The sequence below is a fragment of the Ammodytes marinus genome, assembly GCF_949987685.1.
Source record: "Ammodytes marinus genome assembly, chromosome: 13".
In the NCBI taxonomy this organism is placed as follows: domain Eukaryota; kingdom Metazoa; phylum Chordata; class Actinopteri; order Uranoscopiformes; family Ammodytidae; genus Ammodytes; species Ammodytes marinus.
The window spans coordinates 23,019,749-23,091,837 of NC_137217.1; the positions used below are offsets into that span (position 1 = coordinate 23,019,749).

The 72,089-nt window shown below is 42.2% G+C and overlaps 3 protein-coding genes across 4 annotated transcripts; all 3 read left to right on the forward strand.

Annotated features, from left to right (window-relative positions):
• Positions 1-2,606: 2,606 nt before the first annotated feature.
• On the forward strand, positions 2,607-7,823 carry trim35-28 (tripartite motif containing 35-28). Its single transcript, XM_080039703.1, has 6 exons — positions 2,607-3,237; positions 3,665-3,760; positions 3,953-4,183; positions 4,770-4,792; positions 5,004-5,122; positions 6,393-7,823. Exons 1-6 carry the CDS (start codon positions 2,821-2,823, stop codon positions 6,926-6,928), a joined length of 1,422 nt encoding a protein of 473 aa, XP_079895829.1. The 5' UTR covers positions 2,607-2,820; the 3' UTR covers positions 6,929-7,823.
• A 654-nt stretch (positions 7,824-8,477) lies between these two features.
• megf8 (multiple EGF-like-domains 8) lies at positions 8,478-28,777 on the forward strand. The gene is made up of 44 exons (XM_080039907.1): positions 8,478-8,877; positions 9,609-9,789; positions 10,316-10,479; positions 10,571-10,780; positions 10,957-11,137; positions 11,404-11,492; positions 12,478-12,691; positions 12,792-12,975; positions 13,413-13,558; positions 13,648-13,758; positions 13,849-14,000; positions 14,113-14,214; positions 14,363-14,510; positions 14,876-15,039; positions 15,434-15,637; positions 16,012-16,209; positions 16,387-16,647; positions 16,766-16,884; positions 16,994-17,125; positions 17,414-17,527; positions 17,666-17,749; positions 18,133-18,372; positions 18,472-18,656; positions 18,777-18,990; positions 19,210-19,456; positions 19,555-19,687; positions 19,987-20,237; positions 20,483-20,593; positions 20,695-20,813; positions 20,948-21,185; positions 21,276-21,447; positions 21,613-21,776; positions 21,904-22,039; positions 22,132-22,363; positions 22,469-22,595; positions 22,695-22,905; positions 23,059-23,273; positions 23,374-23,569; positions 24,140-24,308; positions 24,445-24,637; positions 24,730-24,903; positions 25,025-25,155; positions 25,257-25,389; positions 25,608-28,777. Exons 1-44 carry the CDS (start codon positions 8,854-8,856, stop codon positions 27,105-27,107), a joined length of 8,673 nt encoding a protein of 2,890 aa, XP_079896033.1. The 5' UTR covers positions 8,478-8,853; the 3' UTR covers positions 27,108-28,777.
• A 1,616-nt stretch (positions 28,778-30,393) lies between these two features.
• On the forward strand, positions 30,394-33,389 carry LOC307259873 (uncharacterized protein). 2 transcript variants are annotated; one of them, XM_080039915.1, is made up of 3 exons: positions 30,394-30,496; positions 30,728-31,131; positions 31,615-33,389. In XM_080039915.1, exons 2-3 carry the CDS (start codon positions 30,762-30,764, stop codon positions 32,994-32,996), a joined length of 1,752 nt encoding a protein of 583 aa, XP_079896041.1. In that variant the 5' UTR covers positions 30,394-30,496; positions 30,728-30,761; the 3' UTR covers positions 32,997-33,389. The 2 variants fall into 2 exon arrangements, with proteins under 2 accessions (XP_079896041.1, XP_079896040.1); XM_080039914.1 differs by having other exon boundaries at positions 30,416-31,131.
• Positions 33,390-72,089: the final 38,700 nt, after the last annotated feature.

Below are 72,089 nucleotides of genomic sequence, written 5' to 3' on the forward strand. Positions count from 1 at the left end.
TATCACCACATTGTAGGTTAGTGTGTCAAAACATCACAGCACAAATACATGGGATGCCTTACCCCACGCTGACAGCAGTGATGCTATTTTTGTTTGTTTAAAATGTGTGAGATTGTCAGGTATTGCATTAACCCAGACACTCCCCTGATAATAACAATACCAATAGAATAATAATCTTACCTCCTACATTTGACTAAAAGATCCTTTTGGCTTCAAAGACACCAAAAAAGAAAAGGAGAATGCCAATTTAAACCGTAAATGGTGTGTAATAACGATGTTCTCTAGATCCAGGGTTTGCGGCCAAACAATAAACTTCCAGAAAATGAATCTTTTTAGTTACAGCTCATGTTGTGTCACCCTCCCTTTGGCAAGCCATGAGCTGGATTGTGACAGTTGCCTGTAATCTTATATTGCAATATTTATAATAAGGGTAGTATTTTTTCTGGAAAATCAATTGACTGATTTGCAACATTGCCCACATGGCCAGCTACTGGTCATTAACAGCATTTTAAAAACTCTGACACTTTAGTGTATTTTCTCAGGGTCCATTGTGTTATATCACTCAGTTTCGCATTTTACAAAGAAAAGTTTAACATTTCATCAGTTAAGATCCATCATCAGCGTCAATGCCACCATGGTTTACTTGTGAAACATGTGCCCTCTAGTTTTACAGCACCCACATTGAGATCACTAAACCAGAGATGACATGCGGTACTGGAAAAAAAGATGATTTGTGCAGCTCATTGTGGATTTCCTGTGTGACATTTGCTACTGTGCCTGTAAATAATAAGATTTTCACACTTTCTATGTTATAGCATGTATGCTGTAACTTATAACAGACAGAAGAAGAAGAAGAAGAAGAAACAGCTGATAATTTTTAGCTTTATCGGATAAAACACACAACACAAAAACTTATGAATAGAATGTAAAATCACAACTTTATGACACCATTTATTAAAAAGGTGATGATGTGGTACAAATAGATAGATAGATAGATAGATAGATAGATAGATAGATAGATAGATAGATAGATAGATAGATAGATAGATAGATAGATAGATAGATAGATAGATAGATAGATAGATAGATAGATAGATAGATAGATAGATAGATAGATAGATAGATAGATAGATAGATAGATGGATGGATGGATAGGGATATTGTGTTGTTGATAGTCAAGGAATGACCCATACATGTATAACTTTCTGTTACATTTTAAATGGGATAAATAGCAAGATTACATTATATTAGGTGCACTGTATGCCAACTGCAGCCTCCTTCATGCCCACTCGCACTGAGTAATGCACAGCTTGTCATCCCAAGGCAGCAGACATGCATTTAATCGAGACTATGCTGAACTACATTGTTTTGGTTTCAGTTTTAAGTGGTTTTAAAGATCCTGCAAAATCGTGATAATCAAACAGAGCGCAGACGTGAGTCACAGTTTCAGACTAGTAGGGACAGATGGAACTAGTGCTAGTACTCAGATGGCACTGTGGCTCCATCTGTTGGACATAGGCCTACTTGCGTCATGATCTCAACACAATGCTCTTTCAAATAAACGGCCTGTATTAGATTGAACTGAATCAAAGGTGTGTGTGTGTGTGGACCAGTCCATGAAAGGACTGGAGATTTGTCTTTTTAATGAAGCATGACGCATGAAGGTCTAACAAGTTGTGATGTGTGAAGCAGTTTGACACTGAGAACAGGAAGCTTTTGATCTTTCACTTACAATTCAAAAAAGTGTGTGCTTAAAAAACAAAGAAATTTACATGATTACAGTTTTCATACATGGATGTGAGGTAGGCATGTCATGGTCATCCTTATTATATCTGAATGATGCACTGTTTCTGACCAGGGGATACAAACTTATCAAATATCACACACACACACACACACACACACACACACACACACGCACACGCACACACACACACACACACACACACACATACACACATGTTGAAGTCTTCACAAAACATCAAATAGCCTATGAAGTGTATGGCTTTATCAAAAACGGAGTTTGATAGTCAAATTCATTTTCAGTATGGGATTATGTGTAATGTATATGTGCCGTGATGTGTTCCAGTACATGGATAACTACATAATGTTGATATTAAGAGGTAAGTAAAAGTAACTAAGTAAAACATTTTTTTTTCTTAAGTAACACTAAAAGTAAAAGAAAAGTGTTACTTAAGAAGTACAAATTTGATATACTGCTGCTTTACTTGAGTATCATCTTTTAATGTTACGTTATACTTTTACAACACTATGCTTCAGAGGGAAATGTTTACTTTTTACTCCAAAACAAAAAATTCAGAAAAGAAAAAGTAAGTTTTGATTTAATAGATATTTTACAAAAGAAGTCCAAAAAATGTCATCAAGTTCTATTTCATTTTCTTAGGGTTACCAATTTGTTTGTGAAAATATAGCTTCTTATTTGAAGTAGTATTATTATTTTTTATTTTATTTTTATTTTTTGAAGCGAGGTTGTCAATTATACCACACTCCTTACCAGTAGATGGCGGTAATGCATCTAAAAGTTGTTTGCCAACCGCCAAAAAACATTATACAAGAAGAAGAAGAAGAGAAACGGAAAGGGTGTGGATGGCGCACACAAACAGGAACAAACTTGATGCGGGCTTGTGATCTGATCGTAAAGTTTCTTCCCGACCTAAATAATTTTCATTTTTTCTTGGAGTTAGCCAACCTGTGAAGCCTCGTGACACCACATATAGCCGAGTGAGTGCGCATTTATCTGTTTGTATCCCGCCGGTTTCCCCAATAACGAAAGTAAACTCAGGAACGGCCCGTGAAGCCATGGACGAAGACATGTCTGAAGAAATGTCAGAAGAACAGAGCGCCCTCAAGCAGGAGCTGACCTGCCCCGTGTGTCAGAGCATCTTCCGGGACCCGGTGCTGCTGCCCTGTACCCACAGCTTCTGTCGAGAGTGTCTGCAGAGAAGTTTGCAGATAAATAAGAAGTGTCCCTTATGCAGAAAGCTGTTTGAGGAAGGGCAGGACATCGCCAACCGCGCGCTCAGCAGCGCCTGCGAGACCTTCCTAAAACAGACGAACTGGCGGCCGAAGCCCGTCAGCGAGGACATGTGCAAACTGCACCTGAAGCCGCTGGAGCTCTACTGTGAGAAGGACGAGGAGCCTGTGTGTGTGGACTGTGTCACTCTACACAGCACACACAGGCTGTGGTCTCTGAAAGACGGTGCGCCTATATGTAAGGTAAAAGTGCCAAGGCCACATATCAACTGGGTGTTGTTGCTCAATAATATGTCTCCAAGAAAAGAACATTTCAGTTTAAAAAATTTAAATTAGGTTTCTATAGTGAGGCGATACATGAACTGTAGAGGAATACAGAAGTGAAGGGAGAATGAACACTGGATGGAAATAAATAAAATACTGTAGAGATAATCCACTGGCATCTGCCTCATGCTCTCTCCTAAATTCACCACATCCAAGACATCTGTGGTGACTTCACCATGGCTTATGTAGCCTAATAATAAAAAAAAAAGATTCTCACTGATCTTGGTTGGTACCTTCATGGTTTGAAGGTGCTTTGGATAAAAAAATTGTCAGCTAAATGATATTTAATTTAAACAGTTTGCTTTTGGGTAACCTGTTGTTCTGCTTTTTCAACCCCTCCCTGCAGAAAGAGCTGGGCTTCAAAGTCCAGATTTTTGAAAAGAAAGTGGACTCCTACAAGAAAATGACCCATAAACTCAGCAACGCGGTGGAATTCATCAAGGTGAAGTTACTGTCAAGTCTTGGGGCGTTCGTCAAGCAACACACACACACACACACACACACACACACACACACACACACATACATACATACACACACACACACACACACACACACACACACTGCACAGATTTGATTTTGTAGCCTACATGTTATGAACTATGCATAAAGTCTCTTCTCTTGCCTGATGCAGTATCAAGCCGGGCAGGCGGAGAAGCAGATCAAGGCAGAGTTTGAGAGGCTCCGTGAGGCACTCATCAAACAGGAAGCTCAGCGTCTGAAGGAACTGGCGGATGAGGAGGACCAGAAGATTTCCTCCTTACTGGAGATGATTGCCAAAACAAACAAGGACATCATCACTTTGAAGGAGCTCATTGAGACTGTCAAGAAAGAGATGGGCAACGAGGATCTCCCCCTCGTTCGAGTAAGAGAAGGCGAATCAGCCCCATGGTTATATTATTTGCTAATAACATTGTTTGCTCTGTACAGTTAATCCACTTCAAATATATATATATATTTTTTTTGTTAATTACATTAAAGGTGCTGTAAGCAAAATGGTTATTTTAGCTAACTTCCTCTCTCGTCCCTACGTCACCACATTAATGCACTGTGGTCTTCAAGCAGCGAGTTATCTAGTATCATCTCAGATCCGTAAGTGCGATAAAATATGATAAAAACCATCAAAACAGACATTGGAAAGGATTTTTACCTGCTCCGCCATTGTCGGCGCATAAACATTCACCCATCTGTCGCTCTGCACGTGCTCCGGCAGTGGGACGTGCCGGTTGGTAGCGTTCTCTCTTTTGATGGGATATCAGTTGTGGGATCCCAGAAAAGTTTATTTGCCGATTTCATGGAGAGCGGGTGACTGAGAGATCGGAGTTATGAAACGCGTGTACTGTATACGTGATCACTGTATGAATATAGAGCAATTTAACACGTATATTAACATAAATATATCGCTTACTTCACCTTAAAACTAACCTCAATTACTCTCTTTTATGTTTCAGAATTTCCAGAATATAAAAAGGCAGTAAGTAACTCCAAAACTCACTGTAGTAATCACAAATATGTCGTGCTATAAATTCTGCAAATCTTTACTTCTAGATGTCCCTAGATATGCAAATATAGACACAATTTGGTTATTCCACTCTGATGAAGATGTGCCTTATCCAGGTTCATGCTGTGTTCTTGCTACTAACACATCTCATGTCAACCTCACATATTGCCATCTTTGCCATCAGAGCCCAGTGGACTAGTGAAGACCCTTGCCTCTCTAACGGCTGTCTTTTGGATACGGGCAAGCATGTTGGTTCTCTGGGCTACAAAATCTGGAAGAAAATGCAGGACGACGTAAAATTTTGTGAGTTAATTACACTGTGAGAAGTGAGGATTAGCCTGTGGTTATGAGGACTGGGAGTTAGTTTAACATGCACAGCATATTCCGGTTAAGACGTTATTCCAAATAAGGTGTTTACATGTTCAGCAGCTACAGGGCTATTCCTGTTAACATGTCAATCAGCATATTCTGAATATTCTGTCTATAAAATTCTGTGGCAGAAGCATCATGATATCTGGCGTATGTTTTCCTTGCATTGTTTTGTAAGCCAAAACTGACACAGCTTCTTTCAAGAAGACTTGTTGCTTGTTTTTTCACTATAGTTTAACAGCCATAAACCAGGGCATGGGTAACAAACTGTGGCAAATTTTGAAAAATGCAGCAAAAACTCTGAATATTTATTCCGATTAAGGTGTATACATGCCACAATAATGTGATTAAGATGTCTTAATCTGATTATGGCTTACTCTGAATATGACCTTATTCTGATTAAGGTTAGCAGAAACTGTATGGTGATACTCATAGTCTTAGTCAGAATATGACCTTAACCGGGTTAATATCTATATATAATGCTGTGCATGTAAACGTAGTCACTGATTGAAAAGTTTCTTGTAACAATTTAGGGTGTTTCAGACCTTCAAGTCCGCACCAAGATTTTTTTTTTCATCCACTATGGATTTGACTGCTTATGTTTGGTTTCACATTGCAGTTTTTCCAGCACACTAAAGAACTTTCCATGAAATACCTACATAATGTGTTGAATACTTATGCTGGCTGACCCCCCTCTATTCTGGACATTGATTGGTTTGTAGATGGTCTTGCCTCTGACGTCTGATGCGTTTCTATTTGGTGATAAAGCCTTCATCAGTTTGAATGAATGATGAAATGTATAATTAGATTAATTTCCCGCAGCACTGTATAGTTCAGGCAGCCGCCCAGACAACGCACACCTCCCGCTTTGATTACAGTTACATACATTGATTTATTTTTAAACTCGCCCATCTCCTGTCAGCAACCCTGCCCCCGCTCCTTCAGTTCGGCCATCAGCGTTTCATTTCTCCTCTAGCCAGGACTTCCTGTAATTGGTCCGATACTATCCAAAAACATTCTCACACTGGGCACCAACCGAACCAAGGTTCAGTATAATCCCGACCGAGACCACCTTTTGAGGTTGGACCCAGGTTCTGCCTGTTTAGTTCAGGCTGTGTTCCGCAGCCATCAATGTTCTTTTATATTCAACCAATGCTAGTGATGTAACATAACTGCGTCTTGTCTGGTCTCTTCCTGCATGCAGATCCTGTGGTGTTGAACCCGAACGCAGCCTCCCCCTGGCTGTCCTTGAGTGCCGACCTGACCAGTGTGAAGGAGAGCGAGGAGCGGCTGACCCAACCTGACAACCCGGAGCGCTTTGATCCCTGCGTCTTTGTCCTGGGCGCTGAAGGTTACTACTTTGGGAAACACCGATGGGATGTCTTCGTGGGCGACAACCCCAAGTGGATTGTGGGAGTGTGCACGGAGTCTGTGGCCCGTAAAAAGAAGTTCACAGTCTCCACAAGCCGCGGTGTGTGGGCCCTATGTCTGAGCAAAGGGGTTCTCACTGCCTCAACCCCCGAGCGTACTGAGTTGCAGGTGGAGCAGCGTCCCGAAAGGATCCGCATCAAGCTAAATCTAGAAAAGGGAGAGGTGTCATTTTGGGATGGGGGGACGGCAAAGCACCTGGTTACTTTGACGCACAAGTTCGATGATAAGGTGTTTCCTATATTTGGTCCTGGGCTCCAAGCGACGCCAATGACATTAGCTCCAGGAAAGATAGCTGTACACACCTCATGATGGGCCACTATACTGCAGAGGGATGAATGTTGTAGGATTGATAATACATGATCTTTTATTAAATAAGAAACCTTTTAAAATCAAGATAAACTCGACAAGACATCAAATTAATCATTTCAATCTGCCAATGAGAGATGAAACATAGTAAAATTGGCTTCGACTATAGAGATAAACATATTAAAAGTGAATATAGTGAAATGGAATGACTTAAAGATCACAACATTCATTTAAAGCTTCACAAAAAACAGAAAAGATAGTTATGATGAGACTGACTTTTAAGATTTGTCGCCACAGATGAATGTGAGAATAAAATAAATGTCATAACAGTCTGTCAGAAATATAACATGACTTGTATTGTAGGAGATTAAAAGCTTTGCAGCTGCATGAAGCCTACGTTTGTAAGTAGAAATGGCTTTCTGCGTTCTGACAGGAAATGCAAAAAATTTAAATGGATGTGACTAAAGCGTGACTTACTCTCCCCCAGGGTCAGCAGAAATGAATACAAACCAAATCTTTTTTAGATGTGCCTTAGCAACATGAAAGCAAATAAAATTGTATAAATATTGAGTGTGAATGCAATAACTTTAGTTGCTTGCTTAACTAACATTTGGGGGCGGTAATGAAGGCAGTTATTTCTTCTTTATTTGTACCAGGAATCAAAATAATGCTTTTTTATTTTTATTTGATTTAACTTTTGTTGATTATGCTCAAATAGTATACTTTTACTGAACCGTGCCTGTTTGGTGGTTTTGTGATAATTGTTTTAGGTTGCCAATAATCATAATAACTCACTACACAAAGTGTAGCCAAGAAGTAGTCTTGCTCAGCAGGACCAGAGCAGGACACAATGACAAACTTACTACAGCTGCTGTTCTGAATCTGATCTCTCCACATGATCACTCAATAAAATGTTAAAATCAAACCTGTTTTGTTTCTTCAATTGGAACCACATACAACTATTATTAGCTAGTTAAAATTAAAGGAAATGCTGAACATTTCAGATATTTTATTTTCATCCTTGACACATGATTATATTGCATTGCATTGCAAATGGTATAACAATGTACATGTAAAAGCTACCAAAAGTATATTGAGTCAATCTATACTTTTAGGAAGAGTTTGAGTAAGGTGTGCCTAAATAATGCATCCACCTGTAAGCCAAAAAAAAAATTATTAAACCATTTTATTTGAAGACCTCCAGAAATGAGGTCAAATGATTTGCCAGAAGTTGACTAAGGACTGCAGTGTGACATATGAATCCCAATTTTTTTCAGCCAAAAATACTTACATGTATGGAATTGACACTGTCTTGCAATCAAAGCATACCAGGAGCTGGCAACACCGTTTTATTCAAATACCTCCAGGGTGGATGCATTATTCGGCAGAGGTGGACGGACTGGATGAATGCATGCAATGAAGCCTACAGTTTCCAGATGTTTAAACGTTGCTTCCCATCTCCACTAGGTGTCAGTAATGGGACAGGCCACTCGCAGCGCTGTCTTTTGTGTTGGCAACCACCGGTTACTGCTAGCCAGCCATAAACACCAAAACAACGGGCATCTGTCCCCAAGATGGACCGCAGACATTGGCTCGATACAGTTAAAATGTTTCGCTGTTAGCTGACAGCTTTTCCTTCTGCTGTAGTGGTCACGTTTCTAGAGACTAATTACATAATTTACCAAATGAACAACCCGAGAGATACTTATCTTGGTGCATTTTGAAGCCACTGAAGATTGCGCATCTGGATTTGGCTGAGCTGCTAACGCTAGCGAACAAGCTAGCCGCAGTCAGGGCTGTCCTTTGCGGTGATTCCTGACCAAGAGCTATTAGCTGTTTTAGCTGGCTGTCAGTCTTGAACACTCACTGACGACAAGTTAGCTCATGTGGTAGCTAGCATTAACGAGTCGCCGAAAATGTAAATTACCATGGGGCCAAAGAGACGGGAAACGGTGAGTAAGATTAGTTTATACAAAGTGGTCAGCTAACGGCCTCTGGCTGTTAATGGTACTCGCTTAGCTTAGCAACCCTTCACGTTAGCTTTGTTGTGATAGCCTGCGCAGAGCCCCTTGTTGATGGTGTGACCGAGTTGGTTCACCCTTTAGTTAGTTGGACGTTATAAACAATATGCTGGTGTATCGTTATTACATTGTATCTTTAACAATATGTGAAACCCTGCTGCGTGTAATGTTACTTTTATGTTTGTGTCACTGGTACACTGCTGACGTTTCTTACTGTACATCAGGCTAACAGTAGTTAGCATTTCCATAATCAGTATTTTTTTTTAGGCTGCCTGAAGCATTGTTAAATTTGGCCACATGTATGAAATGGATATATATATAAAGTGCATATAAATGATGCTTTGCAGCTTAAATGGTACTTCATGCAAACATAAACTGGAATTTTGCAGAGCTATCATTTAGCTAAATTGGATCGTGCAAACATACAGGGGACTGCAAGTCCCACACGAAATGGTTTTCACTTTCGGATTTCCATAGAAATATTCTTCTACATCCTGCTGGCATAGTTGTCCTGGCTGTAGATCAAGTTCTTGATCCAACTAAAATTTGAGAAGTTCGACCACATTTTGGTGCAGTAGCTGCTGCATATATTTGGTAAAGATTTGCCTAGTAGGATCCATCCCAAATTATTGTTGTTCTCCTCTTGTTTTACTGTCATTCAGGCAGTGCCAGTGATGGCCTCCCTCCTCCCTGTCTCCTTCGTCCTGGTGGTTCTGCTGTCTCCTGTGTGCCAGGCAGGGGACTGCAAGGGCCACAGGCAGGTGTTGAGAGGACCACCAGGCTATGTCACTGATGGGCCAGGCAACTACTCTGTCAACGGGAACTGTGAATGGCTCATCAAAGGTTTGAAGAGCTTATTGATTTAATATTGTGTTGTGCACAGGAAAGTTGACGATAAAACAAGTAGGGCTACATAATATCTTATTGTTAGTGCAAATGTTTATAGTATAAGTATGGCAAATACTGCTTGTACTGCAATAAATTACAGCCTTTTCCATCTGCCATGCAATCTGTCAATATATTTGGCCAATAAGATGAAGCCCTACTTTGTGTAGCCTATCACTACAGACAACGATGCAAAAGTCATGAAGGCCATCCAACTCAACAACTGGGTCAGACTAAACTGATCCGCTAATAATATGCAACTACTAAATGTCTTGGGTCTATGTTGGCAGTGAACTCAAAGCAGAAAGCATTACTACTGTATATCTACGTTTGTTATTACAGATATAGTCATCCCACTATTCAACAATGATATTGCATGTTTTCCCAATATCTTGCAGCCCTAGAAACAAGTAACTTACAGACAATAAGACTGTCAATCATTGTGAATCATATTTATATTTTCAATCTCTTTTATATCTTTCAGCTCCCAGCAACAGTCACCGCATTGTCTTAAATTTCACCTTTATGGACACCGAGTGCACCTATGATTACCTGTTTGTGTACGATGGGGACTCGTACCAGAGCCCTCTCCTTGCCAGTCTCAGCGGCAACACTCTGCCCCAGCCAATTGAAGCCAAGTCTGGCAAGGTAACTAAATAAGACATAATGAAGAAAGCTCTGAAGCATTTTAACTATGGCACACGTCTACTTTGTGTCTGACTGAACTTCCATGTTCCAGATGTTGCTTCATCTCTTCAGCGACGCTAATTACAACCTCCTGGGCTTCAATGCAACCTACACCTTTTCTATGTGCCCTGGCGCCTGTGGCGGCCACGGTCGCTGTGATTCCACTACATTCAAGTGCCAATGCCATCAGGGTTGGGGAGGAGCAGCTTGTACAACCCCTTTGTGCTCCCAGGCCTGTTCTGTGAATGGCCAGTGTGATAAGGTAAGAGTGGGGAGGGCGAAGGTTTAATGAACACACAGAGCAAACAGTCTTCAGCCAAAGGGTAACCTTTTTTCCTGAATAAGCTTTAGATACAGTATGTCTGTCAGTTGTGAATCCAACTGAAACATTGGTTATGGTCTATAACCATTTGTATCGTCCATTTTTCTTTGCCTCAGAAAGGGGAGCGCTGTCTGTGTAACCCAGGCTTCCTGGGTCACAGCTGCCAGCTCGGTCTCCATGATGACAGCGGGGCAGGGCAATGGTGGAGGGTGAGTGAGGAACACCCCTACACACCTCCAAGGACCGGCTCTGCTGGCGTGTACCTGTCCTCCACTGGAGCAATGTACTTGTTTGGCGGTGAGAGTGAATTTATGATTTTCCACTAATCATTCAACATTTAGTTTTAAATACAATGGTCCTTTATTCTTTTGCTAATTTATTAAATTGTAATTTGTAAAAGTGTTTATCAACCAACTCCAATTTTAAGGGTTAGATTCTAACCAACTTAAATATTATTGTCTATCTGCGGCCCCTTATTTCACTTGTACCTGTCTATAGTATCTGTTGTGTTTTGTTTTTGATGATTATTGAAATCAAATTTGATGGTTTATTATCCCCCCCAGGGTTTGACCTGAACAGTGCTCTTGGTGACCTCATCAAATATAACTTCACATCCAACCAATGGGAAAGCAGGTCTTATGGTCACTCTCCTGTAAGTGGTTTGCAGACACACACGCACAAAGTTTTTACTCCCTGCTGCTCTTGAATCTCATATACAGTGTTGCCATGTACGCCAGTGACCCGCTTTTACCATCAGCCTTCTGCAGTTTAAACGTCACGTGAATGAGAAAGCTGGTTTTCTTAATTAGGATAAGGGACGTGTCGTGGCCAGTTTTTAACCTTAGTTTTAAACTTTTCACCGTACAGGGGATCGCTCGCTGGACTCGCACACTCTGTTCAATTATACTCAAGAGTCTTGCTTCTCGTTTCAGATGATTTATTTTCTTTCTTATCACAGAACATTTCATTCAGCTTATTGAGCATGAGCTAAGTGAGTGTGAGCATGAGGTTTAAAGCAGTCTCGATTCCCCCTGTACCACCCTGTCAATGGCTCATTTCCTCGTTCTTAACCTGGCTGCTTGGTGACCCAACCCACTCTATGCCGGCTGCCTCTAATTAGGCTATACCTCCGATTAATCCAACGTAAATCTAATATTTAAATAAATAAGAATAAAACATAAACATCCCTTAAATAAAATAGGAATTAATTTAATATAATAATTGAAATAAAATAGGTTGTAAACTAACATAGAATATGGCTCTATCAGGACGAAAGGAAACACACTTAGTTCTAGCAACTAAGTGGTGCAAGTAAATTCCATCTGAACAGTAGATCAATTGTAGGATTCAGATATAAATGCACATTGTTTTCATAGAGACTGTTCTCTCACTGTGTTGTCAGTGCAGATACCCTAGCAAAACATTTCCCTAGGGTGGTCCTCTGATCACTCACCAAGTGCATAAATGTAGGTTATTATAGTGCATATAAATGTTCTCTCCTGTTTTCTCCCAATTACCTGTTTTGTGTATACACATGTAAACATAGTTAATATGAATACGAATGCTCCCATGTATTATTCCACATATCCTTTTCCTTTACATCCTACCTGCACTGTTTGCCTCTCCCATGTTATCAGGTGGCTCGTCACTCCCACACAGCAGTAGAGTGGATGGGAAATATGGTTATCTTTGGAGGAGAGCTAGCCAACGGCTCCCTGGCAAGTGATGTCTGGATGTACCGGGCACTCAACGATGACTGGCAACAGCTGGGCTTTTCAAGTTCACAGGGTGCTCCTAAACTGGCCAATCACGCTTCCGCTGTAGTAGACAATTATCTCTATGTATTTGGAGGTGTGTTTCACTTTATGTTGTCTGCATTTGGATTGCATATGTATCCCGAAATAAATCATACTTAATCATCATCTTTCCTCTTTCTCTCCTTATTTCATAGGTCGCACTGAGGAGGATATGTTTTCCTCTAGTCTGTATCGGTTCGGCCTGCATGGCTCTGGACGGTGGGAGGCGGTTCAGCCCACCGGTGGGAAGCCCCCGGCCACCGCTGGTCACTCCATGGTGTTCCACAGCCCATCCAGGACACTGTTGGTCTATGGAGGCCACAAGCCTACCACTGCCAGGTACGCATTCTCTTGTCCACGTGCATTCTGCATGCGTTATTACACACAAAGCCAGTAGGAAGAGTAAGATGAAACATGGACTGTAACTGGTGTTTTAACATCTTGTACACACTTTTCTATTGGTGATGGACAATGAGAAAGAGGATACATTTTCTTTGTGTAGCAGATGTTATACTGTATATATTTGTATTCCTGTACACAGAGTGAATTGATCACTATATGTCCCATTAGATTATATACTGTATAAAGAAAAGTTGATGTTTTCGTTGAAAAGCTTAACTAAGACTCTCCACAAAAGGTAAAAATAGTGGATTTAAAAAAAAATTATCATAAAGTGGTTGCCAAAGAACATTTATTAAGAATAACCAAACAGGTAAATTAAAATTGACAACATCTTTATAGATACTAAAATTACACTGCTGTATATTTTTTCAAAGGTTTAGTGTGAGGGTGAACAACACAGACGTGTTCCATGTGGACCGGCGGTTTTGGACATCCTTCCGTTCCCGTTTTCCAGCAACTGGGCCAAGAGAGAGAGCTTTCCACTCTGCCACTGTCATTGGAAACTACATGGTGGTCTACGGTGAGCATTGAGAAACATAGCAGTCAAAAGCCAATCAGTGTAGTCCTGTGTATATTAATTGATTTTTTTTTCCTGCCTTCATCTACCAGGAGGGAATGTGCATATTCACTACCAAGAGGAGAAGTGCTATGATGAAGAGATCTTCTTTTACCATCTGGGCTGTCACCAATGGGTGTCTGCCGGGGAGAGATGGGCACTCAGTGAGTTCACACATAGTCCAGTTTTCATTTACAAATAGTTTCTTGATGTGGTTGTTACTTTCATTACTGTACTACTTTCATTTTTCTAAGGTGGGGATGCTGTGAGGGGGCGTTACTCGCATGTTGCTGCTGTGATGGAGGGACGAGTGCTGCTGGTAGCTGGGGGTTACAGTGGTGTTGCCCGTGGAGACCTGGTGGCATACAAAGTTCCACTGTTTGTCAGTAGCGATCAGGGTGATAGGGTAAGTGGAAGTGTAAAAAAAAAAAACAAGAGGTAAAAAGTGTTGAAGTAGATCAACTAGTGATAACTAAATGATTGTAAAAATATATGTGTCTTCTGTGTTTCGTTACCAGGATGCTGTTTGTGCTGAGGCGTTAGACGAAAGTATGTGCCTCAAGAACCCAGAGTGCAGCTGGTGTGAAGGCCGCTGTCGAGAGTACCAGCCCACTAATCCGGTAACACTTCCTTTGTGTTGTTATGTCTATGCCCACTTTGTGAGACACCTACCATTTGTTCACTTTGTTGTGTAAGAATGAATATATAGATAATAATAACATGAAAGATTATCGTTGTCATTTTGTACTCCTGTTTTGTGTTTCACAGTGTGGCAGTACTGGTTGCCTGGGTCTGGCTCGCTTCCTCTCTGATTGCCAGTCTTGTCTGGTCTTCAGCGGCACTCCGGCCAATCTGGCCCGTGCCCCTGGAGAGTTTGGCTGGTGTGTTCAGAATGAGTCCTGCCTACCAGTTTCAGGTGAGACCCAGGGAGGGAGGGAGGAAGGAGGGCAGAAGAGAAGGGCTAAGCCTGAGATAAGATGAGATGTTGGGACTTGACATGGGAGGGACTGGACTCATGTTGGGCGTTTCAATGACAGGGTAGAGTGACTTGAGTACACCCAGCCCTGAGATTGGACAGGCTACTCCGACCAATCACATGCATCCCTTAGGCGCAGTGAGGTCATGTCGTTCTACTCTTTTTGAACACACGTCAAACAAGAGTCACAGATCAGGCTAATGTCAGAACAGTAGTACACACTTAATTTTTTCTTAAATGATCGATTTTTGAAGAGGTCAGATGTGTTCTTTGTGTGTGCTGACCTCTCCCTCTCGGTCTCACAGAGCGAAGTGCGTGCCGTGTGGACCAGATCTCAGGGGCGTACGGCTGGTGGGGGGAGCGTACCCTTTTCCTAACCTCCCTCCACTCCTGTCGCACCGAGAACTATGTCCCGGGACTGCACCTGCTCACCTTCCAGCACCCCCGCAATGACTCCCAGCCTGACAAGGTACAGAGTCCAAATCCCAAGTGCTAACTCTTACTAGTTTTGGTTGTACAACTACTTCCCTTCTCTGCTTATATTTGTCCTTCCTCCCTTCCTCCAAGGTTCGCTTTGACTCTACTGTTGTTCTCCTACTTGAATACTTTGATTGTTTCCATTTTATTGTTTATTTCTACCTTGTGCTATAGGTTTTTCAACCTCTTGACTCCAATGTTCACTTCTCTTTTTTTCTTTTCTTTTTTCACTGTTTCTTTTTTTAAATTCTCACATAGAGAAGATTCCTTCTTTCAAATAGTTTGTCCAACTTGTGGAGCAGTTTGTAGAGAATAGTGCTTCTGTTGATGTGTTTCCACTTCCATCCATCCTCCACCATCCTCCATCTTCCTCACCCCTTCGCCAGGTGTCCATCCTCCGCAGCACCACCATCATCCTTAGCCCAACCACAGAGATGGACGTAGCCCTTCAGTTCAGGGGCTTCGTCCACCCGTTGTGGGGGGCCCCTCCACCTGCATCCCCTCCCGCCGAGACTGTCTCCATGTGGGCTCGCATCCAGAGGCTCCACTTTGAGGCTCGAATGGCGTCAGGGCCCAACAATAGCCAACTGGTGAGGAAAAAAGCACATCAACACTTTTAAAATAAAAATTCAATAAATGATTTTAAAACATATCTTAAATTGGAAATAATTGACAGGGTTAGTTTTTATGTTTACATTTATTATCGTTATTTTTTCATATCATTTTCCCCTAAACATACTGGTTGGAGTCATACAGAATTAAACAATAGTTTATACTTTATTATACTTGTGCAATAGTGTAATGGATTGTGATGGTGTACTTTCAAGCTCCCTGCCTTTTATTATGGAATATTATATTGTGCACATTTTTGGTGTGCTAATTTAATTAAAACAAGGTTTGCTTACCTCTTCTCCACGTTTTACTTTGCTCTAACTCTCTTTGCATCTGTCGACTATCTGAGCAGGAGGTGGTGGGTCGTTGGGCAGCCCAGCAGGAGAAGGAGTTGAAGCTGCTAGCTCGCGCCGATGGGAGTAAACTGTTCTCTAATTTGACCAGGGGCAACCATTACCTTGTTCAGGCTGAGGGCTACCTCAACAACTCTGGCTCAGGACAGACCAGTGAGATGGCCCTGATCTGGAACAGAACACTGCCTGGAGGGAGTGTGAGTACAGGCACAGTTAAACCTGCACTTCTATACAAAATCAAAGAAGTTTAACCTGAATAAGCAGTAGGCCTACACAAAATTTATGTCATTTTCTTTTGCACTTTTTTGCACTATGAGTTTAAATAACTCTCTTACCTCATGTCCTCTTTTTCCCACAAATCCCTCTCCTTGTAGGAGATCTCCTTCCTGTTCTTGGAGCCTTACCGCTCTGGTTCCTGCTCTGGTTACATGTCGTGTCTGGCCTGTCTGTCTGACCAGTCTTGTGGCTGGTGCCCGTCGTTGTCCCGCTGCCTGCTGCGAGACAACCCCGGCCTGGAGCTCTGTCCTGAGGGAGAGAATAGTGAAGGCAAGGGAGAAGTTCAACGCCATCTGCTGTTGGCACCGCAGCACTGCACCTTGTGTGAAGAGTACAGAGACTGCTCTGCTTGTACTCAGGTACATCACAGAGAACACCTCAACATATTTACATAGTGTCGCTATGCTTCAGGTCTTATGTAGCTTAATTTGGAGCTGCTTTATCCCTGACTCATGCAAAGCTAACTTTGGTCTGCAGGACCCTTATTGTGAGTGGCAGATAAACTCCAGTAAGAAAGGCGACTACCAGTGCAGTCGACGAGGACGATTAGATGGATCCATACGTGACCCAAGGGGCTGTCCTAAAGTCTGCAACCAGTGAGTTAAAAAACTATAAATTTGCGCAGATCATAAAATATTTCAAAAATAAAATACAATTCACCTTTATTTTCCTCCACCTCCTTTGTTATCTCTTTGTCTTGCAAAGGAGAAAGACGTGTGGTGAGTGCCTCTCTAACTCCAGCCAGTGTGCATGGTGTGAGTCAGCCCAGGCCTGCTTCTATTTTGCTGCCTACCTCACAAAATACCCCTATGGAGAGTGCAGGGACTGGTACGACAGGTAAAACAAGGACATTTTTTCAACTTTTTTCATCTTGTTTTTCAGCTCAGTTGATAGATATAATAACTATTTGCAGTTTCATATACTGTTACCTGCTTTCCTTGTAGTTTTGTTGAATTCAGCTTGATCACATACAGTAATATACTGACATTGCTTAAACAAAAACTAGAACTGAAGAACTGGCTAAGTTTTGTGAGTGCAATTAGTTAGATTTTGCCAGTCAGTGAGTTGAAATGATCCTTAGACCAAGAACCTAATATTCTCATTCTTTATTCTGTTACCCGTCAGTGTTCATTCGGTTCCCCAGTGTAAGCAATGTTCAGCATTAAACACATGCACAGACTGCCTGCGGACATTCCAGTGTGGCTGGTGTGGTGACTACAACAATCCCACCATTGGAAAGTAAGTATGGCAAACATCAACCATTTTGCCTGCTGCATGATAATTGTTAAATAATTATTCTTATTTTCAAATTGCTGCTATTTTAATATGCATTGTTTTTGATGCGATTTATTCCATGTCTTCCACCCATCTTTCCAGATGTTTGAGGGGAGACTGGGGAGGAATGGACGACCCCTTGCTGTATAACTGCAGTGTGGCTGTGGCTGAAGCACGGGCTGCAAAGTAAGATATCTCTTATTCCACTTTCATGACTTGATTACTTTACTCATAAGATAAGGGGTTTTGTTATATGGTTACTTTTATACTTTATATATTGTAGATAGTGTTTCTCAGATAAATTTATTTCTCTTGGTCCACTCCTTTTAGAGGGGGAAGTTGTCTTTTAACTTGGTTCTCAATACAATTATTCCAAGATAATATAGGGACAAAATGCATTAAACATTGAGTATAATTAGTAGTTAGAAGTAATTTTTTTCCTTGAGTACAATTTTGAGAGACTAATGGATACATATACTTTTCTATTTATTCAATGGAACCCTATTCTTTCAACATTATCAGTTGTATATCCATTTAGACTATAAGTAAAGTGTTCTTTGTTTCTTAAGTCCCGAGCCTCAGACTTCGGCACCGCCTCGACCCCTAGAAATGGAGCTGGAGCTGGAACACTTGGAAGACGGAGAGCAAGATGCCATCTGGTCCTACCCCACCTGCCCCGATGTAGAGGAATGCAGGCTGGGTCTCCACAACTGTCACCCCTTCGCAACCTGCATCAACACTCCCACCTCCTATGAGTGCCACTGTGAGAGAGGATACACAGGGGATGGCACACTTCACTGCAACCAGACGTGAGAGTCTTTTCCTAAAAATGTGTTGGTCTGGACTGCTATTGTAGATCTGGAAAATTATAGGTTTTGATGGGTCCATTATTTTCCCTCTTCTCGCAGGTGCTACAATGAGTGTCGCGAGGGCCAATGCAGTGGCAGCCCAAGGTTTGAGTGTGAATGTTCCCTTGGCTGGACGTCTGACCCTGCCACTCTGGTTCTCAGTGGTGTTGAATGTGATGTAGACTGTGGCTGCAACTTCCATTCCACCTGTATAACTGCACCAGGGATTTGTGACGAATGTCAAGGTGAGACCTTTATACATGCCTTATTTAACTCATACTGAACCAGGTCAATTTATAAGGCAGACTTATACCATTTACAAAACAGAACTGCATTTGTTGAGATGTTCTTCCTTTGTCTTTCAGATTGGACTACAGGTCCCCACTGTGAGCACTGCCGTCCAGGTAGCTTTGGTTCTGCCCTTGCTACTGGTGGTGGCTGTGTGCAATGTGAGTGTAACGGCCATGGTGACCCACTCCAAGGATACTGTCACAACCAGACAGGCCAGTGCTACTGCACCCACAACACTCAGGGGCCACACTGTGAGTCCTGCCTGTCTGGTTACTACGGAGACCCCAGGTAAGGAGATCCTAACCACATACTGTACCTTAGGTGTACTGCACACTCTTGTATCTTAATTGATTGAAATTTGAATTCAAGCAGTGTGGATACCGATACGATATTGATAAAAGTAAAAAGTGTCAAAACATTGTAAATGGTTGGTCTTGGGTAGATTTTTGTATTTTCATATCTTTTAATCATGACCTGTCTTTCCCGATATCTTTCTCTTTTCATCAGGAACAATGGCACCTGCTACCGCCAGTGCCAGGGCCGCTCTGTGCTTCTCTCATCTACCTCCACCTCCTCCTCTGCCATGCCTCTCTCATCTTCTTTGGGATGGCGAAGTGGCACAGCAGGGAGAGGGGGACTTTCTCATTGCCTGTGGGTCCTTTCTGTGACCGAAAACCTGGCGCCTTGTCTGCCCAGACAGCTGTGTCCCCCTGTAGCCCTCACTCTACTCCCAGACTCCCACACACATTGTAAAGTAAGTATAAATTCAGCTGGTTATAATCACAAACATTGTCAGTATTTCTCTCTGTATAACTGTCTCTGTACAATCCCTGTTTTTTTTTTGTCTTGCAGAGCTCCTTTGTCTATGTGTTTGATGGCCTTCCTCGTTTCCTGAGCAATGGAGTTGTACATTCAGATCACAACCTTATCGGGGCATTTTGTGGCACCACAAGAACTCAGCCAATCACTGTGGAGGCCACCTCAGGTATCCACCTTTACATTCAATCAGTTTAAACATATTGTCTGAAGAAGCACTGTAAAAGTTGAGCAACTATCATGGTACTAAAGTGGTACTTGGGGGCTACCACACACCCTACTTAACACATTCACTATTAATTACCTAGCAAATGATGTAACCTCAAGGCATTGAAGAAGTCCATTAACTGTTAACCATTGAAACGTGTTATAAAAACTCTTACCCTAATCTGATCATTTGTTGTAATCAAGTTAAAGTGAGTAAAGTAATATCACCTTAATATATTGCATTTTGTCTTCTTCCACCAGGTGTGATCTCAGTCTACTTTGAGGCCAACGTCTCGTCAAACAAACCACAAGGCTTCAATGCATCTTTCTGGGTGCGGCGGTGTCACCAGAGCTCTGATGAGGGTGAAGAGGGATCCCCTGTGTGTCCAGGTGAAGCCCAGTGCCAAGGGGGTCTCTGTCAGTGCCCTCAGGGATATGGTGGACCCCACTGCGACCGGCCCCTGTGCCCTCACGATTGTGGAATAGCAGAAGGAAGAGGCGCTTGTAATATGGTAGGAGCTGTGACTATTTACATTAAGGATTTTACTCATGGTTTTATTTATTTATTTCTAGGACTAGAAGTGGTAATACATTAATAATTTAAATATTTGAAAGAATCTACTCTTTAGTTATAATCATCAGCTGGAAAATGACATAATGTTACCCAGCCATTTTGCCAGTTTTTCAAGAAACGAGTAAACACATTTCCCTAAATATCTAAGATGTAAGCTATTTATCATATTTTTGTTTGTTTCAGTCTCTGGGAGTGTGCGTGTGCTCGGACAGCTGGGCTGGCTCAGACTGCTCTGTTCCTCGAGACCCCAACAGCCTGATCTGGGAGACACTGCTGGACACACAACTGACAGTGGTACGGGCAGGACATAACACAAACAATATTATAAACAACCTTTATGAATATAACACCATAGCACACTCAAACACACATCTTTATTCACTGTTTCTCCACAGAACCAAGCCCATAGGTTCCTCCACAGGATGGGCCACTCTCTGGTATCTGGGCCTCAGGGAAACCTCTGGATGTATGGAGGACTCTCTCTGGCAGAGGGCATTCTGGGAAATGTCTACAGGTATGGGGCATGTTATCCTTCTCTCTTCTGAGCCGTATTAATGTCATGAAACCTTCTAAGGCGTTGTTATGTTGTATGTATATGTGTGCTGTCTATATGTGCATAATAATGCATATTTTCCCTGCTTTGATTAGATATTCAGTCTCAGAGCACCGTTGGACCCAGATGTTGACGAGCTCTGTTGAAGAAGGCTCGACTCCTAGGCCTCGCTATCGCCACGCCTCTGCGCTCCTGACTGGTCACGAGTCTGGCTCTGGAAGCCACGCAGCCAGTCACAACTTCATGTTGGTGGTGGGCGGTGTCACTCAAAACGGTGTTGCTGCGGATACCTGGAGTCTCAATCTCAGCAGTTTAGTCTGGAGAGAACACGAGGTTAGGATTAGATGTATTGTGTAAATACATCTGAACAACCTGTGTTGTTTTATTTTGTACTTCTTGCTAATTTTCTTCCACTTCTGACAGAGCTCAATGCTGCCCCCGTTGGCGGGCCACACGTTAACCGTACGCCGAGACTCCTCTGTGCTGTTGATTGGAGGTTACTCTCCAGATAACGGCTTCAACCACCATCTACTGGAGTTCAGCCCTCTTTCTGGAAACTGGACCATTTCCCCCCACATTGGCACTCCACCTACAGGTTTTAGGCCTTTTTGTTTTTGTATTCCATGGTAACATACTGCAGTTTTCATTTGGTCAAAAATATATTGACTGATGCATCACTTATATAAGTAAAAATAAATAGTTTATGTATTTATGTGCCCCATGGAGAAATTCAGTATTACATTATTTTTTTCCTTTATAGGTTTATATGGCCACTCAGCAATCTACCATGAGCAGACTGATGCCATCTATGTCTTCGGAGGCTTCCGCTTTCACGTGGAGACGGTGGAGCCCTCGGGCGAGCTCTACAGTCTGTACTACCCCAACCTCACCTGGTCTCTGCTGGTCCCCTCACAGGGTAATAAGGTAAAAGGCCAACCTCATCTAGTCTCTGTCTTCCTTACAGATTAGACAAGCCAGGCATAATCTTCTCTCAGTGCACTGCATAAAGATAATTTATCTATTCTTGCTGTATCATCTCATTGCTTCGCAGCCCCTGTCCCGTTTCTTCCACGCCGCAGCCCTGATCAAAGACACAATGGTCATTGTTGGGGGGAGGACAGAGGCAGAAGACTACAGTAACTCAGTGTCTCTGTACCAGATCAACTGTAACAACTGGATAACACCAGGTGACTGTCATGTAATGTCTTTCTGTAGAATAAATGATGGTCAAATCCTAACTCACCATAACCTAACCACTTTTCATCTCTCTCTCCTTCAGTCTCAGCTGTTGGAGATCCAGTTAATCGTTCAGTGTCTCTTGCCATGACGAGCTGTGCTGGCCGTTTCTTTCTGTCCGGTGGCTTCAATGGTGTCACGTTGGGCCGACTCCTGACCCTGTCCGTGCCCTCTGACCCCTGTGCCCTGCTGCCCACACCGGAGGCCTGCAACACCACCACGGGCAGCTGTGTCTGGTGTAGGGGAACCTGTGCCTCTTCAGACACTGCTGAGAGGTAAAGCATTGGATGAAAGCAACTCTAAATAAATAACACTCTGTTCTTGAGCTTGGACGTGTTGTGCAGCTGCTTAATAAAATGCATCCCCTCCCTCTACATCAGAATGGGCTGCCTCACTGGCCAGTCTCCCTGTTCCCCGACCCCTCGTCAGCCAGACCAGTGTCGCAGACTTAAGACCTGCAGTGAATGCCTTGCCCGACACCCTAAAACATTCTCCAGTCCATCACAGGTAATAGAATACCCCTATTCTAATGCAGTCACTAGCTCAAAAAGGGACCACTATTCCCTGTCATCTAAAATCAGTTTTTTTTTTACCAAAATTGTCTAGCCTGCTCTACAGTGCAAGTGGTGCACAAACTGTCCAGAGGGCGCCTGTATCAGCAGCTCTGTCAGCTGCACGTCTGAGCATGACTGTCGGATCAACCAGAGAGAGATCTTCCTGTCCAGCAACTGTACCGAGACCAGCTGTGAGGCCTCTGACTGTCCCAAGTGTACTGCTTCTGGAAAATGCATGTGGACTCGCCAATTCAAGCGCACAGGTTCTGGCAATAGTGTCTTTATTTCTTCCAGTCTTTAGCTGAAAATATATGTCCATGTAACATAAATGGTGATTCTGTTATAAATTATTATGTTGGAAATAATTGTGCAGCTCAAATAAAAAGCTGAGTTTTTATGTGTTGTGATTTTTCCAGGTGAGACGAGGCGCATCCTGAGTGTCAACCCCACCTACGACTGGACGTGTTTCAGCTACGCCCTGCTCAACGTTTCCCCCATGCAGGTGGAGTCTTCTCCCCCTCTGCCATGCCCTCCACCCTGCCACAGTCTCCATAACTGCAGCCTCTGTCTGGGCTCCAGAGGTTCGGATGGTGGTTGGCAGCACTGTGTGTGGAGCATGGCTCTGCAGCAGGTAAGAATGCCCCGCTTGAGCTTTGCCGAATATTTTGAGTTTAACAAAAGCATGTTCATAATCATGCCGTAGCTAATCTCTCTGCCCCCTTCCTCTCTAGTGCATGAGCCCGTCTTTTGTGCCCCTGCGATGTGAGGCGGGTCAGTGTGGACGCCTGCTCTCTGGGGGCGACTCTTGCTCTCCCCAGTGCTCCCAGCTCACCCAGTGCTCCCAGTGCATTGGCAGGCCTCAGTGTGGCTGGTGTGCTACACGGGGGGGCAATGGTGCTGGACGCTGCCTGCAAGGAGGCCTTGATGGTGAGAAATATCGTCAGTTGATAAAGATGAAAAGGCTGGGTATTTTAGGGTGCAACCAGTTCAGTGTTACATTTTTCACTTAAAGCCCCTGTAAACCCAAATCCACAAAATCCTTCTAACTACTGTATGTACTTTTAGGAGTTAGTTGCATGATAGTAAGTATCTGAAAAAGACCTAGGCATATTTATCAATCCAAATGAAAGATATTGTCATTAAAGTTTGAACAAATTTACAGAATTTTGGTTTAGATGAGGCGGGCTATGCTCTGGTTCTTATTACACAATAAGTATTTGGAACCAATCACAGCAGGTTTCTGCCTAAACGTTCTATAAAAACAATGACTGTTGCCATGGAGACCAATGATACAGCCAAGCCCCCACAGTCCTGTCAAACGTGCCTAACTATAAGAAAGCTGTTAATATGAACATTTATTTTCAATCAGATTATTGTAAAAGCTTTTTGAGATTGATTTCTACTATTTTAGACCAGGTTTCCAGTGGCTTTAATACATCAAAATGTATGCTTTTCTCATCCCTTTAATCATTCACCTTATCCATTCTTGTCTCCCAGGTGTGAGTGAGGGCGTTTGCCCCCTGAGAAACAGCAGCTGGTCCTTCCTTCACTGTCCAGAGGAGGATGAGTGTGCCAACGACCATCACCACTGCAACAGCACCCAGGACTGCCACAACCTTCCCCAGGGATACCACTGCACCTGCAAACATGGTTACATACTCAGCAGGTAGGATCAGGAGTCAGCATATATGCCGTAGGAATGGAATACACAAGGATAGTTCATAAAAAAATACTGTCTTTTTTATAGTAATCAACTGTACAGGTTTACCCATATCTCCTCTTCTTGTTTTTCACCTGTACAGTGTTTCTGGTCAGTGTGAGCCAGTGTGTGCGCAAGGCTGCGTGAACGGGACATGCGTGTCTCCAGGAATTTGCCAGTGTCACTTTGGGTTTGTGGGGGAGAACTGTTCCTCCCAGTGCAGCTGCAACAAACACAGCAACTGCGCTGGCGTTAGCAAACCAGATGTTTGCCTTGAGTGCCATAATAACACCATAGTAAGTGCTTATAGGAAAAAAACAGGTTCATATGTTGTGAACACAGTTTTCCATGTCCTCATGTGATGATTTTTACTTCCCCCATTTTTCAGGGTAAGCACTGTGAAAAGTGTAAGCCTCTGTTTGTGGGCTCTGCAAAAGGCGGTGGCACTTGTCGTCCATGTCGGGAGTTTTGCAGGGGAAACAGTGCTGTGTGTTTATCCCGAGATGAACATAAGAAGGCCCTTGAGAGCCCACAGATCTTCCCTCTGGACCCGACCAACAGCGTAAGTGTCTGTTCTCCTGATGATGTAAACACAAATACACCTGTAATGTGCGACTACTTGTATCCTTGGGCACAATCTGTGTTCTAACTCATTCAGGGGTCCATCTCTGTCCCGTTATTAGATTCAGAACTGGGTGTCTGAGGGTCCCACAGAAGAGAGCGCTGTGTGTGTGAATTGCCAGAACAACAGCGTGGGGGACAAGTGCGAGAGCTGCCTCGGTGGCTTCTTCCTGCTGCAGGGGAAATGTGATAAGTGAGTAATTACACAATTTCATTCAGTATGTATATCCTTTTTACAAGTATATTAATGTTTTAAAAGCGCTCCGTTTTAGTGATTTCTCCTTTTAATTGCAGGTGTCAGTGCAACGGCCATGCAGACACGTGCAATGAACACGATGGCACTGGTTGCCCCTGCCAAAACAACACAGAGACCTCCTCCTGTCTCAGCAGCCCTCAGAGTGACAGGAAAGACTGCTACAGACAACAGGTATGCATATACAAAGGGTCATTTCACATAAAGTTCTCCCTTTCCAAAAGTGTTGACAGCATATCTTTCCAAACCAGTATGGTGGCCTGTGTCGCAATATATCCTAGGATTTTATTTCTCTGCATTTATAAAAACAATAGTTAAAATAGAGGAACTAACTGTGATCTTGTACTGAACAATACTTGCTCAAATTGTATTTGTTGTGCTCTTCTATTCAGTGTGCCAAGTGCAAAGACTCTTTCAATGGCACACCTGTGAATGGGCGCCAGTGCTACCGTCAGTTCAACGTGGACACCGAGTGCTGCTTCGATCCCACATCCCAGACCAACTGTTTCCACGATCCCACCATTCGCAACCTTCCCAAGGGGCGCACAGTGTTTTTCGCTGCACAGCCAAAGTTTACCAATGTTGACATCCGGGTCACCATTGATGTTACCTTTGGTGAGGTGGAGGTGTACGTGTCCAACTCTCATGACACCTTCATTGTCGATGTGAACCGGTACACAGGGATTCACATCATCAAGATTGAGGACGAATCAGCGACTCGGGGCACAACGACTGGTGCGGATAAGGATTCACCTCCGTCCCCTATAAAAGTGTTTGCCAATGCCTCATCCAGTGTTGGAGGACCCCTGCTCTCGCAAAACCCACTGCAGCTGCAGGCAAAAGCCCCAGGGGCAGAGAGAGAAATCAGGGAAGAACGAGGCGAAGGACTGATCACCTACATCACTGTGTGGAAACCACAGACTGTGCTGATTGTCCGCAGCGTGCGGGATCGTGTGGTCATCACCTTTCCCCACGAAGTGCACTCCCTGAAATCCAGCCGCTTCTACATCGCTCTCAGAGGTGTGGGAACCGATGAGAAACAGGGAGAGTCGCAGGGCCTGCTGTTCCTGAGACAGGACCAAGCCCACATCGATCTTTTTGTTTTCTTCTCAGTTTTCTTCTCTTGCTTTTTCCTGTTCCTGTCCGTCTGCGTCCTCCTATGGAAGGTAAAGCAGTTCCTGGACTTCCGCCGGGAGCAGCGTCGCCACATACAGGAGATGACTAAAATGGCGTCCAGGCCCTTCGCTAAACTGACCATATACCTTGAGCCGGAGGAGCCTCAGCTCATATACCTGCCCTCAGCCGGTGGAGGAGTGGGAGGCAGCACTATATCGCTTGCTCACGCCCGCACAAGCAAGTTAGGAGGAGTGGTGGTGGGCCAGAGGGGCAGAGCAGGAGCTGTCTCCTACAAACATGACCCGGGCTCCGGACCCACAGCCCACCACCATCATCACCTCACTCTGGGTGGAGGGGGCAACGGTGGCCAGCACCTTCCGCTGCACTACTTAAACACCCACCACTATGCCAGCACCACAGCTGGCACCCCGGCCTCACACCATCACCACCCATCCACGTACAGCGGCTACCAGCACTTTTGCCGCTCCGACCCCTTCCTCTCTCAGCTCATGGGCTTTTCCTATTCCTCCTTTAAGGTAGGGCCCATCACCCTAGAGCCCACGGATGACGGCATGGCCGGAGTGGCCACCGTCCTCTTCCAGCTGCCTGGAGGTGTCTTGGCTCCAAATCGTGCCTGTCTGGGCTCTGCTCTGGTTACTTTGCGTCAGAACCTGCAAGAATACTGTGGCCATGGCAATGCAGGGGGGCACCCAGGGGCTGGAGGAGGGCGCAAGGGCCTGCTAGGGCATCAGCACCTGACCACTATGGCTATGTAGGGAAATAGAGATATAAATTAAAGAGGGCAGGGGAAAAAAGAGATTGGAGAAATCTGTAAAGTGTTTGACAATAAATACAGTTTTTGAAAAAAAACGAAAGTCAAAGTCCAAAAGAAAGCATTTTGAACAGAGTTGTACATACACTGTATAATGAATTATTAAGTGTCTTTTATTGTATTATGTATTGCTATACTGTAACTTTCAGTGCTTCACATGACCAAGCCAGCTGTCTCTAGAATGCACTACAACTGCTATACGTATCAACAAAACAATGTTGCATCTTGTCTGTGATCACTAAAGAGGTATGAGCACACACTCGATGGTCAGTCTTGTACAAAGACCAAAGCTGGTTGGTTGTTAAGTTCTCATTGTCCAACAGATGTTTTAAAAAATTCATCCGCTCCCTTTGGAACCAACATGTGCTTTATACCCCAAAAAAGTGACAATCAACATTGCCATTGAGAACAAAAGACTTAAATTGGTTCTGTATAATGTGTAACATTTTGATTGTCAGTTTAGCGCAGGAAAAAAAAGTCAAAGTTGCTTGTGAGATGGTTTCTTTTATATCATGGTCAATATGAGTGATTTACAATCGTAACTCATTATATGGCAGGCTTCAAAGTTACATGTTTATGTTGAACAGACTCCTGAGTATGTCTTTGCATATTCATTCACTTATTCTGTTACATTGTTATTTCTTTGTCTGCTCATCTGCCTTCACTTCTTGCCTTGTCTGTGAGTCAACTGGCTTACACCAAATACTTGTGTTGATGGAAATGTGTGTTGCAGCTCCTGGAGTGCAAAATAACCATAACATATGTTACATTTTGTTTCATGCATTGTTTTTTTTAAAAGAAGAAGAAGAAAAAAATAATAATAATGATGTTGTCCACATTAGTTTTCATTTCCTGTCACAAAACAGAACTCGTCCAACTCGACAACAATTGATTACATTTTGTTGTCATGAAATGTATGTTTAGTGTTTGGCTAGTTTCGCTGGACTGCTTTTTTTAGGCAACTTGTCTGCTTAGACGATTGTATTAGCCAATGATAGCTACCATTTGATTAACATTTGGATGTGAAATAAAAATAACAGTATGGAAGTATACTATGGGAAGTTCTCCTGGTGAGAGATTTTCACAAGATTTGACAGCATTTTTTTTTATTTGCAATGAGACTGAATAACTTGTTCACTGGTTGGTGTTGACGTTAGTATTTTATTTGTTTTCTCTTTGTTTTCCTTTGTTGCACTGCATGGAGGCAATGTGCCCCATTATTCATGTGAAACACTACGAGTGGATGTCGTCCAGCCTCAGACAGGCACACAGTGTCATGATGAACTCAGAATGGTGCTACTGGCTTCTTATCAAATGAACAAACTCGCAAGAGGTTTTTTTCATGAACTGAATACTCAAAGCATAGTTAATGAAAACTAAAGCTCAAATGAATACTTTCACTATTTATAGCTGCCCTCCACAAATAAGCATTAATACTGTTATTGTTTGTTTGTTTTTGATGTGTATTGTTGTGGATGTTTTTCTTTTCAACATACCTTATTTTTGTACATAACTTTTTTGTCTTGTTTTCAAAGAAGGGAACAGTGTCGAACAGAAGATTGCGCTAAGATTCTCTGTCTTGAGTCGACTGAAATAAAGTCTGTGGAACGTGAATGTGAGCGTGTTTTGTACAATTATTATTCTTCCGGACAATTACACACAATACACAATTTTCTCTTTGCATATTCACACATATTACTTTGTGTTATCGTCCGAAGGGTGGCAGAAGAAGCCAAGGGCTTATCAGGTCCCGCCCCCACTGCCATAAGATTCAGATACACAGCTACTGATACAGATAAAACAGTTTTTTTTTATTTTTTAAGAAGATGCAGTCCAATACACAGACAATTTTAGGTCTCCTTATTCATTGTCAGTGTACAACAGACATGCTTTCCATTTTCCTCTCTGTCTGTGACAATGCAGATAGTGATATGGCCTTGTCCATTTCTTCTCTGGGAGTCTAAACACATCTGCAAAAGTATTCAAAACAGTCAGTCTGTCTGCTGACCTCGGCTGCAGTCCCATAACATGCAGTGTATTTACAAATTCTTCAGTCAGTGAATGAGTTTTTTTTTAAAGTAAATCAATGTTTGTATCCCCACAGATAAATATCTTCTTTTGATTTGCCTTTGAAAGTAATTCTCCCACGTATTCTATAAAGTCTTCCATTTTTGAATCGGGTGTTCTGTACACACAGCTGATAATTAACATTTATCTTTCATTTGAATTTCAATAGTCACACATTCCATTAGGTTATCAATTGCAGAGCACATTGTATTTACGATTTCAAACCTTATATTTTGACACAAACCAGTTTAAATCCCTTTAGTTCAAAGTCCATGCTTTTGCCTTCTTTAATCCATGTTTCTGACACTGCAATGATGTTGAACTGGTTGGAGAATTTCTGTAGATATTCCTTAATTTGTGAAAAGTTAGTGTAGTGCTATTAAAAATTAAAGATGGACAATTTCCCATTTGTTTGAAAGCATCTGATGAATTAATCCTCAGTATGGTAATGACAGTCTCTTTTTCCGATAGTGTAGAAGTGATTGTCTGGGTCAATGGTTTCATTTGGGTCCGATATTAAGTGAGAAGATGAGACCTCAACTATAAGTATTAACTGGGGTGTTGTTAAAAATGATGCTGCCAAAATGCAAATATTTCATTTTTTAACAAAAAGAATGATTTACAGTGAAGGTCAAGATTGTGAATTTCAGTTACAGGAACTTACCTAAACCTACCGGTAGGTTATTTTGAAAACAGACAAATCTGTACAGTGTGTCTGGTTGATGCAGCATCTTTTAAGTGTTATTTGAATTTGTTACTAAAAAGATCCTAAAATACAAATGTATGTCTTAAGAGTATTCTTGTAGGAAAATGTTGGCTTTTGGTAGTTTTTAGTTCAAAACCAATGTACAACCATATGACATAATGGCTTGAAAGCTAAGGAGAATGAATAGGCCTACACTCGTTAAACATTACCATGGCACGTTTTTTGGTGAAGAAATATGATAAATAAGTGTTTCACAATCCTCCTGGAGACGGTATACGGGTGTTATTTATTGTCTTTGTTTTATACTTGACGTGTGTGTGTGTGTGTGTGTGTGTGTGTGTGTGTGTGTGTGTGTGTGTGTGTGTGTGTGTGTGTGTCACTTTAATGACATTGTGGGCTGTAACCTAAACAACAATGATCTGAGCTGATTGGCCAGGAGGACCAAAGGAAGTGTGGTGTTCTTCCTGTATTATAATCACTACACAGCTGGTCCGCTGGTCCAGTAAACGTTTGCTCAAATAATGAATAGCTGCTTTGGCTGAATCGCATAATTCACAACGGTGAGTATTTTCTCTATGGCAGACAAAAGCTGAATGACACTGACAGCGGCATCGCTAGAAGAAAACTGCAGTAAAAAGACATCACTGCTGCTAGGCTAATGCTGCCCCGGTAGTGTAGCTTAGCCACGACGCTAACGCTAGATGATGACTGCTGCATGTTTTATCGCTGGCATTGCTTTGCATGTATATGTCTGCCTTCCAAGATACACATTGTCTTTCTCTGGTCCACAGCACACTAAAAAGACCTTCTGCTAAAGGTGACAACATGAAGACGAAATCTAAGAAGAGAGCCAAAACAAACAGAGGAGAGAAACAACACGACATTGTCATAGTTAAGACTGAATGTGAATCGGAGGATGTTTACACTAACGGAGATGACCTCAACATCCAAATCAAGGAGGAACCAGATTCACAGGAGATCAGCGAGGAGCACAGTGCAGACGCACCCAGCTGTGCACACGCTGTGACAAACATCAAGGACGAGTGTGACTCGGACCATCAATTCACTGAATCTGCTGTCAAGGAGGAGCCCGAGTCATGGGTTAAAGAAGAGAGACCCAGCGCAGAAGAGGCAGAGGATGCAGCAGACATCAACGGAGAAGATTATGGAGAGGGCGAGGAGCCTGTCGGCGCAGGTAGGAGCCAGTGGTTTCTATAAACCCCAAATCCCTGGATATTATATGCTTTAAATTGCTTGTGTTTATTTGCTTATTATATTCAACACATATTCATCTATTTTCATCTATAACACAGCTTTTGAAGCCCCATAGATAGCCAGTATTTAGCCTTGTGTGTGACTACAACTACTTTAGTGACTTTGTTGTCACATTTTACTTTTTATTTTATTTACGAGAGACCTTTCTGGTACGTTTTATCTTTACAAATGTTTGAAAAACATTAATTTGGCACCTGCAGTGTATTTAGTGTCTCACATAAAGGCCTCTCGGTGTCAGATGATAGGGTCGGACTAGTTACGGTGCATTTCTATTATCTACACACACTAGCCTTACTCTGTTTCTCATTACTTTAAATCCGGATATTTTAAAATGGCACTCATAAATTCTCCTTTTTTCTACAGTGTGATCTATTTAATGTGTCTCTTCCTCTCCTCCTCTCAGAGTCATCGTCCGAGTTCTTCCCATGTCCTCACTGCGATGTCTCCTTTACTGACTTGGAGTTCTTGGAGAAGCATGTCAAGTGGGTCCATCAGAAACAGTATCTTGCCGACCTGAAGAAATGCCTCTCAAGCCGCAAACTAAAAATCCCCAAACACGCCTGCAATGTGTGCAGCAGCACCTTTAGCTCTAAAGTACACCTCAGGGCCCATGTTCATGATGCACACCCTTCTGCCCCTCCCCGCAGGCTCTACCCATGTCCAACCTGTGCACGCAGCTTCCAGTACCTGAAGAATCTGAAGAATCACTGTCAGAGTTGGCACAGCATGTCTGTGGTTATAACGGGAGGGCATCTCAGCTGCGCCGACTGTGATAAGAGTTTCAAAGCCACCTGGGGTCAAGGGCCTCATTTGTGTCATGAACCGGAAAGCACTGAACCTGAGGATAAACCAATCTGTCTGGACATTGGTGTGGACTGCACAGAATGTGGTAAGAAGCTGCGCACGCCCCAAAGCCTTGAGGATCACATGCGCACACACACAGGCGACCGGCCGTTTGTCTGCAAGGATTGTGGACGGAAGTTTGTGGAGCGCAGTGGCTGGCGTCAACACATGAAAATACACTCGGGGGAGAAGACGTACATATGTCAGGTGTGCGGGAAGGCCTTTTTAAGGTCCCACCACCTCAAGTGCCACTTAACCACACACTCCGGCAAGAAGGAGTATTCTTGCCCTGAATGTGGAAAGGAGTTTGGATTCAAGTCAAGTCTGGATCTCCACGTCAGGACACATTCCACCGAGAAACCCTTCCACTGCAATGTGTGCGCGAAGAACTTCAACACGCGGAAAAACCTGAGGGTTCACAGCAAAATCCATACCCACGAGAAAGCTCACCAGTGTGGCGACTGTGGGCTGAAAATCGGAGACCTCGGGGCTTTGAAAATACACCTGCGGACACACACCGGAGAAAGACCATACCACTGCACAGTCTGCGGCAATAAGTTCATACGTCTTTCACATCTGCGAAATCACCAACGCACCCACACTGGTGAGAGACCCTACAAGTGCACCGAATGCAACAAGAGTTTCACTCAGTCCGGCGACCTGGTGAAGCATAAAAGGATACATTCTGGGGAAAAGCCCTACGAATGTCCAGACTGCCATCGGCGTTATATCTCCTCTGGTGACCTGGGGAAGCACAGGAGGAGTCACACAAACCTGCGTCCTTACACATGCCCGGAATGTGAAAAAAGCTTTCGCTTGTCAGGCCATTTGAAAACTCACATGTTAACTCACACAGGAGAGAAGCCATTTTCCTGCCCCAATTGCCTTCGCAGGTTTGCTCGCTCACACCATCTTTCTGGGCATGTGGCTAAATGTCGCTGAACTTTCTTAAGAGGACTGTAAATTAGCTGTGAGGGATAATGAAGTGGTAATTATGTAAGCTGTATAGTCTAGACGAGAATCTACCAGATTTCTTTTTTTAGTCTTATTATTTATATGAACTTTCTGGAACCCTCTTCTTGACTCAGATGACTGTTCTAACTTGCGAAAAATTAATTGAACACATGAATCATGTTTGTTACTGCATGGAACTTTTATACAGCACTACTCCAGACCTTGTATGAATTGTTTTGCAGGTAAGGTAAACTGGTTCTGCAAGACACTATTATAAAGGAGGCTTGAGGGCGTGGTTAGATGCAGTGCTCAATACGACATGCAAATACCTGATTGTTTTTCCTCAACAGATCAAACGCTGTTTTATTTGTGAAAATGTAATAAATTACTTGATGAATACATGGACACTATGTTGCTGTTTTCAACAAAACAAAACTGGAGAATTGGCATGCATACAAATGCTATTAATTCTACATGATTATGCATGATGATTATTTTAGAATTAGAATGATTATACATGATGATTATTTTAGAATTAGAATTGAGGTGTTGTGGTCTCAAAGACAGACCTGGGGTAGCTGTTAGGAGCAGGAGGGCTAATTGATTTAGCTGAAAACTGAAATGGATGGATTATGATTTCTTTTTTTAATTTGGTAAACTAATTTGAACCTTTTTCCTGTCAAGTCCAGTCAACTTTATTGTCAATTTCTGCAATATTTGCCAGACATATTGTTCAGAGGAATTGAAATTAAGTTTCTCGCTGACCCATGGTGGAATAAGTAGCCTACAAGAGAATAAATTAGGAAAGTCTCAGTATCATATACAATAAATAGATTATAGTAGGCCTAAGGCAAGACCAAACGGTATAATATAGAAAAGTAAATACATTGCAAATGAGATGAATTTCTAGCTATATGTGCAATATTATCAGCAAACTGAGAAATGATAAGTGTACAATATAAGGGCAAGACTACGTGTGTTAGGCTAATCATTTTCAGAAACAATTTTAACGTTGCGGCTACTGCACAGATGCAAAGGGTAGCATTAGCAGCTAAAATAAAATGTGAATGGCTAATAATGTAGGCTAATAATGGTGATGGTGATGCAATTCCCTCGCGTGTTTCTTTCTTTCCCTTTATCGTGAACAACTTTGACGGTTTTGACAAAAAAGGAGAGGTACAACTTATGTAGTGAGCGTGCCCGGCTCTGCGTCGAATTCGATTCAAACACATTGTGAAGCTAACAAGGAATGAGTGGGTGTGGAGACGTAAAATATCTATAAACTAGCATTTAACATGGCGTAGTTGTTTTTAACAAGCTACACTCCAGTCTTATTGTGTATCAAGAGTGGTTAATTGAGTTTACAAATCCACCCAAAGCTCTCTGCGAAGTTAAGATAGTTTACACTTCCCGCGTCAAGGGACACCAAAACACACAGTTCGCAGGTAAGTTCAGTTTTCTGATACCCAGCGGTAGGCTAATGGCACACTAAATAAGCATTTGTAGTTGGCCTATTTTAATAGATTTTACAGTTGTCAGTTTAATGGTTGAGGGAAGTAAGTCGGTGTACCAGTAATGTTATTAAAATGTAGGCTATTTTATTATTATTAAACATTTCACATTAATTTGTAGCCTGTATCTTATTTAGAAAACAGATCGCCAATTATACAGAATAGTTTAGGCTAGCTAAAAATCCAGTCAGCCCACATGCAATTGCTCTTAAAAATGGAACAACAGGAACAAAGTATTTAGGCCTATGTATAATTCACATGCTATTGACAAACAAGTCTGGTTTTCTTTGTGTCTCCTAATTTTTGGTTCGGTTATGTGTCATATAGCCTATGAATTGACCTCCTCAGTTAGTCTTATGATCAATAGCAATCGTTCTGTATTTAAAATGGATTGGGGGGATGTGACACAGTTTGTTACTTTTGTAACTCTACGTGAGATTGAAATGATTTGGATAATTGTAGGCTATATTAGCGGCCTCTACAACCCACACACAGCCAGATAAAGGTAAAACCTCTGTAAACGAGACCTCTAGTGGCATTTTTTATTAGTATTAACCGAACCACATTTGTTTTGAATTTGTTTCAATGCCACAGCCTTAGTGTGTTTGCACAAAACTATCATCAGAAATAGTCAGTTGTGTACATATTTACTTATGACGTTATAGTATCAGTTAATATGTGATGATAATGTATTGCATACGTTTTATTTAGCTAGAAAATGGGCAACAATTCAAATCAAGTATACATCATTTCCTATTTTGCAAAGTATCATGCACATTCATTATTTTCTGTCTTCTTCATGAAAAGCTGAAGAGGAAGGATAAGCAGATGACATGAGCCTGCCTGCCAAGACGTACTTCACAGGCTGAAGAGAGAACTCCCGTGGGTAAGATGAAGATCCACTCATTCGACAGGGTCATCTTACTATACCAGGGGACGAGGAACAAATATTTTCGACTGGACGAATAATCAGTTTGTCTAAGTCATCTGATTGTTCCTTGAATCAAACTGTAATTGATTCCTGCTGCATAAGTAAAACTACCAAAAAGAGAAGAGGACGCCAAACTACTATAGAGGAATGTTCTCCAAAAACAAAATAATTTGTATCAAAAAGGGACCTGGCCTTGGGTAACCCGAAAAGATTACAGAGGACAAGGACGCTCTTAAATCAGCTTTTGTGAGAGTTGAAAAATGAACAGCATGAGCTAGAACGATGTTAACTGTAAACAATTTAAAGAGGAGCCAGCAGACCCTGAGACACATGAAATTTGCCATGTAACAAAGTTTGGGAATTTGAAGGCCTGGAGGCATTTGTTAAGGGAGAGAGCCACGCATAACTGGACACTATGAAGAGACAGCGCAAGTGGAGGCAGTCGAAAGCAACACAAGTAAGCCGATTCACATCTATTTTTTGAATAATCCTTTGCAGCAAAGCTAGATGCTTCATTACATTTTTCTTAAGCTTTTTCCTGATTAGAATATGAAGTTTCATGCCAATATTTTTAGAGGATGCGGTTAAGACTTTTCATTGATTATTGAACCTTACATGAATGTATTTTGTTAAAATGCATACTACTGGTATCTCAATTTAAAACCGAATGTTGTTATTATAACTTCTCTTCGTTGTGCCTGCATCACATCAGTCCTAGCGAAATAAAAGTTTAAATTCTGTCGGATAGTATAGTATTAAATATGAAAAGATACAGCTTTATTGTCCGTTTACTGCTATAAGGTAAGTACGGTAGCCAAGATAATTCATTTTGGTCAGTGGTAGATCACACTGTTGAAAAAAGGAGAATTTATTATGCCATTTTAAAATATCCGGATATAAAGTAATGAGACCAAATAATACTCAGTTTTTACCTTGATACCAAAATTCCCTTTTACATAACTGTTTTCTTATCACCACTGAACCATTCACAACTGCACAAGAGTTGACCTGATGTTTTTTCTGAATCCTAGACAGACAGTTTGTTGTTGGGTGTTGGTGACCTTACCAGTGAGTGCAACGTTGATTTTACAGTGGAGATTCATTCAACAGTGTCTGTGTTGACAGTTAAGTAATTAGATTTATTTTCTGGTGATATTCTCAGCTTTTGTAGTTGACTTAGAACACTCAATGACCTGGGCAGATTTGCTGTTATTTACTAAGTAAACAAGAATTCTTCTCAGTTCATAGTCTTGTTAAAGAAAATTATATTGAGGACTAGACAATTAAGTCTCATTGTTGCACCTTATTAAAAGTCCGACTGAACATTTTTTGTTAGGTTTTAAGCACATCATCATGATCACTTCACCATCTTAAGGTTTTTCATGTCCATCTGAATAAAAACAGGTAAGCAACTTTGAAAAGTTTTCCTCAATGATTTATTTATTTAGAAATTAAGGATTATTATTGGATTTATTTTGTAACTAAGTACTGATAGTTTTCCCGTTTGGTTTGTACCCTGCTGTCAGTGGCACTTCTTTGTAAATATCAAACATACCAATATGCATAATTATAGGACATTGTAAGAATATTCCATAATAACGTAATATATTTTTTTAGGGCAGTTAGATGAGTCTAATGGACAAAGATTTATAATCGAACTGAAACGAGACCAGCAAAATATAAAGTGAAGGTGTGTCTGTCATTTTCTTTTTAAGTGTGTGTTTGTGGTTGGGGGATATGGTCTCCAACTGATCTCTTACCATATACTAATTGATTATTACCTGCCTTTTATGTTCTGTCAAGGTAACTAAATATACAGTTATTCATGGCTACTCTGTTTTTCTCTATCCAGTTGTTTCTCTGCTGAAGACTCCAGTCTGCTTCACTGAGTCCGGCTTCCTGCAGCAGCATGTCAAGTATCATCCCGGGCATTAGCGTTGTGGTTTAGTTATACAACTGTCCTCTAAAGACCCTGCAGTACTTAACCATATTGAGGGCATTTATACTGTTCAGACTTTGATGCAGCTGACAGTTAACAAGAAACAGGCCAAGGGAACTAGTCTCCACGTGCAGCTTACCTTAAGTACCTTGAACATACTGTCAAGGTTGGCACAACATGTCTTTTTACAGTATTTCTTCAGAAAACCAAAAGCAGATTTGCCCATCATGAATATTCAATACCTAAATCGCTTATTTGTACTTGTAACTTGTCAGGAAAGTGTCAAGATATTGAAAAACCTTACAAGTATGAAGCACATTGTTCTACACAAGGGTAAAAAAGCCACACTCTGATATGATTGTGGGAAGACCTCTGCAGACAGCAATACAATCTTTAAATATATGTTTGTTTGTTTGTTTGTTTTTTATATAGCCTACTGTATATAAAGACACAGAAGATTTTCAGCGGGAATTTTTCAAGAATAAATCCTGTGTAAACACATGTATGTGCACAGTGCACACAGGTGAAAAACCTTACACCTGCCCTGTGGGAAAGTCTTTGCAGTCCAAGGATCATTAAGCAAACACAATGGACACACTAACAATATGGGGAAGGCTTTAGTTGCAAATAATGTATTTAGAAATTTCATCAGCAAAGATTCTTTAAAAAACCTCCAGGGGTTATGATGAAATATAATTTGTCACTCTTAATTCTTTTGTATTGTTTTCCTATTTGCTGGTACTGTTTACACTTCATGATCCACTAACAATACTAAGAATCATGTTTTGATAGTTTACGGAATATATGAAAAACTGCTCAGTTCAGATTGTTGAAAAATGTCTGATATTTATCGGATAGAGAGATACAAAAAAGTTTTAGTTGCAGCATGTTTACATGGTCCTTTACCACTTTTAAGTCAAGGAAAATTGTATTATGAAAATTGCAAATAAATGATACTTCACAGTTAACACCCATTTGGCTGCAACACATAATTAACAGATTCCTGTAACAAACTCAAAGTCCCGGGGGATTTTGGATTGGTTAAGTGGCACACAAAAAATTATATACTAATATTACACATAAGAGAAGAAATGCCCAGGGGCTGAGGAAATGTTTAAAAAAAAACAATTAAAAAAATTAACAGCAAGAAAATCAATTGCTTTTTCAGTTTATCTGCATGGTCATTTTTTTTTTAAACTCACTGTCTCCTACATTTCATTCCCACTTTGGATCATAAATATATATCTGCCTCTACTAGGGCAGTCATCAGAGGAAAACCTTGCTCACACTTCCATTTACACCCAGGATATGCATCACTAGGACAAGGGCCACAACCAAACCTGTCTCGGTCAATTCAGTGGGAATTGGTCTATTATTTTTATGTCCGCAATTACGAGGACAGAGCAGTAACTACGACTCCAGCACAGATAACAAAGATATATTTAGTAGTAAATAATATTGACTGTACCTTTGTTTAAAGCTGGAATCAATACTTCTTAAAGCGTGTCCATTTTTCATTTAGCCGCGTCATGTCTGTGCGGAGGAGGGGCAGAGAGATGAATGGGGTGGATTCTCTAATTCCCCCTGTTGCAGTTATCATAATTGTTGAACAACCACGGTTTTTAAAGATCGGGCTCGAGGAGAGGCAGGCCACACAAAGAAAGTTAATAGATTTGGAAAATTGAGATAGATTGCACAGTAGCCGTTTTTGGAATGTTCCATCGGCGTGGCAGGCAGATGGACAAATATGATCCGGGGATGAGGGAGTGGGATGGAGGGGGGGAGGCACTGCAGCACACAAACACTGTGCTGCTGAAAATGCATCCTGACAAATAAAGGTGTTACTGTTTACCCTTTCTGTGCGGTGTGTGTGTGTATCTCATCGTGTGGCGGGTGATCGCCGGATACATCACAGTTTGAGGCCTACATCAGCTCTAGAGCAGATGAGTCGCTGATGAATTCTCACGTAAAGGCCGCAGTGAAAAAGCAGTAGTTCCTCTCTTGAGGCACCAGGGGGAAATGGATAGCTGTGGAAAGGGTGCTTCAGGGAATAGGCGAGCTCTGGAAATTTCTCGCTTAGAAGTTCGGACAATTTGTTAGAACTATTGTCTGGAATAAGCCTGTGGTCTGCATTGCATATAGAGAATATGTTTTTATGTCCCTTTGCAAAGCAACATACTTCCTCTTCATCATTAACAGTGCTGTTCCAGTTGATTGTGTTTTCTGTGTGAGACCTCTGACCCTGCAATTTGACTGCTGATGAAGGCTTTTAGAACCTCCTAAAGGATATTTGACAGCAGTTATTTATCCAGAGTAGCCTATATTTGTTTATTCCATTTTGATACCAGTCATTGTTTCCGCATTTGATGCATTCTTTCTTTTGTCTGTTCCTCTAAAATCTCTCCCATATCCAATTTTCTCCTCTCCCGTTTCCCTGATATTCAGATGATTACGGCATGATGCTTTCCTTTCCTCCTTTCAGCTTTACGATATTTTTGCTTCCTCTTCTGGTCCTATTTTCGCCTGAATCTTTTTCACCCTCGTCCTCAGATTCTGACATACAGCTACACGGTATGAATGTTTACAGTGGCATTATGTTTAATCTGCACAGATATAGATACACTATGAAGGCAGAGTCTCCTGCAAATCATCCACAAATCGAAACATGAAAGCTCACATTTATTTAGCCTTCACTCTCCCAAAACCAAATGGCAAAACCACTTTCAATCTGCCCCCTTTGACAGACAATTGGTAGTGTTTTAGGTCACACTCTGAGAATTAAATTACCCCATATTGAATCTTATAAAAGTGCAGTTGAGGGGATTTTCTTTTTGTGATGTAATTTGAGCTATCCAATTTTCTTTGTATTTACTGTCTATAGTTTTGTCAATTTGACAGAGGAACACATTTTGTGCGTTGGCGCTGGGTGTCACTGGTGTCGTCACGCAATGGTGATTTTGGTGTTGGTTGGCCTCGGAGGTCAGTGTGTGGGAAGAGATGGTGGCTCTGCAGGGCTTTGCAGCGGCTCTTGGCCTGTCCCTTTGGGCTCTGGCAGGCCCACATCCACTCCTCTTATTCATGAAGGGGTCAACACACGGGTCAAAACACACCGTTTGACTCCCCGCAACACACTGGTGTGTGTGGGCGTAGATGAAACCCGGTATTTTGTGGGCCTTTGGTAAGCTGCTGCTTGTAGCAGCTCTTACTTCTCTCCCTCTCAAGTCCAAATGTGCCTAAAAGCATGGCTCACACAAAGGAAGGATAGAAAAAAAACGCCATTTAATGGTGTTGCATTGAGTGCTGAGAGTGGGCTGCCGAGTTACACACAAAAGGATGGAAGGCGCTGTTTATTCCCTATTAGTATCACCACGTTGACAGGTTGGTCAAGAGGTAAGGAAGATTTCTCTCTACCTCAACCACCTCTAATGCTAGCACTGAGAAACTATCCTAGTCAAGACTAATGTGTTCTTCGCCAGGCCAGCTGCTATCGTGGTGACTCCTGGTGTGAATCTCTTGACCATGGCCTCCCTCCTCTCATCCCACTGTAACCTCTTGCTCTCTCTGTCTCTTTAGTCGAAGGATAGAGATGTGGAGGGCGAGGGAGACTGACAGTATGCGCTCCCCTGCTCAGTAAATATGAACTGCACCCAGCAGACAGACTCATTCATCACAGGGGAAAGAGAAGGAAAAGGGGGTGTAGGGATATAGAAAGGACTAAGAGAAATGTCCAAAACACAGAGAGAGGGAGGGAGGAAGAGGAGGAAGAAGAGAGGTGGGAGGAATAGGAAGCAGATGGAAAGAGGATGAAAGAAAGGAAAGTGTTCTGGGTGAAACGAGTGGGAGAAAAAGATAACAGGCTGAAAAAGGGTAGAAAGTCCAGGATGATTGAATGATAAATAAAGGATAGCGGATGTGCACGGGGAGAGAAAACTCGAACATGGGAAAACTGATGAAATCTCTGAGGACATTTTATATCATCACCAAGATATCTTGTGTTGTGATCGTAGCCCAAAAGCATCTTGTTATGAGATCATTAGTTTTTCTGCCCTACAGTCAGGAAGCTCATGTCTCACTCTGACTTGTTGCTTTTCAGATTTTGACCTTGAATATGCGCCATAGATGCATGTTTTGAACTTTATCATGTTCCATTACTTTGAACTCAATATTGTTCATGCCTATTAGAGTGTTTAATTTGTTGTTAGGCAAAAGTAGAGAACATTAAAACATTTTTTAACTGAACTTATTGGTAAATGCTACATTATTAGAGCACAAGGCAGGCGTCACTCTTTGTTCTTGTCCACAAATATCATGAAAGGATTCAATATGTTTTATTCTGTCTCCCAAAGCTTTCCAACCTCTCTTTTTCCCATATTCCTACTGAATACTAGCCTGGTCCAACCAGACCATCGTACTTCATTTCATTTGTACAGAAGGTCTGGAAGTGCTGTAATTGGCAAACGTTCACTCACTTGGAGGCGGGTGTCTGTCGAAGTTTAAAACTATTGGACCTGCCCAGTGCCACTCTGGATTAGCCAACCAATCGCATCACGTTTGGTCGTCACGTGTGTCATGAGCCGGCTTTTGACGGTGCTTTCCAGTTTGACAGGGAACTCGGAAATTTCCGACTTCACTACATATTGTAGTCTATGAATCTACCGGTACCTGGCAACAGTAACTTGTTAGAGCCTAACGTTTAGTTATTTGGACGAGAGAGGTTTTAGGCGTCCATACTTTCGCGAGCAGATGCACTGGAACACAGACAGGTCGGAACTCGGAACTACCAAGTCGGAAATCTCCTTCTTCCGAGTATAAAGGAACGCAGCATTCAACTGAAACTGGAGCGTGACTTCGACGTCATCGTTCTCAGCCACTCGCTGTTCGCTGATTGGACGATTGTAGATTCTCCGGAGAAAGCTGGGAAATGCACTGTACACCCAGACGGACTACTGAAGGGAAAATGAAATTTGGCCGGAAGGAGGCGGGCGGGCGGAGTCAGGCTAACTGAATACGGGACTAATAATCATTAGCAAATGATGCTCGAACAGAGGAAAAAAGGGAATTTGGTGCTTCAGGTAGTATGCATGGCACTCAAGTTTTTTTTGCATGTGGGTGCGAAAACAATCAATTACAATGCCCACATCCATTTAAATGAAGGAACATGTCTGTTTAGGTTCTGAGGAGCTATAAGATAGAATTTGTCCAGTTCTCGGATATCTGCTCAAACGCTTATAAAAAAAAATCACTTTCATTCTGTCGGGTGCTTTTCTAACACAAAGATGTTCATTTGACAAGCTTTCACTTTAAGGTTTGAATGTTCCTAATGCAAGGAGACCAACACGACAACAAATGTCTTGAAAATCCCAAAGTCCACTGCAGCCTTTTGGTCCGTGTCCTCAATTTCCAACAACTTCCCCCTCTTCACTCCCACCAAAACCACCTCCTCTCCATCTTTTTCCAAGACAGGAGAGAAGGCAGATGATGTGTGACAGATGCCATATTTCGACTTTCTGTCAGGGAGATTAATATTGACACAGTGTGTTTCTTACCGGGGGCTTCTTGACTGTGTGTTGGGCTTTGATTTCATTATCTTCTTCTCAGCCAATTTTTTCTTAAGAATCAGACAATAACAGATGTGGCGACTGAACTAGAGACACTGATATTGGAGGGGCTGAATGAACAAGTCATATTGCCGGGTGGGTCGGCCATCAGTCCTGTTTGCTGTGGAAGTGTAAACCCCCCAAGGATACCCAGGGCACAGAGACCTTTCAATTGTATCAACCCCTTCAGCTCGACAGTAGCATGGGCCGTAAACTGCTGTAAATAATGTCGTAGTTGTTGCCTCATGTATCAGTTCGGAAATATGTTTTGGTTTGAATTTAGCCGTAGATCATTGTTTTAACAGGAAATTACATTTATGCTAGTACAATCCTAGGGTACTTGTACTTTTATTTCATTGCATCTTGTGCATAATTTAATTTTAGAGGCAACTGACACTGTGACCTCCATTATATTCATTTAGAAAATAAAGATACCAGAAATGTTGCGAACCTACCTTTTCGAACACGATGGATATATACATAGCCAAATGATCCTGGTTTTTAAACTTGCTCATGATATTTGAGAGTTTAAAAAATCTGATCATGATAATCTGCCAGTGTTTGTGATAATTATCCCCTAAATTGGTTCATTTATAAGCAAATTATTTACTAAGCGGGAAATTGTACAGTTACAAATAAAGTTGTCAGTGGTCTCTGGTGGGTAACCTATGAAACTGTGTCACTGTTTCTAAATTATCTCAAATATAAACTTAAATCTTTCTTAAATATATGAACATTGCATGCTCCAAAATTCTATATTTAAACTGGTGATTCTAAGTTTTGCCTTCATTGTCATACAATGTTATCAATTGCAGGAACAGTTATTATATTTGTTTAGGCATTAAACAAACATGGTGCTTCTCAATCAGTAATAGCAATTCAGTTATATAACGAAATAGCTCTTACAGGAAGCATTCTACTTACTTTTTCTTGAATGATATGTTTTTACACAAATATTAAAAAATTTCATTTGTAATGATGTACTTGTGCTTCTTTTCATAAAGAATCTGAATGTTTCTCCCTCCACTTTACAAAAGCATTATTGTCATGTAGTATTGTAATACTGTAACTTCAGTGTTGACTTCCCATAGTCACTAAGGTTGACAAATAATAAGATTCAAATGTCTTTATTTTTAGAATAGCTGAGCAATAATTATATTGACAAATATCAAAATATCGCAATGTATTGATAAACGTTTATCCAGGTCAGCATCTTTACAGCTCTAGATTGTGAATTATGTGTTGCGTGTGGTTTTGAATCACAGAGGAAGCTGGTTGTGTTGACAGGGGCAGGTGTCATAAATTAATCCTCAGTTAGGTCTTACAAATTGGCCATACAATATATCATACTCCCTTCATTGTCTTTATGTGCCTGTTAGGGCTGTAGTTAGACTCGTAGATTTGGCAGAGTGTAATAAAATTAAATTGATTCAAATGTAATTCCTTTGTTGATTTGAGCAATCTACAAGTGGCTTCATGTCTGCAGGCCTAAGCTCACTGGCCTTCATTTCCAATTTATAAGCCTCTGAGAACTTTCTGACGCTTATCGAAAAATTTCTGAGGATGGATACAAGAGATGGATTGTACAGCTTCCTGATATTGTAATTTCAAAGCGTGGGGCTTGCTGTTACTGAGAGAATAAAATCAATAGGCCTCTCTGGAGAGGAGTAGGTATAGCTTGTAGTCCTATGATATGAGAGACGATCCGAAACAGGAAACACAGCCGATGGAGGAGGAAATAGGGAGGAGCAAAGCAGCTTCGGCGCATAAACAAATGGAAAGCAAAGCAGGAGAGATAATGCAAGAAGGAGACAAGAGACCGATGGGGGAAACAGTTGTCGCCAGAGACTTTTATTGACTCCCCCCCCCCCTCTTCTTCCTCTGTTCACGTGACTACCAGATAAATTCACACAGAGAGAGAGAGAGAGAGAGAGAGAGAGAGAGAGAAGGGTAGTGAGGGGAGAGAGAGAAATGAGAAAATAAATTACTCTGGAAAGATATGACGATAGGCTACACACGGCTTTAAATCTAAAAGGGAATTCGCAACACACTAGACCAATTTGTCACTGTGCTTTTTGCCTCTTTTCATTTCTTTATCGGTACTTTTCCCCCCTATTATTTTTCACCCCCATATCCCGATGCCCCTAATTTACCCCACTTTTCCCATGTAGGCCTGTCCAATTCTTCTTCAGTCTATGTTTTGCGAATTTATTCATCAGGACCTATGCTTTGTGGTGCTGTCAAGTGAGGATATAGTCTTTCTTTCTTTCTTTCTTTTTCTTTCTTTTTCTTTCTTTCTTTCTTTTTCTTTCTTTCTTTCTTTCTTTCTTTCTTTCTTTCTTTCTTTCTTTCTTTCTTTCTTTCTTTCTTTCTTTCTTTCTTTCTTTCTTTCTTTCTTTCTTTCTTTCTTTCTTTCTTTCTTTCTTTCTTTCTTTCTTTCTTTCTTTCTTTCTTTCTTTCTTTCTTTCTAACCAACCTGTCATAAAATATGCACACCCCATGTCCAAGTCTTTATGTGTCTATTTGTAATTTATGGCAAATCCATAAATCCATCCACCTTAGCTCTTCTTTCAATAGGTTTCCCTTCATCTGTAACTACAATCAGATTTGTGCCGCCGCCACCGCCTCCTCCTCCTGCTCCTCCTCCACCTCTGCAAACATGGGTCTATCAAAATCTGAGAAAAAGGAGGAAATGAGATGCATCGTAAAAAAAGAATGAACTGGCCCACGGTAACGGATGTCTGGAAAAGGGGTGGAAGAATGGAATGGAAAAGAGAAAAGAAAGAAAACGCAGACTTAAAGTATACCCCCTCTCTTTTATTTAATTTAGACGCCAGGCGAAAATCGATCCTGCCATTCGATACGCAATCCGAATCAAGGCGAATTAAGCGGGCGGAAATTAACTCTGAAAATATTTTTGATGGAGTGGCTTGTAGTCTCTCGGCCAAATGGACTGCAAAGTGGAACAAATGACAGGGGCCTAGTGGTGGAGACAGCGCCGCTCCATCTTCCATTAGGCCGTAATGGGATAGGTCCAGCCCCCTAGCTCGACTCGGCTGCATTAATCAAAACAGCCGCTATATGAAGATTTATGGTTCTCCACTCCAGCGAAGCCAGAGCCGGAGCCAGTTCTCGGTGTGTATGTTTGAAGGAGGGGGTCGGGAGCCTCACCCCCACCCCGCTCTCTCTCTCTCTCTCGCTCTCTCTCGCTCTCTCCATGTTTCTTCATCCATCCTATAGACTTTGTCCCTACGTGTGGGCTATACACAACATGCGTGTTGCGCCTTTACGCACACACGCACATTTTAATCCAGGGACTGTGTAATCGCATCGTGTCATTTTTTGTCAACAGTCTTGTGTCAAGCCCTGATTATTTTGTTGACCTTATAATATACCTGTGATAGCCGGTCTATATGCACATGAGCACGGTACTTTATCAAACATTATTTTAAGTGATGTTTTAGAATAATAAAAAAAGGCTCTAGATGACCTTCAGATGACATACGCAAACATATTTTTACTAATATCATTATTGTAAATAGTACTTTACATTTACATTTTTTTTTTAGTTTCAGCTAAAAATGTAGTTGCAAATTCTCTTGGTTTGCCCTCCATACAACCCTGATTATGTTTTGATTAGCTGTTTTGTAGTTTTCCAGTGTTTTCGTGGCCATCCGGAGCAACTTCTCCTCTCTGAATCTCCAAGCTATATGGATTGCCCGTCACCTCTTAGACATCCAACACAACAACCACCAGACAAACAAAATGGGCATCCTCTGGCGTTCGGTAGTGAGACTTTAGATTACAGCCTGTATTGCTGCAGCTCCTCTCTCCATGGCAGCCTATTAGGAGTGTATAGCCCGGTGAGCAGGCCGCCGCTGTGACGAGCCAAAGGGACAGACAGGGGGAGACAGTGTGACGGAGAAGAGTGTGGCGACTCAAGTAGATTGGAGCTGGGATCATTCCAAAAAACTTCAGCCAAGTTTTGATGAGATGAGACTGAGCGGACCACTGCTGAGAGACCCTGCTTTACTTTCTTTATGTGTGTGTTTCTTGCACAGTGGGAGAATGGATGAACTCTTCCCAATAGATGGATCACACGTCTATCTATTCACACACACAATTCTTCAATTACCTAACTTCCACAGCTTTTTCCTATTCTCTCCTCCCTTAACCTCTGTATTTTGTCAGTGTTTTCCCCCTGTATTATTTGTGTCTCTTCTCTTTCTCCTCTATCTTGCTCCCTATCTTATTCCACTTCACCCTCTATATTTCCCCATTCCCATCCTCTGGCCTCTAACTCTCCCATGCGAATAAGCAAACCAGCACAGAGACATCTCTATATCCATCCATCTATCTCTCCTTTCCTCTTTCGCCCTCGCTCTTTCCCCTTTTCCTTTATTCTACCTCTTTTCCTCGTGAGCAAAGGGGAAGCTTGCTGCCAGTTTCATTCTGCAAAGGGGTTTATTTAAATTAGAAACGCTTCAATCTCCTCACTTCCCCTCTTTCCTCTTTTCTCTCCCTCCCTCAACCGCTTTCTCACCTCTTTCTCTCAGCCGCAAGTGACTCCCACCTTTCCTCGGTGACAGCCTCCAGGGTCCCGTCATTGCTGGCAACTTTGTTTTGTAGATGGAAGGGGTGGAAAGCGAGGGTTGGGAGGGGAGGAAACGAGGGGGAGGAAAAGTAGAGGTGGGAGTTGGAGAGGGGTCAGGGGAGACCAGTTAGTCAGTGTACTTTAGTTCCGTCTTCCTCTCACGGCTCATTCCACCTAGATTAGGACCTGTAAATGGCTTTGGGGTACCTCACCTGGCTTTTGGATCTCCCCATCTCTTAGGAATAAAGGCAAACTATTACCTTTAACCCTCACATTATCTTGTCCTGAAAGGTCTCTCGCCTCCCGCTTTTTTTTCTCCTTCCATTTCTTCTCAGTGTTTGCCCTGCAAATTATGGCCACATACTGTCTTCACTGTCACTCTGACCAGGAAGGGTCGGTCATCACACCTAATCATCTATCATCTCCTCTGTTAACAGTGACCCATCTTTGCGATAATCCTGCTACCCCCCCCTCTAATCCCCCTCATACCCATCCCTCCTCCTCACCCATTAACACACAATTATTTTGGGGGGCCGACACGAGCAAGGGGGAGGAAACGAGGTGTGGAGAACACAGAGATACTGTCTCTCTAATGGCTGAGTGACACTAGACGAGCTCATAGATCATGGAGATTATTAATACCACTGTTAAACACCCCATTCATGGGCCACCACCATCCACGCATGCAGACACACACAACCTAAATGAGCACATACACACTCACACTCACACATATACACACCCATCGTATCTCATTCCCAGCACACATCTTCATATGAGCTGTCATTCATGCTTGGTGAATCAGCATCAATTTCATTTGATTCATTTAAACAATGCCGGGTGCTCATTACAGCATGAGGTTGAGGGGTAGAATCAGATTTACAATTACAACTCTCATCGGCAGTGTAGGCTATTATTCACGGGTTGTTTCCTTATGATTCGCCTCTTCCAATATTTCTAATGATCTTAATTGCAGGTTTGATCTGATTATTGTGCATACAGTGAGGTGAGAAATTATCTGTGACTTGCCGTTAATGACCAGGGAAATGTGGCCTTTATATCGCAGTGGGGGCCATCTAGAGAGAGGAGATTGAAAGGCAGACAGGGAGGGGGTGCGTGTGTGTATCAATGACCTGTCCGTTTAACCGTTGGGGTTCTCGGGAGATGGCAGGGGGAGCCAGGCGTCCCGGGAGAGCAGGGTCTGGGGAAATCACACTCTCACTTTCACCAAACAACCTGGAGGCTGCATGGCAGCTGGCAGCAGCCAATACACACACTCCCACTCCCTATATCCTAGTTTATATGCAAAGAGACTCCTAAACACACTGGATCTGTGATGTATGGTCTGCATAAAAAATCTGAATTCAGTGAGAATGACACATCTCACTCCTATCCCGTAAACAGCTGCATGATATTTTTGTCAAATACATTAGAGAAAGGAATCTAAAAAGAAAACAGGATTTCATCCATTATTGATAACCTTTAGTGCTTTAGTTTAGTATTGCACTTGAATCACTTCATTACGACATCTCGAACTTCCAGAATTTGAAGGTTACACTTGCAGAAACTGGCCAATAACAAAGGGAATTGTAGTCAAAGCAGGGGTGTAAAAGCTTGCTTTAGTGTTCTTCTGCTCCATTAGTTGACCGTGAGCTCTGCTTGTGCCAGCTCATTGATTCCTTAACTAATTACTCTAATTAAAATGCCTTTTATTCATCCAATGGTTTACATGGCAGCCTACTTGTTCTTAAGCATCAATTGCCACCCACATATAAACACATTTCTGTCAACAATTTCAGTGGTTTGCAACCAAACTGGCTGCTCCCTAAACTAGATGTCACCTGAGGAAATTGGTTTCCTGTTTATGCTGCATTTTATAAATCGGTCTCTTTGTCTTTGAACGATTCAGCCAGAAATAATTTACACTCATTATTTGGAGAAATTAGAATAGTGAAGTCATTAAATAATTAAAAAATACTGCAAAAGAATTATACATTGTCTCAAGCTGTCTCATGTTGATGGATGTCTGTTTATGACTCGTTCCGCCTCGAAATTCCTACAACATTTCTTTCCTGATAATATATCAATTTATCAGCAGAGATTTGTATGTTAATTTCCTCCCCTCCTCCTCCTGAAATAAAGTATCTCTCTCTCAAACGATCTCGAACTAATTAAGCACGCGTTAATTAAAAATTCGAGAGAGGATAAACGTGGTAGAATTGTTATGGAAACGTTGAAGTTAATCAAGCTTTTAAATTATTGATAACATCCTTAGAACAGTGATCGATCGGGAAGACATTAAGTGGCAAAATAAAGCAGCCGCATTCAAATTTGATGGGTGCCCATGTGTGTGTGCGTGTGCGTGAAGCAATGTGCAAAAACAATTAGGTCCGTAATACATAATATTAGTCCGCATGACAAATAGGATATCTTTTGTGTCATTCCAAACTTGCCTGTGTGCACGTATCCGTGGCTCGTGCGCGTGAGTAGGGGAGGGGATCTCTTTATCACACAGACGTCATTAATCAAATGTGTGCGTTCAAAATGCATCGTGAACTGCAAGAGACCGAGATATTGACGTCTGTTGATATGAATATTTCCCCAGTTTGCACGGCTTTGCGCCTATTTTAAAAGCAGCGTGCTTCCCTCGTGTGTTTACATGTTTCTTCCCTGCCTGCATGTCTGTTTACGCCAGTGTCAGAGCCTGTGTGGCATGTACTTACAAGGCGCTTCATCATCCCACCAGCGATAGGAGCAATTCACCCATAAAGTGGGTCTTTCGCCCATAAATAATATTCAAGTCGCTCTATTGTTAAGTGAAAAGTTGACTGGTGTTTGATTTTTTTTTCTTCCTCTTCTTTTCCACGGCGACCTCGGGTTAGGACTCATACATCACGGGATGACAGCTATAGAAAGGCCCTAAATTAGCAACTAAATCGAATATTGATCAGCTATGTGCGGCCCTGCGAGTCGCGCCTCCTTGCCGTTTTTTCGAGAGAAAAAGAGAGAGAAGGGGTGGGGGGGGGCTGTTTGGGGGAGTGGAGGGTGAAAACGAGAGATAGAGAGGGGGTGACGAGGGGGGCGCTGAAAGGTTCTTCTTCTCTCTCTTTCTCTCTCTTCTCTCTTCTCTCGTTTAAGTGTTTGTGTGTGTATTTTATTGCCTATCGCCTTCGACTCAAGAGTAAAATCATCTGTCTTGAAATGGGATTTATATGCCGTTTTTGTATTCATATGCAAACGAGGCAACATAATGACACTCATTTCTGTTTCTGTCACGACTCCAGATAGGCTAACATTAATTCCATGCTTTACCTGTCCATCCATCTAGGTTACAACTTTCATGTCTGCCCCGTTCCATCAACAAGCCAAGTATTGCTCCTTATTGTTTACATAAAGTTCAAATGAAGTCCCTCATTACCCACTCGCCTTTAGTGGCTCCTGTTTATGGATCATTGACTGTGTTGGCGCTGGTGCATCGACTTCCCCCTTATCCCCGCCGCTGGGACGAGTGGGAGGTCGGCGGTTCGCACATGCTCTCGCAGCGGGGACGCGTTTGATGAAACGTTCAGAGGTCTCTCTTTTTCTCTCTCTCACGGGAAGTGTTGTGTGTCCGGGGCGGCTATGAACCAAGCCCAATGCCGGGGGAGTGGGTGGTCAAGGTTGCGTCGGGTCAGTGAGATTAGCCCCAGCGTGCTCTATAACAAAGGCTCGGATCGTCAGGTGCCGCCAAATCTGAATCAAAGTATCGGGTGTAGGACAAGTGGGGCGTAAAACAGGGATGAGCTGCGGATTACAGCTGGCTAATTGGAAATGATGCTTTCAGTCTATTAATGGGTCCTCAGGCCAGAGTTGCTTTGTTGTTGTTTGGACGCTTCTTTTACCAAGAATTTATAGTTCAATCATGGGTTACTCTTTTTGTGTATGCAATGATAGAGGAGTTTCTGAGTGCCTGAATAGATAACTTCAGTACTGTCATCGTGTTGGTCATCACAACCGTTTTGCTTCGCTGTCTGTGGTGCTGAATGTGCTGGGCCCACTGCGCTACAGCACGTGTTCGCTGTCCAAGGTGCTGAAACCATCCCGATCAGTAGGCCTAATTTGTTTCCAGTCAAAACATGTAAAACATTTTACTTTATTTGACACCTCGTCAATGTTTGCATAAGTTGATCAAAAAAACGAATAAACGCCCCAAACACGTTGTTACACGAAATATTGTTCATACTGTTTAACCAAGGGAGACAAAAGCATGGTTTGACTTTTAATATTGTGATATCGTGGACTGAGTAAAACAACAGATGAATGAAGCTACTTGAACTGCTGCCGAAGAGCTCTATAATTATGTTGAACTGTTATTAAGTATCCTAATCGAGCGAGAAGACGGCAAGGTACAGAGAGGCAGCTGAAGTTAAGTCTGTCGGAGAGACATCGCGCGCCCCTCCCTCCTTCACGCACCTCTCGGGCTACTCGCAGCTCTACAGAACTCTGCTTGAGGACATTCCGGGAACCATCTGTTTCCGACAGAGCACAGGGCGTGGGGCATGCAGGAAGCGAGGCTCACAAATTTGCGAGGAAAGGTGGTTGTCTGCCAATGCGCTTGTTGTGAACCCCCCCCCCCCCCCAAACACACACACACACACACACACACACACACACACACACACACACACACACACACACACACACACACACACACACACACACACTGCTTGAATTATTATCTATTGTGTCATTCACCTAACAAGATAAATTAAGTGTCAGTAATGAACGCCAACCTATTGACTGCACGAGAAGAGAGTATCAAAAAGGTTACTTCTTGGAGAAGTCCGATGAGCGGACTGGGAAACTACTTTTGGTAAACTTTACCATAGGATTACCTGTTCACACCACCACAGTCTGCTGAAAAAGGGAAGTTAGGGCTGGTGTGTGTGTGAGTGTGTGAAAGAGAGAGGGAGAATAAAGATACCTTGTAAACTGGCAGAGAGACAAACCAATCTCCACATCTGTGATGAAAAGTGCCCTCGGCATTTGCAACAAAAACTGTGATACTGTACTGTGGAGAGGATATGGACTTCTATTGTTTTACTCTTATCAGTTCTAGTTGTAATCTAATTTTAATCAAATAAATGCCTCCTAGTGGCTCGTTCCTATTTTTTTTTAAATAAACAAACAAATTTAAGAGGAAATGTGGAGCACTGTGGTTTTAAGAGTATTGGCATTAGCGGGATGACATTTTGATTTGTTGGCATTATGAAATCTCCCTCTCCGTCTTAAGGGGATGTGCTTTCTCCTCCTACCCCTGCAAAGGTGAGATGATGGGGCCTGCAGAGGCATCACCTGACACCAAAGGAACCAGTAGACACTTCCCAGCGAGTGGGAAGTGTTAACAGGATCATAGCCTGAGGCCAAGAAAGAGGTCTCTATTCACACGTGAACAGGACAGCATCTCTCCATTGTAAATATAGTTTTTCCATACTGTATCTATTTTTCAAACTATATGTAATGCACTGTTTGTTTGTTTTTTTGCACACTGGAAATACTCTTGTTTGACATATTTGAATATTAAAGATTTGTTCAGAACACTGTCTGACAGAACAGAAAAAAACATGAAAATGGTTGGTACAAAAATGAAAGCTAGATATATATTTAACATCTGAAGTTCAAAAAATAAATAATTTGAAGGGCTTTTTCACAGTTGTTCATTTCCAGCAGGTTTGACTTTTCTCTGAGCTTTTAAACCGAAGGGTTTAGACAAATGAATCGAAAGCTAATTATATAATAGGAACTTAGATCATTTTCCAAAAACTTAAATCACAAAAACAAACACTGCCCCAAATGTGCATCATGTTAGATATGATGCAAATCAACAGAAATCGTCAGGTATAAAACGGGTCCAGCAATTTGCACTTTGATCTGTTTTCAAAGTGATGTGAGGCAACTAAAAGTGCTCCAAGGAAGGCAAGTTATTGTAAAAAAGTAATAATATGCAAGTGCAATCAACAAAATTAAAAAATATTCTATGCCCTTGATAAAAAAGTCTTGGAAACCTAGACAAAATATACCAAACACAAACTGAAAAGGATGTGACGGAAATGCTATTTAAATAGCTTTTACAAATACTGCTTATGACCAGGCAACCGAACATAAACCTTACCTTTTTTCTTCAGTCTTTGATGATGAAGTGGGTGCTATTAGGTATCACAAAGTATAACGTATGTTTCTCGTTGCCATATTGCAGAGGCTCGGGAGAAGAATGTTATCACATTTGGAGAGTGATATTGATTAATGAGAACCTTTTTGTCACACACGGGGGCTTCGGAGGAGTGATCACTAAAGATCAAAACAACGGAGAGAGCCAGGTGAGAGCAAACAAGGAGGAACAATAAGTACAACTGACAATGGGAGACCAGTGTTGTTAGCCAAAACATGACTGGCGAGATAACACTAAAGGTGGGGGGGTGAGACAGAAACGAAGGATGGAAGAAGTGGAAACAGGGATTGAAAGGGAACGAGGAATGAGGAATAATTGCTATAGAATGAAGAGGGCCAAAAGGAAGGAAATGATTAGAGGAGAAGGGACTGATATCCGATAGAGAGAAGGAGAAATAGAGGAGGGGACGGGCGGGAGAGGAGGGCTCACTTACCGCCCGCCGTTCAATACACACTGACACTCTCTGTTTCAATACACGAACACACTCTGTGTGTGTGTGTGCGTGTGTGTTTGTGTGCTAGTACGGGTCTGTTAATCCTAGTCCAGCGTCTTATCTCACTTGTCCCATCCGTGGTCTCAGAGGAACATTCATGTCAGTCTCATTCATTCCCTGCGTCGCAGATCGTCTTAAACTTCCTTGGGGCCTTCTCCAGTTTCCAGTCGTACGTATTAGAAATGCACTGATTATTTACGATCACATTAGTATGATTTTTTTCAGACCACTATTCATATTGGTTTGATCCATGGCTCTGATCCTTTTTACATTATCGTTAACTAAATGCCCTTTTGAAATATAAACTCCTTTCCATAATGTATTCTCTGAACTTCACCTCTCTTTGTTCCTCTGTGCTTTCTTTTCTTTTCACCTTGTGTTTATCTTGCCTCAAAGTTATGCTATCTCGCCACATATCTCTCGTGCCTGGCCATCTATCAACTGCCTTCCCCTTTCTCTTTCTGCCTCTCTCTCCTTCCTAAGCGAGCTCCCTCTTTCCAGGCGGCCTACCTTTTTGTCATTGACCCCCTGCCCTGGGTGTCTGGGCATTGACTGGCTCTCTCCGTGTCACTGGATCTCCCTGTCAATACTTACCAGGTTTGGCCACCCTCTGCGCTGTGGTCAGAGAGTGGGGGAGAGTGGGAGATACACAAGATGCTCCACAGCACCAGGAGATAACATAAAAATGAATGAGAGGCAGAGTAAAACAAAGAGGGATGGATAAGAAAATGATGGAGGGAGGCATTGTGTGAAACAGCCGGTCGGCAACCTTATAAGGCTGTTAAACTTTAATAGAGCCTTCTTGTTTTTTGGCATCTGAAGGTTTACAGCATATGAGCCATCACATACAATTTTTGTTTTAGCAATCTGTATGTCTACCTCTCTAAAGGCCATTACTATTACATCAGCACAGCCAAAGGATATATGTATTAACAACCTCTCACACTAAGCATAGTCAATTTTTAAGTTTTCTGTTTTGCCACAAGAAGTACAATGTTACGCCCTTTTTATACCTAAGTAAAGTAAGTAAAATCAAAAAGTCTCATTATTCAAGGATATTGAGAATTTAAAGTGAAAATTGTAGGAGCTTTAAAAACAACTCAAATTAATCTTCATAACATTTCGTATCTAAAGGACAATAATATGCTATTTTTAGATAGCCAGATAAATCGAAATGCAGTCTTTTGGTAAGATGTTCTTAAAACCTAAAAGATGACAAGATAAATGTAATACAGTCAAGAATACATGTTCATATTGAACATTCACAGTGTACAGTGATGAGAAGATTCAATAACCCCTGTCATTGTTCAGGCTGCCATCCTAAATGTCATTCTAAACATCCTCATATAGAATTCCTACAGTATCATTAGACTCAATGTAAGCGTCTCTCCCTATTTTACAGTCTACTCCATCTGCAGCATGCTCAGCCTCCCATTCCCTCTTTCCCTCTTTCCTCTTTACTCTTTTCATTTCCTCTAATCTCTTACTCCCCCTTGCTCTACCTCCGTGTCACTTTGATTTCCCTATCCACTGGCCTGTGGTATGTGTGTGTGTGTGTGTGTGTGTGTGTGTGTGTGTGTGTGTGTGTGTGTGTGTGTGTGTGTGTGTGTGTGTGTGTGTGAGGGAGAAAGAGAATGTGTGTGTGAGTATGGGTGTTGTCTGTTAAGAGAGCATGACTTAATTTTGTAAAGCAGTTTCACAATCGTAAGTGATTCAGTGGATGTGTCCTTTAACACATATGAATAAGCGGCAGAATAACATTGAATGTCTCATGAAATACACGCACACACACATTTTATATTTTAGATGCAGGTGTCTCAATGCGTTCTCTGCCTTCTTTCAATTATATTTATATGGATATCAGCATGAGGTTTTTCATGCATACTTATATAAGTTGTATGGTTGTCTAAGTGATCGTGCATAAAACTGTGTGTCCATACATGTGTGCTTGCTAGTGTCAGTTTCATGTATACATATGTGTGCGTGAGTGAATATGTGTTTTTTGCGTGTATATGTGTGTGTGCAGACTAGATGCCTCTGCGTCTGGGCTCCAGCCTGGATGGGCCGGTCTATATGAGAGTCGACAGTGTGCGTGTGGAGAGCAGGGGAGTGAGAAGGACGTAGCGGCAGTTCGGGGGGGGGAGCAGCAGCGCCAGGCCGAGGGGCCCCCCTCTCGTAGACAGTTTGACTGATGACATGCATTAAACAGTTAATCTGTCTGATTGAATGTTTGCTTCCTCCAAATTGAAACATTAAACAACAAGGCGAGAGAGAGAGGGAGGGGAGAGCCAGAAGAGGAGAGAGGGATATGGCTTCATCTATTGCCCAAATCATGCAAAGCATGAGACTGGAATATATAATACTGTCCTGTGAGCTGGAGAGAAAGGGAACGAGAGGAGGAGAGAGATTGGAAGGGACAGAGGGAGGAGTGTGGATGAGGGGAAGGGAAAACGAGTGAGGGAGAGAGATGAGAATAGAAAGGCTCTGGGTAGATGGGGGGGGGGGGGGGGGCGAGAGGAGAAACTGGTAGGCGGGGGGGGGGGGGAGAGAGGGGAAAAAGAGAAAGGGATCAGTGAGATGTAGAGGATACAGGAGAATCGGCCCATAGAGAAAACCTGTGCACAACCAAAGTTCTCTTAAACTGACAGTCCAACAGAGACAAAAAGCACAGATTAAACAGCACTACTTTAGAAGGATTATGTTCGGTGTTATAAAGAGAGGAACACTTTAACGATGAACTCAATTTAGACTCTTTTGAATCTCTTTCTTTCAGCCTTAAGGGAACTTCCTTCATGCAGCTCTAAACCATTTATCTGTCCAAAAAGCCATGTTGTCTGGCTTTATGGTCCAGACAGGAAGAGAGGAGGCAGTTGTCACTATTTCCTAACCTGGTTTTACTTCCTGGGGTCATGACCCCTCTCACAGACCCTGGAACCTCTTTATGTTGTCAGCTTTCTCCCAGTGGGACTGACACAGAAAGGAAGGTGCACCCTTTAGACCACATCATTATGTGCTCATAGATGACGTGCATCCACTGAAAAAAGCATCTGTATTTTGATGCTGTAGTATGTCCTCAGTCAGAGAAAACAAATGTAGCCATATTGTCATGAGATACACTCATAATGATAGCACTTAATGTTATATTCTCCAGACCTAATAGGTTTTTTATTTAATCCTTCTCAGTGGTGAAATATTCAAGTCCCAGCAACAAAGAACTTTGAAACTGAAGTTTGTTTTTATTGCCCTTTCCACTTTTTGTGTAAGAAAAAAATATATATATTATGATACAGCCGCTTTTGTGGTTGATTTACAAAAGAGGATAGAATTGTATAGGGACATATTTGTTGTATCAGCGTCTAAGTTTCAAGCATCTAGGTGGGTGTTTCCCGTGTTTGACCAACATCTAAGACGTGGTGTTGCTATCATGACAACTTCCATGATTCGCCAATAACTGAAGAACATAATTATGTATAAAGTTTGTTGGTAGTAGACGTTTTATTCCTATTTTTCAACAAGCGATTTAAGCTCTCTGTTCAATTTCAAAACACAACTTCTTAAAAAATTTGTGAGGACCCAGCGTGATGTTAAGTATGTATTCCAGTCAGACCCTGGTTGCTTCTTGGCTTAGCTTTCTTATGTTAGCACTGATTCCCAACTAGACGTTACTTTTTGTACATGTTTTTCCAGATCTACTGAGTTAATATATAGCAGGAGGGTCTAGCAAGCATTAGTGGTCTTTCTTTCAGGTGTGGAGATAGAAAATGACGAAACTGTGGAAATTCTGTGGTAACTTATGGTTACCCCATGATATGAATGACAACTTACAGACACACAGGTTAGCTTTTAACAGAGCTGTTGCCACAGAAATGCTAGTAGTACATTGGGAGACATTGGGTGACCCCAAGCTGGTAATGTGATATGTCATTTAGCCTTAGCCTGACCCTGTCCCCTCTTGGGGTTCACAGCCATCACTGTGTTCAAAATGGGCTTCCCTTCCCTTTGTCTCAAGTGCATATTCTCCTCAGTCAAAATTACCATCATTTTCTCCAGTGACTGATTTTGGTCCACATCTAAGACTGAGGTATAATTGTGCAAACAGACACCCACTATATAGGTTTTGAAGAGCACATAAGCTTAAAGCCACTTTACCACCCAATAGTCAGCAGCCGAAGAGAAGGAAAAAAGACAACAGGGGAAGATGAAAACATTAATGGATAGGTTGCAGGATGGACGGATAAATTGATAGATCTTTTAGAGAAGGTCAAACTTTTGTGCCCACACGCGGGACCATCATGAAGAGAAGAGAAATTGATTGCCGCTCACAAAGGCGCTGAAATGACTGGAGAAATTATTTTCTGGGCAATGAACATTCTAGGAGGTGAGAGGGAGGGGTGGGGGGGGGGGGGGGGGTGAGGGATAGAGCAAACCTTTCTTACAGGGTACAAAATGGCTCAAGCAAGCTGCTGTCAAGCGGAGTTGTTGGTGAGAAAGCTCATTTAGCTGATCTTCGGGTAGATCCCCTAGCTGGTTGAGGGGTTGTCAGTGCATGTACCGTACGTATGTGTGTACTTTCATGCATGTGAAGGGGCTGAAATCTGAAAATAGTTTTATGGGATCTCCAATTAAAGGACATCTTATCTAAATTGCCCAAACTTTTCTTATTTAAAGGATTACATAGATATTTTTCATTTCCCTCTCGTTATAACACATACACATTTTCTGAGCTGACACCCTGATTTGACAGGGCAACATTTTCGAGAATTGTTGCAAATTTCCATTACAAAATCTAATTCGTTGATGAAATTTGACACTACTACAGTTAATATTGGTTTATGTTTGGGCACAAAAGAGCCTCGGTGAGGGTTAGCCAGTGGCTGATGTTCATGCTTGGCAGACACTATTGAATGGGATATATGAAGCGAGCAGGGGAATCCTGTGACAAAGTCCAATGTTTTGCGGAACTTTTTTTTCATTTGGACAAAGTCATACTTCCCACAGCTGCTAGATGGGTTGCTGTTTCAGCAATTCACAACAATGTTGTTGACAATGTTTACAAACGGCATTTTGTTGTATTAACTGAAACAACTGATGCAACTTATCGTTTTTGTTGGAAAGACAGTCTCCAGAATAGAGAGTCCAAGGACAGAGTGCCTTTGTTGTGTGTTTTGAAACCCAATTTCAACAATCATAACAACTAAATTTTTCCTTGTACATCTTCTAGGGGGTGGTAAGATGGCCTAGAGGAAAGGTGGCCGACCAGTAGCCGTGAGGTCGCTGGTTCGATCCCCGGCACCGGACAGGAGGGTGCTAGTTGTAAAACTATTACGTCTACGGTGCCCACCATCTCTACCATTGTGTCCTTGAGCAAGACACTTAACCCCAAAACTGCTCCAGGGGCGCTGTACTGCGGCTGACCCTGCGCTCTGACCCCCTCCGAAGTGTGGTAACTTGAGAGGGGATATGCGAAAAGACAACTTTCAATGTAACCAACCATTGATTAATAAAGTAACTTAACTTAACTTAACTTAACTACAGAACCTGTTTGTTTTCTAAGCGGTCACTCCACTTCTTCTGTCATCAGTGGTTGCTGTGACAAAGGCCTCTGGTGACATCATAAACATTAATTTTTCAGATTACTCTACCATTGGTACATCAAACACCGCCCTCTTGGGGGTATAAGTGAATGCAAAACAATAAACAAACTGCCCCCGTGAGACGTTAACTAAATGAGTTTATATCACATTACAAGAGGCACAATACTTTTATCATTCCCCCACCCTGCCCCAAAAATTACAACTATAATGAATTACTGTTTCACCCCTCCTGGGGTTTGTTTTAAGAACCCATCAACATACTCCATTTGATGAGTGAAAATGAGTGATATGGCAACACATGAAGCCTTTTTTGTAACAACTTATCCTTATGCACTTGGTAAAGCTATTAATTGCTTTTTCAGATAAATGTATCTTTCAATTCTAAATCTATACCCCAACACCAAAATGAGTGATCCTCCTGTCTCATATATAACATTCCCCCCTTCTTGATGACAATGAGGCCCCTTCTTCCTCCTCAGATTCCCTAATGACACTCAGATTGATAGAAAACCTCCACCAGCACGCCAACAAATGGCCACTGCATCAGGACCAATGGAGTACAATGGCGGAGATGTAGATTGGGGAGCGCAGACATAGATGGATCAGGGGGCTTACGTGTGGATAAACAGAGGGAGGTTGATTGCTAGCACAGAGAGGGTCCATTACGGCGAATCCGCACGCTAATCATAATGAATCACTTACTTATTAAGCGTTAATTATGGCACACAAATACATCCTATGCAGGCGAGCGAGCAGGGAGGCAGGGGATGGTGCCTGCCACCCTTCTTGGGGGGTTCAGGAGGAGGCAGAGAGGCCACATTAATTTTTTCTTATTTATTAATTTCCCTAATTAAAACAACAAGGCTTTGGAATAGAAGTTTTTTTCCTCTGGGTTAAACAAATGAAGGCCCTGGAAAAGCGATATGAAACCAGACATGGCGTGGTGTAAACATTAAATCATGTGAAGTGATGGTGCTTGTTCAGCTGTTCATTATTAGAATAGCTTTATCCAATTTGGCTGCCCCCTCTAAACCCCTTTTCTTTGTTATTATATCACACAGGAGCCACTCCTGTCATAACAAACACACACACACACACACACACACACACACACACACACACACACACACACACACACACACACACACACACACACACACACACACACATACAGTACACACACACGCACACATACACACACACACACACACAAACACTTGTAATTAGATTTCATCATCCTTATTCACAGAATGGTTAACTTGCCACTCCACAATAAGCCAGTTCTTCCTTGAATGCATCCTCCTCGGAAGCCATACAATCAGATAGACACGCCCTATCTTTCCCATTTGATTGTCAGATGTTTATACCATCCCTCCACAACTGTACGGGCCTTGTTGCCGGAGCTAAACTGCTCCCCCAATTTTCTCAAATTCACTCATTTATCTCGGCGTCCTATTCCTACCACCTTCTCTCAATTTCCCAATCCCTCTCCCTCCTTCTCCCAGTCCCGGAGTGGCCCACCTGAGCGGGCGGGGCGCGGTAATGGCGTTAATGCCCGGTAATACGGGCCAGATATTATAATCTCAACACTGTCACATAGCGTTAGCCGCGGGAGACTGACGTGTCAATGCCACGGCGAGCAGGTGACGCGCGGGGCTCAGGAAGCGTGGCCCGGTAATCGCCCCAATACAGACACATTTATTTTGGAGTTGAATATTTTCACCACGCTGTTTTCTCCGCTGCACAGCCGGGGTTTGGGGGGGGGGGGGACTTGTGTTAGTCCGTCAGCCAGGGAAGAGGCAACTCCAATATCTAAACCTAGGACGTGCAATCTAAAAAAATAAAGCTCTTTCTAATTCATGGGCCTATGTCTTTTTCCCTGATAAGTTTAAAATGTTACATTAAGACATTTTTGACGATGTTTGATAATTATCAAGACTAAATCAACATTTTGTGAGGCTTCTTTGATCCGTAGCCTGTATATTGTTCTTTATTATGTAATATAGCTTAAACTATTTAGATGTGAACAATAATTCATGATGGTTTGTCTACTTCACTGCTCTGTGTACTGAAACTGAGCTGAGTCACTACTGTATTTTGATGAACAATATAGGTTTGCATCAACAAGGTTATCACTTTCTGCTTGGGCATCTACTGTTGATATAAGGTGGTGACATTTAGGACTTTTATCTTTTTTTAAGTGCCTTGAAAGCTCAGTCAGTATTTTTGATCATATAAATGAAAGGTCACATATATTGTTAAAAAGTTCGACTTACAAAACAAGAATCGTGCATTTTTTATTTTTTCACACTAATCGTTGACAATAGGCTGAATTTCCTCAAGAATACACATCATTAATGTAAATAAACTATCAACAACATCATAAACTCACATGTCAGTTGTTGTCTTGGGTATAAATCCATGTAGGTCTATTGTTTTACCTCTCAATCATCGTGAAATCGATAGTATGTGATTCAAAATCAACTGAAAAATACAGAAAAAGGGGACTCTGGCTCTCCCAATGCACTCTGTCATGTGGACATATGTACTAGATAACCCAGATGCATACATACAGCTTAATAAACATAGGACGCTTACAAACAACCAAACTTATATGAGATCTATTATACGTACAATGTGTTTTTTCAAGTCTGGCGGTGATTCTTCACTTGTGGTTACATTTGGGGATCGTTCCTTTTATACTGTTGGAAACAACTTGAGTAAAATCAGCTTTTTTGGTACATGTCTCAAAGTGTTTCACATTCAACATCATGTACTACAATCATATCCTATGTATCACTACATGGTGTGCTGGATAATACATACTCAGATGCATATGCCGCATCATATACGTGCCATATGTTTTACTAAATGGTACTGATGTATCAGCACACACTATGGGTAGTGAGTCACTATGTAGTGAGTCTCTTTTCCTTACAGCTTAATTCCTTTGAACCACTGGAGAAAAATGGGGAACCTAAATGAAACGCATGTGACATGGGGAGAGCAAACAAACTCGACCAGAGATTGAAACCTAAGACTATCTTGTTATGAGGTAACTGTTATGGGAGTCCTCCTGGGAGAGGAGAACTTCCACAATATAGGAAACATAACAGACTAACGTGCATTGTATTTGAGACTCACCTCTGCCTGTTAGATGTCAGTGGTCCTGCATTTGCCAAGCTGTATCATAAATGACATATTAAAGTAGTTGTAGACTCATTCACACCATACTTTGTCTATCCACTGTGAAATATCTGCACCATATAGCCTGTTCCATCTGTAGCCTTACCTTTTAAATAATTTTTGGCTTTTTGTGAAAGCGATGGGCGATAGCAGAAGAAAACTATCCATCCCTCACATGGCAGTCTCCCAGTTATGCTATCCCGGGTGCACGGCTCGTCAGTGATGTATGCGTGTGTGTAATTGGGTGTTAATAAAAAGTGTGTCCGGAGCGCATGTAATTGTGTGTTTTCAGGACCTACCATGTGTGAGCTTGTGTGTAATTGGGTGTTATCGATGTTGTGAGTATATGTCGGGCTGAAAGAGCGAATGGACAGGTTGCATTGTGACTGCAGTTTGGAGAATGCCTTTAAACACACACAAACAGACACATTTTTATTTTCTATAGTTTAGAAGGCAGGACATCTTTTTTATTCTTTTTGATAAGATTTACTCAATAAGTCTCAGAATTTCTGAGAGCCCTCATCAACAACACTTACCTTTATTTAGTGTGTGTTTATTGTGTATGTGACTATAGCATTAGCAAAGGTGTTGACAGAGATTAATTGGGTATAGAGGGGAATGCCATGCACAGAACGACCCAGGCCAGATTCCAACCCGGGTCTGCTGCAACAAGGACTGGACTTCTACATATTTTTTGCCAGTTCCCATACGTGTGTTTGCTATATTTGTGTATATTTATATGTTTAGTGTTGCTGTGACATAATAGGTGTGTGGTTGTGAACAGTGTATGTTTGCAGTGGTAATGGCAGTGTATAGAATAGGTGCATGTGTGTGTATATATAGTGGGGTGCGAGTGCTGTTTAATTGATGCGGGCTGGCCATCGATCCCTCCCGCCCAGCCTAATGAAGGCCTGATTGGTTTGTGAGGGCTGGCTGGTTCTGCTTAGCTGCCTCTGCCTGCTGCCCTGGCTACACTCACTATAACACAGACACTCAATTCAACATTATTCTTCTCTTTTATTTTTTCTCTCTCAGTTTCATGCTTTGTTTCTGTCTCCCACTTTACATTTCTGCCGAACTCCATCTCCATCTTTCGCTATTTTATAGTGGTGCATCCATTTTCTGGCTCAATCCTTAAATGACATTTCAATTCCACGTCATTTACACCAGAGTGCCACACTTACTGGAAATAAAAATTCATTTTTGTGAAATTTCAAGATGCAACAATCAGAGATCCATCAACTTTACACCATGCATGCTCAAACTTGACCCTCACTGTGTAAGATCTTGGCCCTTTTTGATCAATTTGAAACATTTTGGCGCTGAAGTGTCAATGCACTACAATGAGGGAAATGATGCTGACACGTTCCGGTGTGTAGCTACCAGACAGTCTTGTGGAACATGTGAATCTCCCCTGGCTCTCTCTGACATGTTACGTGTCCCATCTCTTGTCTCCATCACTGTGTCAGTGGTGTTGGTGTCTCTGCCTGCCTTTATCTGCCCACCAGCTCGCAATCCAGTCAGTCACTCAGTCAGATGTCACAGTGCTTCTCCTGTCATGGCAGTGTCCAAAAATGTCTTTTTGTGTCACTCAGCTCTCTACAGACACAGGTATTACACTGCCCTGTTAATGGCTTTGTCAGATGGGTCTTTTTCGCAGAGCAAGTCACGAAGACAGACAGCTAGACTGCTATCAGTCTGAGTGTGTGTCGCTGTGTGTGTACATGTGTATGTTTCAGTTACAGCCAGGCATCATGACTCACTGTAGGAAATACAAGGCTGCCCAAGTATCCGCCAGTCATGTTTCAGCGAAAGTGTGGCTTTTCCAGTCGGCCAGCAGAGCAGCTGTGGGCAATCTATCACTGTCTGTTATCAAGCATCCCATCATACTCAATAATCTTAGTTTTATGTTTTTTTTTTTGAATATATTTTGTGGCTTAATGTAAAGATAATTAACTTCTGAAATGAATTATTTAATGTTAAAAGCTGTATTTGAAGCAATAGAATTTATACATCTTGATTATACCTCAATTGGTCTCTCGGGGATAAATAAAAGTTAAATGAAAAATTAAATTAAATATCTAATGAGACTGGTTGCAACATTATGGAGAACTCGACTCCCATTGCAAAATATTTATGTAATATTGTTGGCAGAAGATATCAGTTTTGCTCACAAAGGACTTTAGCAACCCCATACAACATCAACATTAAACATTTGTCTTTTGAGGGAAAACCACATCAGCACCACCCTCGTGGACAGCGCCCTATTCTACGTATTCAGCTATGTTCTTTTTGGACAGCATTTTTTTTTGCCTTTCCTACTGTCCTAGCAAAATAATAATAATAATAATACCAGTTAAAACATTTATGTTACAACCCTTCTTATTATCAACAAATCCCATGGCACTCACAATGCACTTGTGTATTTTAGTACTTTATAAATTACATTAAAAAAAACAAAAGAACGTCAATAATTTCCTGAAACAGCCGGGGACTTATTTTTTTAAATTTCTCAGTCATCTTTTTGGTCTATTCTTTGGGATCGCAAAAATAAAGAATATCCACAGTGTTATACTTTAAGAAGAGCAGGGCCTCACCAACAGTAGAACAGAGAGCTTATTCCCCACAGTCTGGATACAAATTCCACTGTAACTTTGCACATTTCAGCAGTTGCAGTTTAGGAGTAGAAGGGGACCAACAGTGCATTGATCAAACTGCCTTTCAAACTGTGTTGCATCTTTTTTTCACAACCCTCCGTCTGGTACAGTATTTCACACCCCTGGCCTCATATACCACAGCCTTCACCTCAACCTGCCTTCGCCAGCAAATACACAACAGCATACACCATGATAAGTGGTGTGTGTTTACAGCTTGTTCATTTCCACTCTCCAACTCTCAGCAGAGGAAAGGAACGGGTGAGAGTGGAGGGAGGAAAAAGAGAGAGAGAAAAGGGTAGAAACGATGGGGAGAGAGAATGGGCTATCGGAAAGGAGAGGGAGGGCTTGTGGGGGAGTGTTTTTGTCCTGGAGAGAAATGGCTCTCTAGGTTGTAATTGGAGGTAGAGAGAGAGAGAGAAAGAGAGTGAGGGAGAGGAGGGAGGAAGAGACAGGAGAAATTGCTTGGCTGTGGCTGTGTGGGATGATAGTGTTTTTGACAGGTAAATAAGGCTGTGATTGTCGACAGTTACACTGCACCTCGCTGACCCTCACACACACCGGCCTCCTCCATCTATATTTCACTCTGACACACATGCTGACTATGCCTCGCTCTTTCTCCACTTACACACACACACACACATGTTCATGCATGTGCACGCACACGCACAGAAACCCTTGTGATGCTGATAACTCATGGTTTGTTAATATAACATAAAACGCACATTGGTTATGCTATTGAAGTAATATCAAGCCACAAGTACACTGACATCATTAAAGTTTGATTGACAAACGTTTGAGTGAACTCTGAAGTTCAACATTCTTAGTTCAAGATTTTTTATTTTTTTGCAGGCCGGCGATTCTTACATATATTCAAAACACCACTTGAATGACTGCAGTGCAGACTAAAGATGTGCAAAGTTTATGTTTCCTGAATAATAGGAAACATAAACTATACAGCCTCTATAATTACTACAGAGTTAAGTCAACACTTCTATGACACAGTTGCAATGAAAAACATTGAGCAGTATAGGCTTTATAAGTAGTTGTTACTGCAATGCCATATTAAACTGTATTGCACAGGCGTTTATGTTATTTTATCTAGCCTCATGAGTCCAAGTATGGTATGGTATAGATAGATAGATGGATAGATAGACACACTGCTGCTGTCGCTGCAACAACACCACTGCTATCTTTTCTTCCTACCCCCTATCCTCTTCCTTCCATCTTCCCATTCTCTTTTATCAAGTCAACAGCCATCTCCCCCTCCCCTCCTGCCTGCCCTTGCCTCCCTCCTCCCCCTCCCCTTCCCTCCCGCTCTCTCCCTCTCTCACTTCAATCTCAAGTGTTTTCAATTTTATTCTAGAGTGGAATTAACTACCCCCGATGTCAAATTGCCGACGAAATCGATAATAATATCTTTACAAAAGAGGATATTCCAGTCTCTCGCGTCGGCTTTTGAAAAATGGAAAATTTAGCCGAGATTGATTCATTAGTTGACACGTTATAGGACGGTATAAGTATTGATCGCGGCCTGTCATGTCCCATCTCGGCTAATCGAAGCTGAGGCGCTCTGTCGATGGGCGCATTTTTCATAATTCCGTCGCCGGGGAGAGAGAGACCAGCCGGCAGAGGCGACTGCAAGGCACAGAGAGAGGGGGAGAGAGAGAGAGAGAGAAATAGGAGAGTATAGTGGAGCAGAAGAAAGATAGACGGGGGGAGAGAGATGACTTGGGGGGAAATAGGTAGGGGGCAAAAGAGTGGAAGAGTGAGAAATAGAGTGAAAAAGAGGCATGGGGTAAAAGGGGAAGGGAGGGGTAGACGATTGAACAGTTGGTGTGTCTGTGCGCGCGCGTGTGTGTGCGTGTGCGCACGACGCTTGCCTCGTGTGTCCATAGTCCATGCAACATCTCCAGCCCACGAGGCCTCGGGGTGAGGCGGCGAGGGAGCCATGGGGTAGCAGAGGTTATGTTAATGGTGCAGGTATTGGGGCGTAGATAATTAATGCATTAACTAATTAAAGTCAAACGGGGGAGATAACGAGGTCGAGGGGAAGTTCTAAGGAAAAAGGGAAAAGACGACGGGATGGAGGGAAGGAGAATTAGGGCGACAACAGGGGAAGAATGGCTTTTAATGGCGAGCAAAGGATGCGGAGAGGTGTGAAAAAGGAGAGATGAGAAGGAGGATGAGGGGGGGATCGAGAAGGGGAGGGGGTATTGGTCGGCGGGGGTGGGAGAGCTTGAAGAGGGGTGGGGTGGGGGGCGAAATAAATAGAAAATTGAATGGCTTGGGTGCGAGCAGAGAGAAGTTCTGAGGCGGAAAAAAATATAAAGAGGAGTGAGAGAGAAGACACAACGACAATGATGGAGAAACTTTTGATAGTTGTGCAAGTCGTTTGGAAAGTTGGCATTGGCGTGCTCGGGACTTCTAAGTCCAACATAATGCCACTCCTCTGGCAGTCTTGTCACGAGTTGCACAAATCCATGAGCAGCTGTCAATCAACAAAAGGAGGTTGTTGCAAAGGAATTGAGTCTACCTGTTTGTATTTGGGTCTAAAGGCTGAAGCCCCCAGACTCCATTGTTCCCCAGTTGGATATAGAGCTCGAGATTATAGGTCATATTGCACAAGGAGCCAGGTTTGGATATAAAATTTAAAAAACGGTGATTTCGCTTACCACAAAAACAATCCTGCCAGGAGAAAAAAAAAAAGAAAAACAGCTTTGTGTGCCAATGCATGTGCGCTTTTATCTTTTTAGACCAGCCATTGTCCCACCAAATTATGGCTCATTGTAATATACAACAATCCTCAAAGGTTTCACAAGTAAAATGCCAATAAAATGCCAAGAATTTCTTCATGCACCATAAATTAATGCTATAAAAAGACAACTATGCGGTCCAGTAATAGGCAAGAGGTTTTCAAAGAGTCACTGGATCTGAATGAAGCTCTTCTTTTCACCATTATCTAACAACTCATAGCCAAAACATCCATGTCATTTAACATGTTAATGTCTTTCATTTCGTTGGTTGTGACCTGCCTCTCCAACATTTATCTATGCACTTTTATCTTTTGGTCTATTTTGTTTGGTGTTGTATGACTGACCACCAAAGTATAGCTTGCCATATTCCACTACCAGCCTTACAGGTTTCACAAATACAAATGCCAAACATGAATTCATCCATGAAAAGGACAACAATACAATCCAGTAAGAGGTTCTCAAAGAATAACTGGATCTTACATCAGCTCACTTAGTCTGTCATGATAATACAATTTTTTCTGTTAGTTTCAACATCCCTGTGCAACCTTTTTACTGATTTCCAACCCATTTGTGTCTTATTAGTGCTCCTTTTAAACACAGCCTATTTTAATAATACAGTGCTGTGTCAGGAAGTGTTTTTGTAGGCATGTTGTGTTGGAAGCCAGACACACAGATGTGCTGAAAATGACACATCAATTGTCTGAGTGGGGCTGAAGCAGTGTGCCAGTATAGCTCCAGTGAGCCTGTGTTCCAACAGCCATGGGAAAAAAGCTATGTGGATCTCAATCCCATAATTGATTTTGATAAACTAACATGCATGGTGTGAGGAAGTCCTCTTGCATTGAGAGAAATTGTGAGTGTGTCCGAGAGGCCTCTCCCAAATCAGCGATGATAAAAGTGGAGCTGAAATGGGTTGTGGGATGGAATCGAGAGAAATGAGATACACCAAATTAGAAGAGATTGGCTTGATGGACTTGGATTAGAAGGAAAATAGGTGTATAGGGAGGGGATGACGAGAAAAAGGAGGGGAGTGAGGTAGGTGAGCCAGTGAGTGAGCGAGTGAGTGCATATGTGGAAGATGGGGTGAAATGGGGGGGGGGGGGGGTCTCGGTACTTGGCAGTCTCTGGGTATCTCAGGTTCTCTCCGGCCGGGAAAGCGGTCGATATTTAATTGTTATTGCTAGCATGGAACGCACGGAAGCGGGGCCTGTACGAAAATTTCTCATTTATTTGGTATTCTTGTTTTCTCTCCTTTTCCTCCTTCCACCCGCCGTCCCTCGTTGTGGGGTGAGGTGGAGGAAAGTGATCGGTGTGTGTGTGTGTGTGTGTGTGTGTGTGTGTGTGTGTGTGTGTGTGTGTGTGTGTGTGTGTGTGTGTGTGTGTGTGTGTGTGTGTGTGTGTGTGTGTGTGTGTGTGTGTGTGTAGCGTATTGCGTGCGCACTGGGGGCAAATGGAGAAAAGGGATGAGATCTTTGGGTTGAAATCTTCCCAAGTGAAGTTTCGGCCCCCAGACACATCATATCCAGCCTCTATCCCATCCACGCTGCCCCCGCCCTTCGACACCCCCCACCCCCCTCTATCTCCCCTCACTCCATCAACCCCCACCTGCCAAAAATGAAAAATCCGTCATTTTCATCAAACGTCCAACTAAATATTATCTACACTCCATTCCCAAAGATCGAATCTTATTTAGGGGGCGACGGGATTCGCCATCTGTTTTTTCAAATTTCAATCCTCCGTGAACTTTATCCCCCCCCCCAACTTTGGACAAAATTATAGCCGGATCGATCTGCTTTCTGGCCACCACCCGTCTACATATATTTTCCTCGTGCGGTTTCTCCACTGTGCTGGTCAATTTCACTGTCTCACGTCCGCGGGAACACGTGCAGATCACAGCCTGCAGCTGATACAAACTTAAATGCAGTAGGGCTGATGTGAGGTGGAGGTTCAGGCTCAGCACCTTCTTCGTTCCCCCCCCCCCCCCTCTCTCTCTCTCTCTCTCTCTCTCTCTCTATCTCTCTCTCTCTCTCTCTCTCTGCGCCCGGATCTCTCCCCTTCGCGCTTTCTACCCAAACACCTGCCTGTTTCTTATTCCTTTCCTTTTTTTACATCATGTAAACTACATCATACACATATCGGACAGTATAGTCGGCTGCAGTGGAGTCCCTTTTTGTCCTCTCAACTTTTTGTTGCTCCGAGGAGAACTTTTCTCAGGCTATAGTCCTGCACGCTTTTTTGCCCATCCCACTTATTTTCTTTCTCTCCCACTTACGGGAGGCATTTACTCATATTGCCACTCATAGATCATGCCAGTGTAACTCTTCGCCGATGTAGTTTAATGCAAGAGGAACGGAAGGATTCGCGGTCCGGTCTGTTAAATTGCCCAGATTAACATCAGTCCATTGCGCACGTCGACAGGATTCCCATCAAGAAAGTGGAAGCTGCTGGTCAAGTCAATGAAGGTACATCGGTGAAGGTAAGCGTCCTATTCTGTTATAGACATGGGCCATTATTATTAAGAGCGAAATGCTTAAGAAATAAGATTCGCATGAGAAATATTTTTCACTTTGGGGACAGGGGAAACATGCGCACCGCAAGCAGAAATTGATTGATGTGTCCGGAGAGTTGCCGAACAGCGCGCTGTACGCAACCCGTGTCCCCCCTCATATAGATAAGGCAACACAGCTTCTGCTTTAAAGTGAATACGTGTCTTTGCGTTGCATTTGTGATTAACATCCTACTGCGGCTTCAGATATTTATGCTATTATATTGTGGATTATAGTGAAGATGACCATTGCCATGCAGCCACAGTCGTGTGTATTTAGTTATACATGTAAATGCATGAGTAGCCTACTCTTAATTAGCAATAATAAATCACATCCTTACTGCTGGTATCTGTATTTTCTTAAACTATAACATTTAGATGCAGAAGCTACCTGAACATTATGATGCACCAACAGCTTTCAAACACATAGTTTTTTGTATAGAGATATCACTAAGCATAACACATGTTGATGAAGCTAAGCATAACAAATTTAACATGCGGATTTTGTGATAAAATTAAGTTTAATTCAGTTTATGGTATCCGGGCATCATATTATTGTGGCCCGGGTTGGTCCGCTCAGTTCTTGTGATTATGGAAAACTCTTTCACAAACAAGAGAAGTAAAAATCCAATCTTTGATGTCCAATTTACACTCTTAAGCTGTTGCTGTGATGCAGAATGAGATACTGAGTTTATGAACCCACACAGTGTATGGTCAAGTTCAGACATATTAAAGTTATCTGCATGATAACTTTTCAAAACAAGCGTTTAAGAGGTTAAGGGTTCATATTTGGTTCTTTCTCCACACACAGTACAGATGGAGCTTATTGCTGCACAATCAAACAGCAGTTTGCAGTTTCATTATTTTCCAAGATCATATAGCTCATGTTTTTTTTTTTTTTTTTACATTTTATCAAGGAAACCAAAATTCTGAGATATTGCCTAGACAGAGGCAATTTAATGCTGCACTGATGCTCGCTGTGGATATTGTTAAATGTGTTAGATCTGGCCCATGGTTCCTCTCAAACACAAATAGGCGGCAACCCTCCCCCCCCCCCCCAAGATATGTCAGCA

Coding starts and splice junctions, on each gene's coding strand:
- trim35-28 (XM_080039703.1), top strand. CDS start 2,821: ATGGACGAAGACATGTCTGAAGAAATGTCAGAAGAACAGAGCGCCCTC. Junction 3,238..3,664: donor ACGGTGCGCCTATATGTAAG/GTAAAAGTGCCA, acceptor CCCTCCCTGCAG/AAAGAGCTGGGCTTCAAAGT. Junction 5,123..6,392: donor GCAGGACGACGTAAAATTTT/GTGAGTTAATTA, acceptor TCCTGCATGCAG/ATCCTGTGGTGTTGAACCCG.
- megf8 (XM_080039907.1), top strand. CDS start 8,854: ATGGGGCCAAAGAGACGGGAAACG. Junction 9,790..10,315: donor CTGTGAATGGCTCATCAAAG/GTTTGAAGAGCT, acceptor TATATCTTTCAG/CTCCCAGCAACAGTCACCGC. Junction 14,215..14,362: donor AGTACCAGCCCACTAATCCG/GTAACACTTCCT, acceptor TGTGTTTCACAG/TGTGGCAGTACTGGTTGCCT.
- LOC307259873 (XM_080039914.1), top strand. CDS start 30,678: ATGTATATGTCTGCCTTCCAAGATACACATTGTCTTTCTCTGGTCCAC. Junction 31,132..31,614: donor CGAGGAGCCTGTCGGCGCAG/GTAGGAGCCAGT, acceptor TCCTCCTCTCAG/AGTCATCGTCCGAGTTCTTC.